This window comes from Artibeus jamaicensis, unplaced genomic scaffold (assembly GCF_021234435.1).
Source record: "Artibeus jamaicensis isolate MK-2021 breed Jamaican fruit bat unplaced genomic scaffold, CSHL_Jam_final scaffold_847, whole genome shotgun sequence".
Lineage (NCBI taxonomy): Eukaryota > Metazoa > Chordata > Mammalia > Chiroptera > Phyllostomidae > Artibeus > Artibeus jamaicensis.
In genome coordinates this window covers 17,312,168-17,382,543 of record NW_026522057.1, presented here as the reverse complement: position 1 = coordinate 17,382,543, position 70,376 = coordinate 17,312,168, and the positions used below count along the sequence as shown (strand labels likewise).

General features: G+C 51.4%; 1 protein-coding gene and 1 long non-coding RNA gene across 4 annotated transcripts; one reads left to right on the top strand and one right to left on the bottom strand.

Moving 5' to 3' along the window:
* Positions 1 to 21,059: 21,059 nt before the first annotated feature.
* On the bottom strand, positions 21,060 to 62,545 carry LOC128626661 (uncharacterized). 3 transcript variants are annotated; one of them, XR_008390681.1, is made up of 5 exons: positions 62,327 to 62,545; positions 54,840 to 55,020; positions 50,349 to 50,450; positions 44,219 to 44,416; positions 21,060 to 22,708 (listed from the first exon to the last, which is right to left on the bottom strand). It is a non-coding gene; the product is annotated as an uncharacterized LOC128626661 (long non-coding RNA). The 3 variants fall into 3 exon arrangements; XR_008390680.1 differs by lacking the exon at positions 21,060 to 22,708 and having other exon boundaries at positions 43,905 to 44,416; XR_008390679.1 differs by lacking the exons at positions 21,060 to 22,708; positions 44,219 to 44,416 and having other exon boundaries at positions 49,750 to 50,450.
* A 70-nt stretch (positions 62,546 to 62,615) lies between these two features.
* RPL11 (ribosomal protein L11) lies at positions 62,616 to 67,463 on the top strand. Its single transcript, XM_053660105.1, has 7 exons — positions 62,616 to 62,621; positions 62,810 to 62,917; positions 63,351 to 63,561; positions 64,371 to 64,477; positions 65,705 to 65,836; positions 66,831 to 66,941; positions 67,385 to 67,463. Exons 1-7 carry the CDS (start codon positions 62,616 to 62,618, stop codon positions 67,412 to 67,414), a joined length of 705 nt encoding a protein of 234 aa, XP_053516080.1. The 3' UTR covers positions 67,415 to 67,463.
* The last annotated feature ends 2,913 nt before the right edge of the window (positions 67,464 to 70,376 follow it).

The window sequence follows — 70,376 nt, the reverse complement described above, 5'->3', positions numbered from 1 at the left end:
GCGCCCCCTCCCCGCCCCCCGCGCAGCCCCTCGCCCAACAAAAGCCCCTTTCTTTCCCCATAACAGATTAAAGACCAGGAGGGGGTGAAAAATAGCTTCTCCAGCCCTGGCGGGGGAGGGGCGCGGGAAAAGCTGGGCTTTGGGGACTCTTTGATGGCGAGTGTGTGGGAAACCCGAAGGAATGTGGCTGCTGGGACCAGCGCGGCGGGGCGAGCCGCCGGGAGGAGGGTCCACCCCGGGGCCCCCGAGTCCCCGGTGGCCCCGGCGCCGCCCGACCGCGCCCCCCGCTCGCCGATCTTCTCAAGCGCTGGCGCTCTCTCCTCTTGGCACCCCTCCTCTCAGTCTTCCCTCAGCCAGTTTTCCGACTTCTAATTTATCTGTCTTCTTCCTAGTTCCTTCTAGTTTTCCTTTTCTCGAGTCCTTTCCTCTTCCACCTCTTTATCCTCTTTTTCTCATTTCTCTTCTCTTTGTCTCTCCCGGAGGCTTCATCTCGATCTGAACACCCATCCTTTATCTTCCCCCTTTGTTTCAGTCACACTCTCTGCCTCTTTGTGTCTTTCTTGATGGCTCCTTATCTGTGCCTTTGGCTACGGGTCTCCTGGGTTGGCTCACAGGGATGCGGCTGCATTTAGCAGTTTCTGTCGCCCTTTTCTCCACTCGGTTTGGAGCGGGCTGGGAAGAGGGAACCTGGACTGTGGGTAGTTTGTTGAAACAGCCCTGGTTCTACACACGTGTGAGTGCAGGTGGGAGCTGGCAGGGGAAGTCTGCAGGAGTCTAGAAAGCCCCAGGGAGACTTGGGGAGGTCTGGCCCCCTGGACCGGGGTTGAGAAGGCATAGGGGATCTTGGAGGCCTTCAAGGGTTCAGAATTATTTTCAGCTCAGTTTAATTCAGTCTCTGAAAGGAATTCCTGGCCCAAGACCGGATGGTGGCCTTGGGACCCTGATGGGAAATGGGTTGGGTCTCCTGGCCCCCTCCTCCCTAGTTCTTGGAACTGGCAGGCTTGGGGGAGGAAGGGGGCTGGTTCAAGACAAAGGGCTTCCAGGTGGCTGGGGGCAGGGGCCATCCACGCAAAGACAGTGAGGTACAGGCCGGGAAGATCAGCCTGGGGTCCTGGAAACCCAACATTTGCCCCTGGCTCTGCCGTTCACTGACAACCCTGGGTACATCCTTTCTCCTCTTTGGGCATCAGTATCTCCACCTGTAAAATGAGGTATTTATTTAGATCAGTGGTCCTCAGCCTTTTCTTCCACCCACAGATCCCAAGATCCGGTTTATTCCAAATGTGTTGCTTATATTAATTAAGCCGCTTTCTCATTTTGTACTTATGAAAGACAAGCATTCAGTCAGAGTTTCCGATTAGCATGATTCATTACCATGCAGGGCTGTTCTAATTCCAGCCAAAGACACCCCAGGGAGACCCCCAAAGCCCTTGGTGCTTTGGTGGTCTGTGCAGCAAAGTCCTGGGGAAGACTTGGGTTTGAATCCTGAGGCTGCTAGTGTCTAGCTGTGTGACCTTGGGGAGGTCACACCCTCCCTCTGTTCCCTCATTTGTAAAAAGGAGATATTCATGATAGCCACCCTCCTGGGTTGTGCTGAGCCTTATATCAGCAGATATAAAAATGTAAGAAATAGGCGCCCAATAAATAGCAACTGTTAGGATGTTGATGGTCTATACCAGCAATTTGCAACTGGTGTGCCACAAGAATTTTTAATTAATTAATTATTTTGAGAGGCGAAAGGGAGCAAGAGAGGAAGAGAAACATCAATGTGTGGTTGCCTCTCACACACCCCCAGCTGGGGACCTGGTCCACAAACCCAGATATGTGGCCTGACTGGGAATCGAACCAGCAACCCGTTGGTTCACATGCCAGCATTCAGTCCACTGAGCCACACCAGCCAGGGCAAGAATTTTTTTTTTTACTTTTAATTAATTTATTTATTTTGATATACAAAAAGCTGTATACATTTAATGTGCCAACTTGATGAACTTGGAGATACATATACACATGTGAAACCATCATCTCAGTTTCTGCCATTAACATAATGCTTCCTCTCACCCTCTTATTTATTATTTTGATCATTTTTTGGTATAAGAACATTTAACATAAGATCTATCCTGTTAGACATTTTTAAGTATCCAATAAAGTCTGGTTAATTAATTATAGGCCCTGTGCTGTATAATAGATCTCTAGGATATTCATTTTGCATAACCGAACTTTTTTACTCCCTTACTAATGCTTCCTTACACTTTCCTCCCCGCAGCCTCTGCCAACCCCCGTCTCACCCTCCATTTCTCTGAGCTGACTGTTTCGTGTTCCTTGTATAAGTGGGATTGTGTAGTACTGTATTTTTTGGAGTATAAGACGTACTCCCCCCCTTTCCCCACCCCCCCAAATTTGGGAGGAATGATGGTCATTAATGCTGCTGTTGAGTTCTGTTCACATTTACATTGGTGAAATATTATGTTATTTATGTTATTAAATATTTTACCACATTTTTTGCTTTAAAAATTTCCCCCCTATTTTCCTCCTTTAAATCCTAGGTGTGTCTTATGGTCTGAACAATATGGTGTTTGTTCTTCTGTGTCTGAGTTGTTTCACTTAGTATAACATCCTCCAGGTTCATCCATGTTATCACAGTGGCAGGATTTACTTATTTTTTTTAAGGCTGAATAATATTCCTTTTTAAGGTACATAAATCCTGTATCTTCTTTTTAAATAATTGTTTATTGTTGTTCAATTACAGTTGTCCCCATCTCCCCCCATTGCTCTCCCCTGCCCTGCCCACTGCCCCTCTCACATTCAATCTCCCCATCCCTTATCCTTGTCCATGGGTCCCTTACACATGTTTCTCGACTTGATCCTTCCCCTTCTGTCCCCAGTTGTCCCCCTCTCCCCGCCCCTCTGGTCACCGTCACTTTGTTCTTTATTTCCATGTCTCTGGTTCTGATTTGCTCACTTGTTTGTTTTGTTGATTAGGTTCCACTTATGGGTGAGATCATAAGGTATTAGTCTTTCTTCACCTGGCTTATTTCACTTAATATAATACTCTCTAGTTCCACCCATGCTGTCACAAAGGGTAGGAGTTCCTTCTTTCTTTCTGCTTCATAGAATCTCATTGTGTAAGTGTACCACCGTTTTTTGATCCACTCGTTTATCGATGGGCATTTAGGTTGTTTCCAGCACTTGACTATTGTTAATTGTGCTGCTATGAGCATTGGGGCCCATAGGTTCTCCTAAATTGGTGTTTCAGGACTCTTAGGGTATAATTCCAGCAGTGGAATCACTGGGTCAAAATGCAATTCCATTTTTAGTTTTCTGAGGAAATTCCATCCTGTTTTCCACAGTGGCTGCACCAGTCTGCATTCCCACCAACAGTGCACTAGGGTTCCCTTTTCTCCACAACCTCTCCAACACTTGTTTGTTGCTTTGTTAATGGTGGCCATTCTGATTGGTGTGAAGTGGTATCTCACTGTGGTTTCAGTTTGCATCTCTCTGATAACTAATGGTGGGGAGCATCCTTTCGCCTGTATCTGGGCCCTCTGTATGTCCTCCATGGAAAAGTGTCTGTTCAGGTCCTTTGCCCATTTTTTAATTGGACTGTTTATCTTCCTGGTGTGGAGTCATGGAAGTTCGTTATATATTTTGGAGATCAAATCCTTGTCTGAGGTATCATTGGCAAATATATTTTCCCATACGGTTGATTCCCTTTTCATTTTGTTGATGTTTTCTTTAACTGTGCGGAAACTTTTTAATTTGAGGTAGTCCCCTTTGTTTATTCTTTCCTTTATGTCCCTTGCTCCAGGGGACGTATTGGTGAAAATATGGTGTGCCACAAGAATTTTAAAACATGCAATACCCGACTGTTTAGTTAGGGGCACTGACTGTTTTTCCCTCCTGTTGTCAAATTAAAAAAATAACAATAGCCAACACAAAAAGAGTTATCCAATGTGAATGAATCAAAATTATATCTATTTTTGTCCGGTCAGCCAAAAATATAATACAGTTTTTGGTGAGCCAAAGAATTTTAGAAATCAGGTTATGTGTGCCATGTGAAGCAGAGGTTGAAAATCTCGGATCTATACCAATGCTGCCTAAGAGAACTTAATGCAGTCATAAATATACAAATTTGCTTTCTTTCTTTTTTACACAATGGGTAAGGGAGGGAGAAAGAGAGGGAGAGAAACAGCAATGTGTGGTTGCCTCTCATGTGTCCCCAACTGGGGACCTGGTCTGCAACCCAGGCATGTGCCCTGACTGGGAATCAAACTGGTGAGCCTTCAATTTGCAGGCCGACACTCACTCCACTGAGCCACACCAGCCAGGGCTGTAATTACAAATGTTCTAGCAGCCACATTTTTAAAAAGCAATTTCCATAATGTATTTTACCTAATCCAACATACCTAAAGTATTATTTGAACATGTAATCAATACAAGAAAATGATTAATTTTACATTATTTTTCATAGTAAGTCATCAAAATCTGGAATGTATCTTCCAACTCAGCACCTCTCATTCTGTTCAGATTAGCCACATTTCAAGTGCTCAACAGCCACCTATGGCTAGTGGCTACCAATTGGACAGTGCTGATTCAGTTAGCTAGAAAGTCAAGATAGACCTTAGGAAAGGACACTGGAGCCGAGTGTTGAAGGCCAAGTGTGATTTTAAGACATGAAAAGAAGACAGGAGGAAGAGCAGGGGGAGGACAGAGAATGATGCGAGCAAAGGCATGATCAGCTGGGCTGGGCAGAAGTGAGCGGGTGGGGCGGATGCTGGCCAAGGCTGGGTGGGCAGCTGGAGGCAGGGTGCGCGGAGAGCCTTGAATGCCAGTCTAAGAGCATAGAGAATGTGGGCAGTAATTCTTCAGAGTGGCTGTCTCTTTGAGATCTACTTTCTTTTCAGGGAAGGAGGCGTCAGTACTGTGGGTACTGGCTACCATTTATTGAAGATTCACTATGAGCACGCACTATGCTAAACCCTTTATGTTAATTATCTCATTTAAATCTCTCAACAAACCTTCATACATTGCTGAAGGGAATGTAAAACTTCAGAAAACAGTTCAACAGTTTCCTAAAAAGTTAAATATAAATCAGTTACATGACTTAGCAATTACCCTCCTAGGTATCTTCCTAAGATAAAGGAAAACATATGTCTACCTAAAGAATGTATAAAGAGCAGACCTGTGAACCAAACAACAATGGTTCGGTTCCCAGTCGGGGCACATGCCTGGGTTGCAGGCCAGTTCCCAACAGGGGGACACATGAGCCGAAACCATACATTGATATTTCTCTCCCTCTCTCCTTCCCTTCCCCTCTAAAGATAAATAAATAAAATCTTTAAAAAGAAGAATGTATAGAAAATTCATAGCAACATCGTTCATTGTAGGTAAAAGGTGGAAACAACCCGAAGGTCCACTAACTAACGCATGGATAAACAAATGTGTATATTGCATATACTTACACATGCAACACATGAATGGACCTTGAAAATTATGCCAAGTGAAAAAAGAAAGAGACAGAGGACCAAATAATATGCATGATTCCATCTGTGTGAAATTGGCAGAAAAGGTAAATCTACAGAGACAGAAAGTACATTAGTGGTTGCCCAAAGCCAGAAAGAAGAAGGAGAGTGACCGCTAATGGGTGCAGGGGCTTTTTCTGGGAGAGAGGGGGTGATAAAAATACTCTCAAATTAACCTGATGGTTTACAACTCTGTAAATATGCCTAAAATCATTGAATTGTATACTTAAAGTGGGTGAATTTTATGGTATGTAAATTATACCTCAGTGAAGCTCTTTAAAAAAGAGAAGAGAATTCTCCTAACAACTTTTGCGATGCACACTATTATTATCCCACTTTACAGCTGCAGAAACCTCAGAAAGGTGAAGTCCAAGGCTGGGAAGTGGAGGAGCCAGGTTTCCAACCTGCAAAGCCGTGCTCCTGGGCCCTGGGCTCTCCTACTGCCTAGAGGTTCCTCGGGTGGTGCCTTCTGTCTTTCTGGAGCACTTAGCTCACAACTGTGATGTCAGACATGCTTTCAAGCTACAACAACTGCTTCTTAGATGACAAGGGCCAGGAGGAGGTGGCAGAGGGCCTGGGACACTGCGAAGTCCTCCTCCGTGAGAAAGCTCAGGCCGCAACCCGGCCAGGGTCACCACAGCAGACCCCACTCGCTGACACCCCCTCCCCGACCCTCGCTCCTTCCCAAGGGACTGTGGAACTTGGCTCCGTAGCTGAGGGTAGAGTACGAGCCAGAGACCTGACCTGACCCCCACCTTGGAATCTACTGGATCTGAGGCCATGATGGGGGAGGGAATGTCCCCAAATCAAACTAGCAAACCAAAAACCAACTGTCCCACTCAACCCTGTTGTTTTATAATCACACCACAGGACAGGCTTGGGTTGAAAGTCATGGGACCCAGACTCTTGGAAAACCTGCCCCAAGCGCCCACTTAGCGCCGTCTTCATTCAGGCCTCGGTTTCTGTATCTGGGAAATGGAGACCACGACACCCTCTCAGAGGGTGGTTTCAGGATTTGGAGGAACCGGAGGTGAAATTCACTTCATTTTAGTTGTCACGGTTTTAATAATTGCCCCATTCAAAAGAAACAAAGTTGAACAAGAATGGTAAAAATAGTTAATAGTAAGAGTCAGCAGTTACGGACACTGATTTTGTGCCTTTTCAAGGGCTTTACATGCATTAACTCATTAATCTTTGCAACAACCCTTGAAGTGGGTATCATAATTACCCTCATTTTACAGATGTGAAAACCGAGGCTCAGAGAGGTTAAGTCAGGTGCTCAAGGTCGCCCAGTGTGGAAGGGGCAGGTAAACTGACTCTAGAACCTTCAGTTTTTACCATTAAAAATGGATTAAGATAGAACTCGAGAAGAGACCCACCCGATTCATTCGAGTCCTGGTGTGTGAGGGAAACGAGAAGCAGCCGTCAGCTGAGATGACAGACCCGTAGTGCTTGGCCAAACTTACTGACATTTCACCATTTCCAAACTATCCCGCAGTGAGGTCCAGAAAGTGCGATTGAGTCGCCATGACAACTGCATTCATGATTTCACCTTGAGTGTGAACTATTTCACTGTATTTCAAGTGTCTTTAAAATGACTGCGAGGGCTTTGGTTTAATGTTTTGGGGAGGAAACATTCTCCTGGTTCAAAATTCAAACAACGTGTAATGGCATCGGGTGAAAGCCTGCTTCCCACCCCCACCTTCCCCTCCCCCGGCCTGCTAGTCTCCTCGCAGCCTGCTAGTTTTTTCAGGGTCAAGGGAAGAACTGATACCTTTTGAAATTAGAAAATGTGTGCTTGATTTGTTCCGAAGCCGCCAGGCATAAAGTCTACCGTACTCTGGTTGATTTCTTCAGGTTGGCCTCTGCCCGGTTTCCTGTGCCCTTTGATGCTTCGCTGCTCCCTGCAGGTGATGCTTGGTCCCTTAGGGAAATGGCTGGTCCCTTCTCCCTCGGAACTTTCCCCCAGGAACCCCCTCAGGTACCCACTGTGCTCCTGACCTCGTGCCCTCACACCCCTTCTTCCTTATCCCCCAGGGCCCGCAGAGCCTGTGCAATGCCAGAGAGCGAGTCATCATCTCGCCGTGGCTGGTGGGGTCGATGTGGATCCAGACGTCACACCTGGGTGGCCTCAGGCCAAATCTAGCTCATGAGAATTTTTCTGTGGTGAGGGTGGGGGCGCTTTTTGCCTGGTGATTTCATAACTGGAAAATGCCACCTGAAAATCCAATTTTCCAGCTTCTTTTGAAATATTGGCAGATGCAGCCAACTGACCCTGCATTCACTCATGCATGATGAAGTCGGCAGGGGCAGAGTGGCAGTTGTCCCCTGTAGAAGGAGTACGTGCTCTCAGGATCATCTCAGTCCCTGCCACACCCTGTCAGACAACGAGGCAGGCACAGCAGCCCCTCCAAAGATGTCTGCGCCCTAACCCCCAGAACCTCTGCATGTTAGGTTATGTGGCAAAGGGGAATCAAGTCTGCTGAAAGGCTGACCCTCAAACAGGGAGATGATCCCAGATTATCTTGTTGTGTCCAATGGAATCACAAGGACCCTTAAAAGAGGAAGCGTCAGAAGAACAGAGTTGGAGAGAGATGTGACTATGGAAACGGGGCCACAGCAGTGCCCTGTGGTTGGCTTTGAAAACGGAGAAAGGGGCCACGAACCAAGGAAGTCGGCAGCCTCCAGAAGGCGGAAAAGACAAGGAAATGGGATCTTTTTCAGAGCCTCCAGAGAGAGACATTGTCCTGTGGACACCTTGATTTTTGCTCAGTGAGCAGTCTGTGACTGGGGGGGTGGGAGCTGCTGTAAGAGTGTCAGGCACTTAGCTTAAACTGCTCCGTGTCTGGCTGCTGTTGCTATAGGGAGAAGGTGTGTAAAGCAGGTCCCAGGCGGAGGGGAGACATGAGTGGCTCCTGCTTTGGCTTTTTCTGTCTCTGCTTTCATAACACCCCTTTCCCCACAGCCTCGTACTCACTCAGAGAGCTGGGCTGAGCAGTTAGCCCTTGGGGGCTGCACATGGTAATCACTCAGAAAGGTGGCAGGTGGCAGGTGGCAGCAGCCAGTAGGAGAATCTGATCACTGACAGAAGACAGGATTAGAGGGTCAAAATGGAAAAGCAGGAACCAGGCCCCAGGCTGGGGAAAGGGCCATGGGAGCTGCGGGTGGGAGATCAGGAGCGGATCCTGAAGTGAGGCCAAGGTGGGCAGGGCACGGGGTTAGCCCGGGCTGTTCTAGGTGGTGCTGGCTGGTGTGGGCGTGGCTGATGGTTTAGGACTGTTGGGGGTGGGGCGGGGGAGTAGGCTGATTTGCTGGGGGGGAGCTGACAAGCTAATTTATCCAGAGACATTACTGATGACTGGCAGTGGTGCACCGTGTCAGACTTGCCAAAGACACCGTGTTTAGCAGTGCATGTCACTTTAACATAAAAAGATGAAGTGGCATTTAAGGTAGCGATGGCTGAGGAGGAAAACCCCACGGCCAAGGTACGTAGGGCGTTTCATGACAGCCACACGCCCTCCCTGCTCTCGAGGCCCCACACCCCAAAAAGGTCTCCCAGCTCCCAGGCCCTGTGGCCTTACGTGTCCTCAGGCTTTCATTACAGTTCTTCCACTCATTTTCTGTGCATTCTGGGCAAATTCTTTTTACTTTGTTTATATTTATTTATATAAAACACTCACATAATACTTAATACGTGCCAAGCACTGTTCTAAGTGCTTTACAAATATTAATTTCTTTAACCATCATAGTAACCGTTGGCAGGGGTATTGTTGTCCCCATTTTTTAGGTGGGGAAACCGAGGCACGGAGTGGGTAAGTAGCTTGCCCAGGACCTCAGGGCCAGGGGGCAGGTATGCTGTCGGAGCCTCCGCTTTCTCAGCTGTTCTGTCGGGATGCAGACAGGTGTGCCCTGGGTCCCCCAGGTCTCTCAGCCCTGACACTGTGACATTTAGGGCTGGACAGTTCTTCCTCATGGGGCTGCCTTGAGCATCATAGGATGTTCCCCGGTGTCCTGGCCTCTACCTATGAGATGACAGTAGCAAGCCTCCCTCCTAAGCTGTGACAAAAGAAAATGTCTCCAGACCTTGCCAGATGCTGCCTGGGGGCCACGCAAACCCTGGTTGAGGACGCTGCTCTCACACGGTTTGTGGGGAGGGTTAAATGAGGTACCTCATGGCATCTGAGAGGTCTCCGTTCATTCTTTTCCCACCCTGGTGTGCCTCTGCTCGGGGAATTCTGACTCCTCAGAGCGCCTTTTCTCTTTCTATTCCTTTGCTGATCTTGAAGGTGGCCCAGCTCCCTGCAGACTGGGTGCTTGAGAGCTTCCTGCGGGGAGTCGGCCCTGCATTGCAGCCCTGTCACTTCCACCGACGCGCCGTGTGGCCTTGGCGGAGCCCCTCTGCCTCCCTGAGCCTCAGTGTCCCCATGTGTACAATGAAGGGGTTGATCTAAGTTTTCCAGAAAGTCTTCTCACTGCAGAAATCAGCGACTGAGTGATTCATACCAAACACAAACAAGCTCCCCTCACAAAGTCCAAATTCTTTCAGAGAGTTAGTCATTCCAGGGTTTGAACTTTCTCGCAAAAGCCATTTGAAAAATGCTTCCAGCTTAAAAAGAAAAGCTATTAAAAGAAAGTAAAAGTCTCAAAACCAAATCCTAAGCAAACACCCCTGCGATCAATGCACACACAGACACACGCAGCACCCAAGGTAACTCCGAGAACAGGATATGAAACCTCGCAGGCCGGTGCTCAGAAATGATTCACAGGCCTTTTGAGATGCTTCTATTTCAAGGCACGATCCACCCACTGGATCTGGTGGCTCCAAAAACAAAATAAACCTTAAAGAAGCTGCCATTTCTTATCTCAACACAGAACTGGCCCGACCGGAGTTAGCCCCACCGGAGTTAGCCCGACCAGCATCACCAGGTCTCGGGGGCTCCAGCCAGAAGACAAAGTCGAGTCCTGTGAATCCCCTTTCTGTTCTATTTCAAGTCTCAAGCTGCTGGCTTGTTTAGAGAAAGTCTTTTGCATCCACTTTTGGTTGGCTGACTCGAGTTTAAAGCAACAGAGCCTAATGGGTTTACAATGCAGCCTGTCAGTTCGTAAGTTCTGTTCAGCAAAGCTCTGTCCTGCTAGATTCCGGCCTGGGCATTAGCTGTCTCCAACCAAACAGTCCTGCCTGACTCGGGTATCGTGCCTGTCAACATTATACTTGCCCCAAGCCAGGAAACGTGAAGTTTAGCACACTGTTCAAAATGTCATGCACACTTACATAAAACAGAAATATAAAAGTGGTGTGGTCATTCAGTGAAATGCATGTTGAGCACTTAACTACACGCGAAGCACTGGGGTAGGCACCAGAGATGTGCTGCTGCGGAGACACAGCCGCGGCCTTCAGGAATAGGAATAGGCATTGAACAGGGAAAGCAGACACGTTAAATATGGTGGAAATGTATGGAACGGTTCCCTGTAGGAAATGTCCTGCATAAAAAGCGATACCAGCCCTGGCCGCTGTGGCTCAGTGGATTCAGTGCCGGCCTGAGAACCAAAGGGTCGCCGGTTCCATTCCCAGTCAGGGCACGTGCCTGGGCTGTGGGCCAGGTCCTCAGTTGGGGTCACGCGAGGGGCAACTGCACACCGATGTTTCTCTCCCTCTCTTTCTGTTTCTCTTCCCCTCGCTCTAAAAATAAATAAATAAAATCTTTAAAAAAACAAAGTGATACCGAAGTTGGGGGAAAAAATGTATAGAAATTGCCCTGGCTGGTGTGGCTCGGTTGGAACATTGTCCAGTGAACAGAGGTCACCGCCTGGGTTGAGGTTCTGACAGGTTTGGTCCCCGGTCGAGTCACATACAAGAGGCAACCAATCAATGTTTCTCCCTCCCTCACCCTCCTGCCCCTCTCTCTAAAATCAATAAGCATGTCCTTGAGTGAGGATCAAAAAGAAAATTTAAAGAAATGCAAACTCTTGCGATATGGTTAAGTATGTTTTCATCTGTGCTTATCCTTGATTTTTTTTTAAGATTTAGAAAACCTCTCACTTTCACTGGTATTCAGTTGCTCCTCAGAATCCTGCAGAAAGGGTCACCACTGGGCCCAATCTAATGCTCACACCACTATTTCTACATGGAATCTTCCCTCTTCTCCTTCTTATCTGTCCTCCAGGGTCAGGTTCAAAGCCCATTTCCCCCAGGAAGCCTTTGCAGACCTATCTGGCCATGTTCTTACTAATTCCTTAACACGAAGAACTCGTGCTCCTTCCTTGGCTTTTTGCCTGTCCGCCTTGTGGCCTTTCTTGTGTTTCTGTTCTGAACTTTTACCTAACTCGTGAACTAGGGAAAAGAGGATCAGAACTGATAGTTATTAAGTGCTTTTTTGATGCCAGGCGTTTTGCTAGCTGCTCACTGTGCATTATGTACCTGGCACACAGAAAATGGTCAATAAATATTTGCTGTCTGAATGCGTGGGTGAGTCGCCCTAAACCTAATGACGACTCTGAGGCAAATGCTACTTAGTATCTCCTTTTCAGAAGTGAGGAAACTGAGGCACAGAGGTTAAAACCTGAATTTGAGGTCTTTTTGCCTCCAGAGCTAAAGTTCAGGCTCATTCACTACTCTGTGTGGCTTCTTTCCAAATAGATATATATACTATATACATTTCCCTGAAGGATCTTGCACATAGTAAATGCTTAATAAATAGCTTTTGATTGGCAGGATATTATCAGTCCTATCCCAGACATTATCAGGTGCTCTCCTTTGTGGGTTCATATTCCTTATTTCTACACTCAATCTGAAACCACTGCACCGTCACCTGTACTGTCTGCCCCTCCCCCTAGAGGTGCGGGTACGGGTAGGGCGTGCGCCTGCCGTGTCCCTGGCTGGCACACTGCTCATGCTCAGTGCGGATTTGCTGAATGGGCTGGGGATGCAGTGGGTTGAATTACGCCCCCTACAAAGAGATGCCCGAGTTCTTATTCTGGTACCGGTGCATGTGACCTTATTTAGAAAGAGTATTTACAGATGTAATTAAGTTAAGGACGTCCAAATGAGGACATGCTGTATTTAAGGGGAGCACTAAATCCAAGAGAAAGGAAAGTGAGGTTTTCTCAAACAGAGCGAAGAAGGCCAAGCGGAGACAGAGGCAGAGGCTGGAGTCCTGAAGCTCCAAGCCAAGAAAGGCCAAGGCCTGCTGGCAGCTGCCACCAGCTGGAAGGGAGACATGGAACGGGTTCCCCCTTCGAGCCCTCACAGGGAACCAGCCCTGCTGAGACCTTGATTTTGGACTGCAGGCCTCCAGATCTGTGACGGAATAAGTGGCTCTACAGGACAGGGGCTAGCAGGAGGGTAACCTGGCTAAGAAATTCGGGGCTCAAAGAGAATCGGCTCTGACTCTGGGGCACCCAGACCTGGCTTTTGCACCTATCTGTTCTTTGGTCTTGATTAATCGACTTTGCTCCTCTGGGCCTCAGTTTCCCTCTTTGTGAAGTGGGGAGAGTCAGTGACAACTCACGCCTACAGACTGCCAGGCACTAAGCACTCTGGCCTGGATAATAGGCCTGGAAGCACCACGAATTTTAAAAAACTGGGTTTGAAATTTGCAATCTCACCTTGCTATGGATGACGAAATCTCCATGTGGCATTGTTTTGCTTTGCATCTGACAATGAGATGATTCATGGAAAGAGCACAGATGGAGTCAGGCAGAACCAGGTTCAAATCCTCGCTGTGATGCTGAGCAGCTGGGTGAACTGGTGAGATCTGTATTGCTCCTTGGAGCCTCAGTTTTCTTGTCTGTAAAATGGGGGTGGTACTGATCCCCACTTCATAACATTGACGTGACGTTTGAATTAAATGATACGAAGGAATGCACACAATTATGAGCTGTTCCGTACAGGACAGTGCCGTCCTGGCACTTAGTAGGTGGTTAATGAAAGGAAGTAGCTGCCGCGGCCAAAGAGGATGATTCAGGAGGGGACAATCCAGAGTAGCGAGCAGATGAGAAGAGGACCGCAACAGCTGGTGGCCGATTTTCCCAGAGAAGGACTGAGGGACAGAGCGCCTCTCAGGCAGCTGCTTCCTGGGGTTGTGATGTCACCGGCGCATCCAGGAGGCCGGGGTACCAGCGCCTGTCACTGCCTCCCAGCTGGCCTGCTCTACTTCCTGTGCCCCGAGCCTGCCCTTGCCTTCTTTCTCATGACCCTTGGGAGACAGCTGGACAGCGGCTCAAGGAACAACTGTCTGCAAGCTGGAGGAGCAGGGGTCCCCTCCACTCCTCAGGGCTTCTGCGCCTTGGGAGGGACCCTAAAGTGTGGCTGTTGTGTGGTGGTTTTCAAACTGGTTCCTCCAGTCCCTGGGATTCTGTGGAAGTGCTTCAGGGACCACTGAGAGTAGGGAGGGGGGAGCGTGGCGGGAGCAAGGAGTACACCAGGCAGGCCAGGTTCTCAGGCCACCCCCTCTATTCCTCCAAACAGCCCCTGTTATCTGGTTTACACATTGGATCTTCATGTAAAACTAATTTTAGGAAAAAAATTCCACCACAAAAGAAAGTTGAAAAACCTCCATCTTTTACGTTATGTGAATTCTATCTCAGTTAAAAACAAAAGAAGCCCTGACTTTTGTGACTCAGTGGATTGAGCGCCAGCCTGTAAATTGAATGGTTGCTGGTTGGATTCCCAGTCAGGGCACAGGCCGGGGTTGCAAGCCGGGCACCCAGTTGGGAGTGTGTGAGAGGCAACCTATCGAAGTATCTCTCACATGTTTCTTCCCCTCTCCTGCTCACTCCCTTCCCCTCTCTCTGAAAGAAAATAAATAAGAATAAAAACAAAACAAAAACAAACCTCCAATCTCTACCATCCCTTTCACTTTCTAGATGGGAGACTGAGGTCAAGTCGGGAGAAGCAGCCCATTCCCAGTTCCCAGTGACCCAGCGAAGGCATCAGTGAGGGAATAGGAACCAGGCTGGCAAGCCAGGTGCTGTTTCTGCACCGTGGGCTCCCCGGGGTGCCGTGGGGGCACACAGCTCCGTCTGCGCATCTGACAGTCAGACCCCGTTGCTCTCTGGGGCACGGCTCAGATGCGAAGTGGAGCCGGCTCGGGGACTGACTAGGCAGAGGTGAGGCTCCCCAGCCCCTCCGTACAAGGAGGTAGAGGCACCTACAGAGGGCTGCCGGGAAGGTCGAACATACTAGGTGTCCTGTGAACAGATTTTTTAAAGTACCTACTATGCGTCCGGTTTGGCACTCGGTTCTGAGAGTTGAGGAGGGACCAGGATGTCAGGCTCCTGCTCTTACAGAAACGTAAATTTTCATGGCAGAGGCCGATGGGGAACAGGCAAGAAAAAGGTCGACAGTACAATGTCAGAGGACGGTAAGTCCTATGACGGAAATAAGAGAGATGGGGAGGGAGAGACAGAGCACGTTTCTGACCAGTTTGGCAGTTGGAGAAGATCCTCCAAAGAGGTGGTATTTGAACTGGGATGATGTCAAAGAGGTGAGTAGCTGGCAAGTCGACGCCAGCGAGGGTGTGAGTGCTGAAGGGCAACCAGCGAGGGCGAAACGGCCCACCGCGAGCGTCTGTCTGTATCACAACTGGATTATCATCATAAACATACAAATGTGAGGTGCAGACGTCACGTGTTTATTTCTCTACTAGCATTTGATAGTGGGAATACTAACGTCTTTGCGATGTGTTGCTTCATTTAATCCTCACAGAAGCCCTATCAACTAGGCATTATTATTTCTACCATTTTGTGAATAAGGAAACTGAGGCTCAGAACAGTGAACTGACCTGCCCGAAGCCACGCCCCCCAGGAGGTGGTAAAGCTGGAATTCGAATCCAGTCGATCCAGGGTCTGTGGGTCAACCATTGCCCAGCGCAGCCTGATCCACTATGTGCCCATAGTAGGTGCTCAACAAAATGGATGTCTGCATGTGTTTGGAAAGAGGGCCCTCTGACCGGCCGTTCAGCCATTCCAGACCCTTGGCACAACTGCCCCTTGAGTAGCACAGGGGGGTCTGCGCTTACCTTTCCCTGCCTTGCCTCTATCCACCTTCCAGAACAAATCCCTGATGTCCCAGTTGGGGGTGGGGGCAGGGATGGCTTTAAAAATATGCTGGCGGGAGACAGTGGTGTCTGCAATCATCTGTGTGGATTGTGAAACCTGGATGAGTTCTAAGACCATGACTCACAAATTTTACGTCAAGAAGGAAATTACAAACAAGTAATAACTAGGAGCATCGTGTCACAGAGCGTCCTTTTCTGGCGGTGTCACCCTGGGCCCCTGACCCTGTATTTTAGTCACCGAAGGCAGCTGGAATACAGATGGGAGCCTGCACCCCGCCCCCAAGCTCAGGGCATCCTCCTCTCCGGCCTTCTCTCTTCGGAGAGTTGCATCAGCCTCTTCCCAAACTACCACCTGACCCTACTGTGGTTTTCTGAGATGACGGTTCCTGCTGGGAATCCCGGGTTTGAATTCTGGCTCAGCCACTTACCAGCTGAGTGCCCTTGGCAAGTTTCTGGACCTTAACCCTAACCCTTATTCAAGGACTACCCAGGGCTTGGCTGCCCATCTCCCAGGGCTCCAAGAGGGCGTCATCCTTGTCGTCTTTACTGCTGTGTCTGCAGGGCTTAGAATGGTACTGGCATATAGTAGACCCTTAGTAAATGTTTGCTGAATGAATGGACAGAAGTCCCAGTACAGTGCCTGAACACATAGTAGGACTGGTCACTGTTGGTATGACTACTGATTCCTGAGCCGCTGACCTCAGGATCCCTGCTGTTCAGCCTCTACCTCTCTCAGGATCAATGACTATGGTGGTCTCAGTTGGTCCTGGATGGCTCACTAGGGTGAGTAATGATCCCAGAGCCTGGACACCTGGCCTGGTGGAAGGGGCTTGGGAGGATGAGACCCTGAGCTCACAAAGTTTGGGAGGAAGGTGGGGACACCACGACTGCTACCTGCGGGGCTCAGCTGGGTAGGCAGCCCTGCAGACACTCCCCTCGCTCCTCTCCTCTCAGCTGGGGTCCCACCCCACACCCCCGGTGGCTTCCCCAAGGCTGCTCTATCCTTCGTGGTATAGGGACCTTCTTTCTGCAGCTGGGGTGAGGGACAGAGCAAACCCCTTGACAAAAACAGGCAAAGCAGCTCCTTGCTTCAGGGAAGGGCCCAGCAGGAACCAGAGGGCTTGTGGAACTGGGAGAGAATGAAACACAGGGCCTTCCTCTCTCGAGGGTTGGCAGGGTAAAAGGATGGAGGGGCACTCGGGGACTAGTGACAGCAGGAGCCCTGGCCACCGTTAGTCTGAAGGGGGGTGGGGGGAGGGTGCTGGGAGCTGTAGCTCTGGGAGGAAGCTATGGCCTAAGGTAGAACTAAACACAGTCAACCCAGCCCAGAGGGTAGCAGGGGGCCAGACAATAAAAACCTGTCCCCTCTCTTCCTCTAGACACCAGTCTTTTGCCAGCGTTTCCATTGAACAAGCCCGAGTGGAAGCCAGAGAGCAGAGGAGCCCAGGTGCTTCCCCGGGTGGAAAAGGGAGCGCCCATCTGCAGGGGCGCATGGAAATGCACAGCAAGCTGTGTTTTTGTTTTGAGCGCCTGCATGCACACAGGGCTTTACATACATTGTTATATGTATCACACATGTTCTGACAGTCGCTCTGGGAGGTGAGGAAACCAAGACTCAGAGAGGTCCAGTCACTTGCCCCACGTCACACAGACCTCCTAATCCCCAAATCCACGCTCTCTCGAGCAGCGTGGCTCCGACGGGCCTCCCGCTGACTTCCCGGCTGTGTGGTACCTTCCAGGGAAGCCTCTCCTGACTGGGTGATGCTAAGACTCAGCGGGGAGGAGGGTCAGGGGACTGGGCGGACCGATGACAGGGAAGAGGTTTACACTGTGGAGCCCCTTTTGCTCACCAGACTGTTCCAAGACCACAACTGAGGATGAGTCCCTTTCCCTCTGGGACTCAGTAGCTGTGAAACCTCCAAGGTCAGGCCAGCAGGGCTGGGCTGGGGAGGGGCATTGCCCAGGGAGACAGATGAGTGATGAGGTCATTAGCACCTGGCACCCCGCCTCCTGGCGGAAGTACACACACCTGTGCAAGGAGGCAACCATAAAGACGGTCAGTGCTGCTTTTTCTGTAACGGGGAAAAACTGAAAACCTCTAAATGCCCATCGTTCAGTGCTTTGATGGCACCTGGGACCAGAGCTGACCAAGTGACAGCACAGTGAGGCCAATGCCGTTGAGGGGAGTTTTGTTACAGTTCCCAAGAGGAGGAAGCACGTCACACTGCACGAGGCCACGTGGGGAAAGCCCTCCAGGGGCCCACCCTCCAGGTGGTCAGGAGGCGGCAGGAACCAGGGACGGAGTTAGGAGGGGGGAAGAGGAGGTGGGGGGCATGACCCACAGCCTCGACCCTGGTTTCCTCAGAAAGAATGGGCAAAGCAGGGTAGACAAGTTTGAACAAGCTCAGAGTTGGATAGTTTGAGTAATGTCAGCAGGCTCTGGCCGGAGGAAGGTCTCAAGCTGTCTGGCGGCTGGCTGGGGTGATTGGGGGCAGGGGAAACACTGACTTGGCCTGTGAGAGTTAGATAAGGGAGGTGGTTGGGGACTGGGCTCTGAATATCAAAGGCATGTCTGCAGGCAAGTTGTACACTATCTCTAGGAATTAGCCCGCCCGGAGGGTCAGACTCTCCAGGGGTAGCAGGGCCCTAGGATGTGAAACCACCAGAAAATACAGAAAATTAAAAACAGGATTAGCACACCGGGGGAGTGGCTAACATATGATGGTACATCCATCCCTCGGAATCCAGTACAGCAGTTCTGACAGAGAGGGCCGCGAAGACGCTGTTAAAAAAGGAAGTTGTGAAATGATAATTACCCATAGGATATGACCTACACGTGGAAAGAAATAAACACAACATGAATCTTAACCTTCTGTACAGCTACATGCGTGTATCATCAGATGCACCAAAAATGCATGAATGCATAGACACACCAAACTGGCATCGATGAAAAGTCTGTTACCGTGTAGTGAAACAGAAAAGAATTGATTAAAAAAACAAGCCAGTGGAACAAGGGAAGCTGGGTAAAGGTGGTGGAAAGGTACAAACTTTCCATTGTAAGGTGAATACATCCTGGGGACGTAACACACAGCGCGGTGACTATGGTTACACTATAAAACCACAGTTATAGTTGTAATACTGTATTGTATGTTTGATAACGGCGAAGAGGGTAGGTCTTTAAAGTTCTCATCACAAGAAAAAATAAATTTGTAACTATGCAAATTGATGGATGTTTATTAAACTTCTCGTAATCACTTCACAATATATACGTGTGTGAAATCATGACGTGTACAACTTAAATACAATGCTATGTGTCAATTACATCTCAGTAAAATGATAAATAAAATATAAGAGCAACTCTTCTTCCCCCACATAATGTCAGACCTATGTGATGAAGACTGACGAGGGAGCTGGCTGGTGAGGAAACAGACCGGAGGTGGTCTTCCCCGTGACGAGGCAATCAGGGAGGGCTTCCCCACGGAGGCGAGTCCTGAGTTACGTTTTGAAGGATGGATGGACATCTAGCCAGGTGAAGAAGCAGAGAAAGAGTATTCTAGACAAGGGGAAGAGTGTGTTGGGAGGAGTGGAAGAGTAGCTGCATTTAGGAACACAAGATTTGAGAGGGAGAAGGGTGGGGAGTGAGGCTGGAGAGATGAGTGGGCGCAGATCTCACAGAGCCTCACAAATCCACTGAGAGGGTTTGACATCACCCAGAGGTGTGGTGAGGTGACGTGGTGACGAGTCCTGGACGGGCTTTCAGCTTTGCCTCCCGTGGGCCAGGGTGGCGAGGCCAGGAGCGGGCAAGGCAGTGAGTGGATGGGCTGGGATGAGGCGGAGGATCCGTGGCCAGCCCCTCCCCCTCCCCACACGCCCCCCATGGGGCTTCCCCCCTGAGCTCTAACTCAGTGACTCAAACTTTAAGGTGCCTCAGAATCACCTGGAGGACTGGTCAAAACCCCCCAGAGTTTGTAACAGGTCTTGGGTGGGCCCTGAGAATACACATGTCTAACTAGTTCCCAAGGGAGGCTGCTGGTTGGGGGACCCCACCTTGAGAAGCCCCGCACTAACAGGCATTCCCATTCTCAAGGCTCTGGCACTTGCTGTTCCTTCTCCTTGGAACACTCTTCCCCAGACCTTCGTCCCCCTTCAGAGAAGCCTTCCTTGGCCTCTCACTCTATAGTAACTGCTCAGTCACTATCCTCTCGCCCAGTTTCGTTTTCTTTAGAGTGCTGGTCGCCATCGGAAATGATCTTGTTACTGGATGTGTTGACTGGTTTGTTCGTGGTCTGTCTGCCTCTACTAAAGTGTAAGCTCCAGGAAGGCAGGGTCTATCCTTGGGGGCCTAGGACAGGGCTCCATGTACAGCAGCTGCTCACGATCGTTCAGTAAGTCGGCAGTGGCTTCAGGACAACCTGGGGGAGTCTGCCAGGGCTGGGGGTCTGATGGGCACTAGAAGAGAAAGCTGCTGGGATATTGAACTGAGCTGTTGACATAGGTTAGAAAAACTCATCCCCTTTGGGGGGAAGGGACAGGGTGGGGTGAGAAAGAGTTTAAAATAGGTGACCTTTTCAAGCAGATGTGGGAGGAAGGAAGGGCCCTGGCATCACAGCTGAGAGGCCCAGAGCTGCTGTGGCCCAGGGCCCAGGGCCCCCAGAGCAGGTCCCCAGCCTGAGTCACTCCCACCTATTCCTCAGGTGACCAGGCCGAGCCTGGGGGTGGGTGTGTGGTCCTGGGAGTGCGGGAGGGCTGGGAGAGGTGGCGGCTGCTGCTTCTCCCCTCAGACCTGCTCCAGCCATACACCGGCCCACTGCGTCACGGTGGCCTGGGCGAGGCACAGGCCCTCGGTTTCCCTGACTGGGAAGTGAGGGGACCGGGCAGAAAGGATCAGGTTCACTGCCTGTCACAGATGACCTCCCCAGCTGTTCACCTCCACTCATTGCACCCACATTCGCCTCAAGTCCTGGCACTAGTCCTGCCTTAGGCCTCCGTTCAAGCTCTTTATCCTCTGAAACCCACCCCTGACAGACACTCTAAGCCGCTGCTCCTCCTCTTCCAGGCTCATGAGTGTCTGCCAGGTGCAGGCAGGGAAAGAGCAGGGGCTGGGGAGGCTCACAGAGCCCGTCCAGGGTCCACTCTCCCCCTCACGCCATCCTGCCCTCCGTTTTCCTTTCCGCAGAGCGGGTCTGCCTACCTTTGGGTTGCGGTGAAGGGAAAAATGACCCTGCCGTGAAAACTGGTTTCCTTTACCATTTTCCCCCCATTTTTTTTTATTGTGGTAAAAATACACACACATAAAATTTGCCATCTTCATCATTTTTAAGTACAGTTCAATGGCATGAAATGTATTCATAATGTGCAGCCATTACGGCCACCCATCCCCAGAACTCCTTTCATCCCATTTCATTCAGTAAAACTGAAACTCTGCACCTATTAGATAATTACTCCCCATTTCCCCTCCCCCAGCCCCCGGCGACCACCGCTCTGCTTCCTGTCTCTACGATTCTGGCTCCTCTGGGCACCTCAGATGGGTGGAACCGAGCAGCATTTGCCTTTTGGTGACTGGGTGCTTTCACTTGGTACACTGCTCTCCAGGTGCATCCATGTTGGACGGAGCGCATTTCAGAACTTCCTTCCTCTTCGGGGCTGACATTCCGTTGCAGGGATGGGCCACATCTTGCTTATCCATTCGTGGGTCAGTGGCCGTTTGGGCCACTCCCGTTTTGATTACAGTGGATAATACTCTGTGAGCATCGGTGTGGCAATCTCTTCAGGGCCCTACCCTCAATTCTTTCGAACACGCACCCGGTGGTGGAACTGCTGGGCCATGGGCAGCTGCACTTGGAATTTCGTGAGGCATCTCCATGCCGTTTTCCTCTGCGGCTGTGCCATTTCCCATTCTCATCGATGCTTCCTTTGCCTTTCCCCCTTCAGTTCCAACTGCTGCTTCCCTGAGGCCTTTCGGCCTTTCTCAGAAAGATGAATTCCAGTGGCGCTGACAGCCTTTGGGCTGGCCCCCCCCCGGAAGTCTTTGACCCCCGCCCAGCTGAAAGCAGAGGCCATTTCGCTCTGGCTCAGAACTGGGGGCAGGGCGGCGGGGCTTACGACACCAGGCATGCACCGCACACCTCCCGGGTACTTCGCACGCACGGCCCTTGGTCCTCCTCACCGCACAGAGGTGGTGTCATCATGCCTGCCCGCGGTGTGAGCCCTGGACACTGTCCTGACTTGCCTAGTACAGATCGCTGGGTTTGGGTGGGGAAATTGAGGTGGGTCCACATTGCCTGGTACAGCGGCTATGTGGTCTTAGGCAAGTTACTGCTTCTCTGAGCCTGAAGTTCCTCATCTGCAGAGTGGGCTTAATCTCATTACAGCCGCCTGGCAAGCTGTGAGAGCTCCGTTCATTGAGATCATTGAGACATGCAAAGCACTTACTCGGGCCAGCGCCTGGCACATAGCAAGAACTCAGTCACCCCCGAGCCTTGTGGGAAGAGAGACGCCATCGTTTTTATTGTGACTGTCACAGCTCCTTGGACAACCTCCCGGGTGGCCCGGGTGGGGCCTTTCACTCCCAGGCGCATCCCCGGCCCGGGCTGTTTCCGGCAGGCTCTGTTGGACGACGTTTCTCCACTTCCTGGCAGGGAGGGTGGGAACGGCAGCCACGCGTGCAGGTGCCACCCCCTGCCCTGCTCGGCTCCTGTTCTCTGCCCCGTGTCTATTTCCAGCAGCCGGGCTGCCTGAGGCCAGCGCCAGGTGTGGGTGGTGAGTCAGAGCCGGGCTGAGCATGGTGGCCCTGAGGGCCTGACTGTCACAAGCTTCCCCTCTCAGTGGTTCCCAGCAGCCCCTCGGTGGAGGGTAGGGGAAGCTAGACCACTGCTGAAGGGTCCCCCACCAGTGTCACCAAAAATACACAGGGACAGAGCCCCCGAATGCCATACATCTACCTCTCTGGTGGCTGGTGGGGGCGGGGGCGGGGGCCATGTCCGGTTCACCTCCTCTCCTGTGATACCCAGACCGGGCTTGGCGCTGCGGGACGCACGGACATGCGTGGTGGGAAGGAGCCGACATCTGTGCAGGCCTTTGGAGAACAGGGTTGGCGGTGTGCAGGGTGCTGGCAAGGACAGAGCCTGGGTTCTGGAGACAGACAGACAGACAGACAGACAGGGAGAGAGTTTGTGTGACGCTGGGAGGGAGAATTTGTCTCTCTGAGCCTTGGTTTGCTCATTGGTGACATGGGGATGACAGTGGACACCCCGTAAAGGACCCTGGGAGGTATAAATGAGGCCACCTCAGGGGCTGTCTGCTGTACCCCAGACTCTCTGTCCGGGACGACGTTGCCAAGACCTTCTGTGGCGAGCACACTACTACCCTGTCCCTCTCTGGAGGGCGACTGACCCCTGGGTCGGGGCGGGGCCTCGCTCATTCCCGCTCCTCCACGCGGGCAATGGGCCCGGCACGGGGTCACAGCTCCCTACACATTGCCGCATCACTGACCGATTCCATCCGAGGCTGGAGCCTGTGAGAGGGAACAGTAGCCACCGTGACACTAGGTGCACACCCTTCCCCCCCAAAGAAGAAGCCAGCTTTTGGCTTCTTAAGCACCTGTATGCAAAGAACGTTGTAGCTTAATTCGTGCAATTCTCACAGATCCACATAAGCCGTTACTGTTATTATCCCCCTTTTACAGATGAGGTAACTGAGGTTTCGAGATCACTGAGGTTAAGTCACTTGCTTACAGTCACATGTTGACCTAGAGGTGGAGCTGAGACCAGACCCGGCCCGACCCGGCCCCGCCCAGCCTCACGATGCCCTTCATGGTCCCTGCTCTCTCTGGTGTGGACACAGAGGGAGTCGGGAAGGCGCGGCCAGCGATTTCCTGGCTGATCTGCGCTGGCTTCAGGTGGCCAGGACCCCAGGCCTGTCTACAAGTCTGTGTGCCCCGCACTCACCCGACCCCCGGCCAGCACCAAGGACTTTTAGGGGTAGGACTCCTTCTCCTTCACCCCACAACCCCAGGGCTCAGCACAGGGCCTGGCACAGAGCAGGAGGTTCCCATGAGTTTCCAGAGGGAATGAATGGCCTCGGGCCTTTTCTGTGGACCGGATCCCATACTGTGGAGAGGACACGAATTATTCCACTTGAAGGCACCGAATTTCTGGGCTTCATTCTAGTCCCCACTGGCAACAGTGGGCACATCAGCAGGGTCACCACCCCAGCTAAGCTGGTTCCTTAGTCACAGTTGGCACTTTGTGCCATTTCAGCCTCAGATCAACTCTCTCTCTCTCTCTCTCTGCTAAAACTGGAGCTCTTTCCTCATCCCACGCACAGTTCTTGCACCTGGCCAAGGTCGCCGAGGCAGCTTCGTGTCAGGTGGGCTGCAACTTTTAGTCCCTGAGTAGTGAGTCACTGCTACAGCCCCAGTTCCCAGCAGCACACCCAGTGGGCATTCCCATCTGCAGACCCCCCGCACCCCATTCACCCCCAGATTCTGGTCCAAGCCCTAAAATGATGTGCAGTGGTCACGATTATTGACTGGAATCTAGGCGCTCAGTGTGGGTTGGGCTTTACAATCCTCGGTGCAAGAGCAAGACCCCCTTTTGTTCTGTCGCGGAAGCAGACTGCAGAGCATCTGGCGTGAATGACATTATTACGGGGACCATTCGTTCATCGCTTTTTCTCTTTAACAACTGTTCAGGGAGCATCTTCTAAGCACTGGCTCTGGGGATATAACAATGAACAAGAAGCCCTTTTGGAGCTTACACACTGGTTGGAGAGACAGGATGTAAAAAAATAAGGACACATATTAAGCAAGAGGACTTCTGATTAAGAATAATGCCCTGAAGGAAATCGGCCGGGTGCTGACTTAGCAAAAAGCAGAAGGAAGAGCATGGGCGGCACAAGGAACAGGATGCGCAAAGGCTCTGAAGGAGGAAAGGGATCATCGTGGAGGTTTCTTTTTCTCAACAAAGAGAATCAATATAAAACTGTAATTTTTTAGTTATTAGTCGTGCCAGATGAATTTCCTCCTTCAGCAAACGAGCCCCTAGTGTGCAGCGGGCCCTGTGCTAGGCCCTGGGGACAAACAGTGATGTAGGAAACCGACATTCCTGTCACACACATCCTGGACCCGGCACCCCACGGCGATGAGCTGGGCTGCCGTTTGTGAGGGGCTCCCAGCTTGGCTCCTTGGGGAATCCAAACAAACCCCGCAGGTTCTGGCATCCCAGGCCTCCCGCCGCCGCTCCTGGCCGTCCTGGGAGGGAGGCTTCTGTTTCCTGCCTCTCCCTCCCCCACCCACCTGGGCACAGAGGGTCTTTCATCCATTGTTACTGCTTCCTGCCCATCCATCTCCAGCTGCTGGTCTGAACCCAGCAGATTTACACTGACAAGCGGATGCTTTAACCGGGACCCTCCAGGGGGGATAAGGAGGGGAGTGGTCTGGGGTGGGGAGCAGAGGGGGGAGGGAGGCCTTCAGCTCTGTGACAAGGAAGAGTTTCCTGCCCTGAAGAGGTGTCAGACCCTAAGGGCTGGGAGGACGGGAAGCAGGCCTCTGTCCCCAGACTCCTCCGAGCTGGGGGAGGGCCAGATGAATGACCCCTGACGTGGCAGGTCCTCTGTGCCCTTTGGATCGGGTTTGGGTTCAGCCAGGAACCACTAGACCTCACGAGTGGGGAATAACCCTGTACATTAAAAGAGAAAATTTTGTATGAAAAAAAGTTGTGATTATTATAGGTACTGATGTGGTCAGCATGGAGTGAAGAGGGGGTGGCCTGAGGGGCTCCCAGCTGAGGAAGACACTGTGGGAAGAGCTGCTTGGAGCATGCTGGGTCACTTCTCCAACCCAGCATCCAAACAGAACCCCCGCACCTGTCCGCCTTGCCCTGCAGGTTTTCCCACCTCTGGGAACAGCACTGCCACCCACCAGGTGCTCAGGCCAGAAACCTGGGTGTCCCCTGCAGAGCCCTCCTCTCTACCCTCACCCCCCCACCTACCCAATTCAGTCCATCTGCAACTCCTGGGAAGGTGATTTCCAAAACAGATCTGGAGTCCATCATGTTCTCTCCTTTCCCCTTTCCCCTCAGTCCAGGGTGCCATCACTCCCACCTGGATACTACATTCTTGCCTAACTGGCTTTCTGGCAGCTCGACCTGACCCCCGCCCCATCAGTATCCCCCACCACGGGCAAGAGGAAGCTTTCTAAAAGGCTCACAAACCACACCCCATGATTCCACTCCTCCAAACCGTGCTTCTGTGGCTCCCCATAGACCTGGAGTCAAATCCCAAAGTCCACAGGCCTTCAATGCCCTGCCCCTTCTAGCATTCTCCTTCAAGTCTACGCCTCTTCCCACTTCCCCCTGCACTGGCCTTTCTTGAACCACCAAGCTCCTTCCTTCCCACCTTCTATCCATCGACTTGCTTGCCTCTCTCCTGGCGATGCCCTGCCCTCCATTCTTTGCTGGGCTGGCTTCTATTCACTCTCCAGGTCTCAGTTTAAACACCCCCCTTCCAGGGGCCTCCCTGCCCAGCCTGGTCTGAATCTTAGCACTGCTAGTCTCCCTTGTACCCCCCGTCCCACTTTGCAATTATTTTGTTGACTTGGTGTCCAGCTCCCCTTCTGTAGACTACGATCTTTTGATGGCAGGTGTGTCTTTGCCCCTCTGTTGCCATTGGCCGAATGCTGAGTTCCTAGGTCCAGTCAGCGCATCGCTTCCCGGAGGCATCTCCCAGCTCCCTCTCGGCTCAGGCAGAATCGCGCCGGCTCCCCAGCCTCAGTGGAATAACTTGCGGGTTACCTTGTCATCTATCAATTTCTAATAAGCTGGGTTATTTTTAGAACAGGTGAAAGCAACGCTCTAACATCGCTAAGAGGATTTTCCACTCCCATCTGCCTTTCTACCACACTTTGGTTTCCTGTAGTGGTTGCGGAGGCTGCCAAGCCAGCCGGCTTTGTTATTCTAGGGTGCAGAGAAGGGCCTCAGAAGAAAACTAGGGCCCTCTCCTCGTACCCTGCATAGCGAGAGAAGTGAGGTGCCTTGTGCAATCCTCTGGCAGACAGTGGGGAGCCTGGAGGAAGCCTGCTGCTCCTCTTGGGGGTACCCCCGGTGAACTTGGCCTTGTCACTTTCCCTCTCTGAGCCTGGGTTACTCATTTCTCAAAGGAGGGGGTTGGAGGGTTAATTACTAAAGGCCTCTGACTGCTAAGATTTAAGAGGAACCATGAGCCACTGGGTCTTTTCCATCCCTGGACATCAATTAGATGACAGTCTTAATTCTTTCTATGAATGAAATGCAGTCGGTGCCTCTTATAGCACATATGCAAACATGTGCAAATTAATACAAAATAAAGGACCCCAGAAGTTCTTGTTCACAGGACCAAGGTCTGGCCAGATGTGGGGTGGAGGGAGAAACTTGGCTCAAGCTTTCATCCTGGTTTGATGTCCTTCCTCGTATCTCACTCTACAGAGAGGAAACTGAGGCCCTTGGAGGAAAAGTGACTTGCCCAAGGTCACCCAGCAAGACACTGGCAAATTGTATAGCCAGCCAGGTCTCCACAGTCTGGTACTTTGCCTGCCTGCTTTTCCTGCCATTCACTTGCTGGCCTGGGGCTAGATCCTTGCTCTGAGGGAAGGGTAGTGGGTCCCCTGGTCACAGGAACTGGAATCAGTTTTGTGAGGGAGTTTATTTGGAAGGGGGAGCCAACCCTTTGGTCATGTGATCAGGATGAAGGTGTCCTTTGGGTCAGGTGTTGAGAAACGGAGGTGTGGGGACAGCATTCCACACGCAGGGAACAGCCTGTGCCAAGGAGCAGATCAGAGAACAGGAAAACACAGCCAGCCGTGCTCAGCTGTTCCTGCTTATAGAGGCAGCTTCGGGACGAGCCCCTACTGTGTTCCCTTCCAACTGGAATGTACCACCCCAGCCTTGTTTAAATGGAAATTCTGGAAACTGTAGGATAGAGCACGTGTGGAAATAGTGAAAAACGAGTCTGGATAGTGACCTGGAGACCAACTTGTACGAGACCCGAAATGGTAGGCTAAGGAGCCTGGACTTTATTCTGAGAGCAAAAGGGAGCCATTGAAGGTTTTATGGCAGGAAGAGAGATCATCAGATTTATGTTTATGATGATCCGATTGGCTGCTGGGGGCAGGGAAATCAGTTGGGAGACGAGGGCAATAGTCCCAGTGGTAAAGATAAAAGGCTAGAACCAGGCCGAGGGGGCAGGGGCAGAGAGCACGGCCGTTTTTCTGCATGGAGCAGGCAGTCTGGGGCTATTTGGATGGAGAAGCAAGAGTGAGCACTGAGAACAGTGGGTTCTGCTGAACCCAGGGAGCGGGGGAGCTGCGGCCTCGCCTCTCTGTCCCTCTCATGACCGGCTGCGCCCCAAGCTGGTGCCCAGGCAGGAGGGAAAGGAGGTGCCCAGGTCAGAGGAGCAGCTGCGGGCCAGGGATCTGGGACAGAGGGCAGCTTGACCTTGTTCCCCGGGGACTTTTATTCTATTTCTCTGACTTGTTAAGGAAGACCTGAGGGCCTTAGGGGACCACAAGTCAAGCATTTCTCAAACATTTATTTTGTACTCACTAGGGCAAAGTATTAGTGTGGGTGACAGACAAGTCGGGGCTATATTCTCCGAGGCTCAAACCAGGACATGCAATCTGTATAGGAGCTTTTTCCAGGTTCCAGATTTATCTATAGGACAAGCACTTTAATGGCGTGTTATGGGTTGAATTGTCTCTCCACAAAAGATATGTTGAAGTCCTAACCCCCAGGACTCAGACTGTGCCCTTATTTGGGAATAAGACTGTTGCAGATATAATTAGTTAAAATGAGGTCATACTGGAGTAGCACGGGCCCTTTACTCCCATACGACCGGTGCCCTTATATGAAGAGGGGAGAGACCCACGGGCAGAATACCACAAGGCCAGCGAGACGCAGCCGAAAACCAAGGAATGCCGAGGACAGACAGAAGCGAGGAGGAGGAGAGAAAGGCTTTTCCCCAGACTCTCGGAGAACATGGCCCTAAGACACCTTGATTTCGATCAAGAACAGTGACAGAATACATTTCTGTTATCTTCAGCCACCTGGTTTGTGGGGCTTTGTTATGGTAGCCTCAGGAAATGAAAACATTGAAATAAATCACGTTTAATTTCTGTCCACGTAGGCCCCCACTGATCACCACTTTGAAGCAGGGTACCTTTCTAGGGACGAGTCTGTCCACGTTACTCCCTGTTCCAAAATCTGTCTGTAGCTCCCCAGTGCCCAGGGCTCCGGCTGCTCCCCAGCTTCGCCCCAGCACCTGCCCCGCCCCTCTCAGCACCAACACACCATCCCCTGCCTGGGCCTTTCCTCCGGCTGCTCGCTCCACATCCTGCCCCCGACACCTGTTCCCTCTTCCCTTTCCTCAGTGGAGCGGTTAAGAGCAGGTCGCCTGGTTTCTAGTCTGGGCTGTGCCATTTCTGAGCATCTAGCAGTGAGACCTCGGGCAAGTTCTCACCACAGTGTCTCCGTTTCCTCACAGGTAGGATGGGAATACTAGCAGTTCCTATCTCACAGGGTCGTTTGAGGACGAAACCCTTTAAAGGGCTTTGCTCTTTGATCTGGTTTGTGGTAAGCACACAGCGGAGTGGTTACTATTATCTCCCTTATGCTTGGCTTGCTGCCCCGCAGAAAGCCTCTGGGACCACCACCCTGGCCCCCTGCTGGCTGTGCCAACCAGGTCTTGTAGCTCCCTCACCTCGTTTCTGTCTCCGCCGGATTGCACACCCCTCCGGTAGGGAAGAGGCTGTCCGGCTTCCCTGCATCTGGGTGCACAACAGGCGCTCCAGAAAGGCTTGTGGCATGAACCATCAAGCAGAGAACTGGCTGTGGCCGAGGAGACCTGGGAGGCAGAGCTTGGGGACATCTCTTGTAGGATGGTCTGGCCATCCTTCTGGAAGTGAAAGTCTAGCCACTGTGACTTCCGAGAGCATGAGAAAGAAAGTGAGAACCAGAGAGAAAAAGGCAGAACGTGAACCCGCTCCAGCACCCCTGTCTTTGCCCCCAACCCCAGCACATCCTGCCCGCTGTGGCGCCCCTCGACATGCTGTCACCCACGCACACCTAGCCTGTCCCCAGCCAGCAGCTTCCTCTGACACACATTTTCCATTGCTGGGTGGGGCAGAGCAGGTTACAGGTGAAAACAATCTCCCGGGTTTCCTTTCCAGGGTCTTTCCCCCATCTCCCAGCTCCCTGACTGGGTTTGGCTCCCGTTCCTGCCGAACCTGTCTGTCCATGGCCCCTGACTTCAATGGCGCAGGGCCGGTCAGGGGCCAGAATATTCCAGGCCCCATGAAGTGTCGCCTGGTGTCTGGGATCAGGTACAGGGCGGGAAGTCAGGATGCTGGTCAGGGCGGGAAGTCGAGCTGTGTGCCTCTGGGCAAGTCTCTTCCCCTCTCTGAGCCATCTTTCCCCCATCTGCAAACAGAAGCAGTAAGGGATTGTTGTGGGAATGACAAGGGACAACAGAGAGAGCACGGAGGAGTCCGGCCAACCTGATTATCTGCGGGGACAGGGCAGAAGCCCCAGGCCCAGCACCACGCCGGGCTTGGAGGGCTTGCCGGTGTTTAGGCTCCAGCATCGCTGAGTGTGTGGTGCATGTGTGGAGGGAGGGGTGGGGACCCGGACTCTCGTGGAAAGAACACTAGAATCCTTTGGAATTAGAGGCCTGGGCTTGGGGACCCCTTACACCTCCATGTGAACTTGGCATGTCCTTTCCCCTCTCTAGGCTTGTTTCCGCAACTTACAATAAGGGAACTAATCAGGTGCTCTCTAGGTCTGCAAGGTCAGACATCCCAGGCCCTGCGCTGTGCTAAGAGAAGGCAAACCCAGCAAGCCGGGTGCAGACTGCTGAGTGGTCCCGTATTCAAGCGGCTCCTGAGAACCTGGGGTGAGACCTGGGCTTGAGGCCAGTCCTTCATTTCCTCCCACCGGCTCTGCTGCCAGCCCCTCGGTGTCACTGGCCAGCCCGCATCACTGCCCATGTCATCAGCCAGGCTTCCTCCTTCTGGCTTCACCAGCCCCTGTTCCTCTTTCAAAACCAGCTCAGGTGTCCCTTCCTCCAGCAGCCTTCCCTGCCTCTCTAGGGCACAGCTGAGCATCTCCTCCTTGGACCTCCCACGACACCTCCTGCGCCCCTCCGTGACCTCACTGACTTCACTCGCCTCCCTTGTGTAGATTCAGTATCCTTCGGCCTCACCAGGTTTGGAGGGAGAGCTGAGTGTTACTCACCATTGCCCATAGAGCCTGCAGCCCAGCACTAGTGCAGAGACGACAGTAACTGATGAGTAGATGACAAGGTGGGGAGCAAATGAGCCGATGTCTGGGCGAAGGAAAGGAGGATTTGAGAGATGGATGCATACACGGGCATCGGGGTGGTTGGATGGACGGTTTTATGAGTGGATGGATAACTGATGAAGAGTAAACAGGTCGGCAATACTCAGCTACCGATCACTATTTTTAGCATCACACAAACATCTCTGGAGTTACAACACATACCCCGGGCATGACAGGGGACTCCCCACTATTCTGTGGCTCTGGTTTCTCCTCCAAAACATGGATGTGGGTCTGAGAATTCTCCCCCAACTCTCTCCACACGACAGACATCCGGGGGTAAGCTGCCATTGGAATGTCTTACCTTTATCACCTCATTTTAATTTCTCAAGCATCAGTGTGAAATGAAGGTGACTAGTTCCCTGTGACCCCTACAAGCTCCGCTGGGCTCAGGGAGTGGGCGTTTGTGGATAAGCCTGTGTCTGGGCTAGGAAGGAATTGCCAACTGTGGCCTTGGCGGAGCGGCCACGCTGACCTCTCAGTGCCTGGGCTAGTGGCCACCTTCGCCCTCCGCCTCTAGCCAGTGCCTTTTGCTCACAAACAAGCCCCTCCCCCAACGAGGAGTTAACACCTTACCACCTGGCCTCAGCTCTCTCTACCACCACACCCCACGCTATGGTGATGGCGGGCAGAACCCATTTGGAGGGTGGGTACCCTGCCCCAATCTGTCCCACAGAAGCAGCTGAGGAAGAAACATGCAGGAGATGGGGGTCAGGGCTGCTCCACTGAAGCTTTGACTTTTCAGCCCTGTTTAGCTGCTTCTCTCCGGGAAGCAGGGTTTGGCCATAAGACAGAGCAAGGCAGCAGGAAGAGATAGGCTTTGGAGCTGCACAGGGGCAGGTTCAAATCCTGCCCCACAGGGAGTAACTGTGACCTCAGGCGAGTGACTTAACTCCTCTGAGTCTCTGCTTCCTCTTCTGTGAAATGAGAGAAATAGCACCACTCACCTCCCAGAGCCGTTGCAGGGGTCAAGCAAGACGCTTGCTCCTCCCCTAACCAGAGGGGGCTCCTGAGCCCCAAAATGCAGCCTGGTGATCCGACATGGGCCATAAGTGCAAAATACACCCCAGAGTTTGAAGACTCAGAAAAATATATAACAAATCTTAAGAACGTTTATATCAATTTTTAATTGATAATATTATATGTTGATGATATTTTCGGATATTGGTTAAATAAAAATGTATTTCAAAATGTTTTAAAGATGCTGCTCCCAAGTCCTTCTCCCGTGCAGCCTTCCCAGCCTCTCCCGGAGTCTGATGCCTCTCTCAGGCCTTGTCATGGGTTTGCACACGCCTCTGCTCTGGCTCTGAGCCAGCTGAGTCGTCTGCTTAGGTGTCCGTCCCTCCAACTAGCCCATGAGCTCTTCGAGGTCAGGGACCCTCTCCTGGCCGTCTCTGCTCCCAGATCCCTGGCACAGAGCAGGTACTCAGCAAAAGATCACCGAGTGGGTAAACCCACGAATGTGGAAGCAGTGTGAACGTCTCTTACTCTGCCATACCTGAAGGCCTAGATGAGCACAGCACAGCACAGTGCGATCGGGGCTCTGGCAGGAAACAGATGGTGCACTTGAACTGAGTGATTTGAAGAGAGTTTCGTCAAGGGACTGCGAACAAAGCCACGGGCAGGATTCAGAGAAACTGGGAGGGATGGTGCAGTGTCCTGGAGCTGGCAACAATGGGGCGCTCTTACCAGCCAAGGCCTGAGGGATGGGGAGGCAGAACTCACTCAGACCCAGGGCCAGAGACATGTATGCACAGGCTGCCTACGGGAGCTGTAGCCTTTGGGTGAGGGACATGGCCGGCCCATGGCAACCCTGCAGGAAGGGGCTTGGGAAATAGTACTTGGGCCCCATTCTCCACCTGCCCTCTGCCCTCCTCCCCTCCTTCCCCACCCAGCCCAGAGCCAGAGGGCAAAGGAGACCATTGATTCTACTCACAGAGGTCACTTACCAGGGCACAGAGCAGGATGCAGGAGGGCAGAGGGGAGCTCGGGAGGGGCCAACAGAGAAATAAATCATCACCAGAGAGAACATTATACCCGTAGGATGTTTGAGGGCCTCTGGACATCCACATAAAGTGCAAGCAGTGGTCACGGCCAACTACAATCATTAATTAGGCAACTACTGTGTGTTGGGTGCCATGCTAATCTGTTTTCCAGGCTCACAGAGTGTGAGTAACTAGCCCAAGGTCACACAACAGGAAACGGCAGAGCCAGGACTGGAACATGGGTGGGCCCCCAAACGCAGGTTCTGGTTGCCCTTTGGGGCTGCATGGCAGGTACTACGCTAGGCACTTCACCTCCATTATCTCTAATTGAACAAAGCTCTGCAAGGTTGTATCCCTTTCCTATCTCCAAGAGGCCGAGTCATTTCTCCAGGACCGCACAGCTCATGGGAGGTGGGGATGAGGCAGGAAGCAGAGTTGGAGAGTTTGCCATTAAAGGGGGCAGGTAACCGGCAGATTGCATGGCGGCAGCCTCCGGGATTTTTTTTTAGCCCCGATGGGTGGAGTCAGCCCGCACCAGGTGCCTCCTGGAGCCAGCACCCAGCTGCAGCCCCGAGTTACATTTTCATAGCTGTGCAGGGCCCTCAGCATCCTCCAGGCCGGCGCTCGCCTGTGACTCTCAAATGAATAGTAATCATGACAGTGACAGCTGTGGCTTCCTGAGCTCCGGTCACCTTCTTTCTCTACGTGGTCACCGAATCTGACCACGACTCTCCCTTAGGGTTGTATAATATTCACAGGCAGGTGTCATGGGCCACCCACTCTGCGGATGGAGAACTGAGGCTGAGAAGGCAGGTGACTTGTCCTTGGTCACACAGCAAATCAGGCCCCTTGTGGCCAGGCCTGCCCCCGGGGCGGTTCCACAGCTGAGAGCACAGGTTCTAGAACCGGGCAGGCTGCGTCCACCCCGGCTCCGCACCAGCCAGACATGTGGACCTGGGGCGAGTCGCTTTCCTGTGTCTTAGTTTCCCCCTTTGTGAAACAGGGATGCCAGTAGTCTCTGCTTCATTTGGTTGTGGTGAGGATAAAATGAGTTATTGTACCCAAGGTTCTTAAAACAGCAGCTAGAACCCACTATGGGTCATCCCACCCCCGAGCCCTCCGCGCTTCCCAGCCGCAGCCGTGAAGGCCCCAGCTCCGCTCCTGCACGCCCCAGCTTTCACAGCCGCGACCAAGTGAGGGCTGCCACCCCACACACGCTTCACCTGCACGGTCGTACTTCACCCAGCCTCACCCTCTTAGACAAGGAGACCGCGGTCCAGAGAGGAGTAACGGCCTGGCCAGGCCTTCACACCTCATAAATCGCAGAAGGAGGGTGGCCACTCCCAAGTCGAAGCTGGTAATTCCCTCTCTCCCAACGGCCGGAAACCCGGATTGTTATGATTATTGGTATTGTTGTCCAAAACAATACTTGAGACAATGACAGTAAAACCACCACGGAGGGTGCTTATTTCCATCGGTTCCACAATCATCTCACTGCCCGTGGAGGGGGGCTGGGGCTTTCAGAAGAGGCTCCTCGAGGCAGCAGGATGAACAAACAAGCAGTGAAAACCTCGCAGCTGGGCCCCAGGTGCTGGGAGAGAGTGTGGGGCAGGAAGCGGGCAGGCCATTTCTTTCTTTCCTCTTCTTTCTTATTTGTTTGAGAAGCAACTTTACTTTCTAAATCGGTCATTGTCACCCGTTGGCCCCTGCCCCACCTGGGCCAGGGCCTCTGGTGACAGGGGCTCAAGAGGAAGCTCTAGGGGGCAGGAGGGACCGGGTACTAGGTGTGGCAGGGCCCCAGGCTCAGCTGGATTTGGGAGGGCTTCCTCCCTAGCAGGGGCCTCATGGGCGAACTTCAGGGGAACAGGGCCCGGCCGACACAGTCCTCTAGGTTCAGCTGTTGCAGGGTGGGGCGTGGGGCAGGGGCAGTGGGGAGCCAGTCGGGGGCGGAGTTTGGGAGCATGGTCCTGGAGTCAGACCTATTGGCCTTCCAAGCTCCGTGACCTCGCCTCTCTAAGCCTCTGCTTTCTTACCTGTAAAATGGGAGGGGTGGTTGTGAAGATTAAACATAACTGAATAAAATGACAAATGTAAGGAATGTAGCACATTTAAAACACTTAACATACATACTAGCTGGAGATTTACTTAAGAGGCCAACGTTCATTGGGCATTGCCTCTACGCCAGGCACTTTTAAAGCATTCTATACGAATTAGTTTATTTAATCAGACAATACCACTCTCCGCACCTCCACAGACGAGAGAGCGGAGGCCAGTGCGCCACTCACACGGGAGTGGGTGCAGGTTTTGGAGAGTTTACATAATGTCGGGACACCCCTTTAAGAAAAATAATATAAAATTATGAGTACAAAATGTGTTTCAAAGTCATGCAATGAAGTCACCCAAGGCTTAACCTTCACTCTCTCAACCTCAAGATCACCTTCCTAGCAAGTGGCAGAGCGCAGGTGGCCAACTACGGAACCCACAGTGCCAGAAAAGCAGAACTGACGGGCAGCGAGGCAGTCACTGCAAACGCTGCGAGGTGCCGGCGACCACGGGGCCCACTCCCACCGTGCTCCCCCTGCACCGCACCCTCCAACGTTCCCTCCGCTCCCACAACCCCCGGGAACACTGTGTTACCACCCGCATGTCACAGGCCAGGACTGAGGCTCTGCAGGGCCAGTGATGTGCCCGAGGACACAGAGCTAAGGAGGGGCAGAGCAGGACTCAAACCCGGCAGCCAGGCTTCGAGGGCTTCATGTCTAACCACTGCGCTGACTGCTGCCTCCCTCGGCTCCAGGGCTGGTCCTCTCAGCTCCTGCCCGACAGCAGCTTGGGGTGGGGATAGGACAGCCCGGCTTTGGAGTCGGAGATACCTGGGTGCCAATCCTCACCCTTTGGTGTCCTCGCTGTGAGTCCCTGCGGCTGACTTTTCACATCTCTGAACCTCAGTTTTATGATCTGTGAAATAGGATGGTATAATTTACAGGATGTCCCTAAAGTCTGAATGCATTTGTTATTATTTTAGATGCTTTGTATCAATAAACCTTTTATTATGTCTGTACACATGCCTCTGCTAACACACCTACGGCTGCCCTGGATAAGACTCCACGGTGGTCTGGAGGACGAAGAAAGGTGAAGGGCCTGGTCCATAGTGACTGTTCTGGACCGGTAAGGTCAGTCATGAGAGGTCATTTGTGAGGAGTGGTTTTTGGAATGGAGAAAGAGCAGAGAACCAGGAGACCTACATTCCAGATGGAGGTCTACCACCAGCTTGCTCTGTGTCACCCTGAACAAGTCACCTCACCTCTTCTGTGCTCAGTTTCTCTGTTTGCAAGTTGCAGGCACCATCTCCACCATGCATAAGTGTAATTGCCTCTAAGGTCCTTAAGACATCGAAGTTTTGTGTAGGAGCACAGGAGACCCTCTTCCGGGACCCTCTGAGGGCGGCTCCCGTTGAGCCTCCCCCTTCTCTTCAGGTGCACCTTGTGGCTGCCGCCCCTGAGACGGAGCGGGCTTGCAGTGGACTCTCACGTCTCCTCTGCTCCAGCAGAGCCGGCCTTGATCTCATCTCTGCTTCCTCCCGTGTACAGTGGGGATGGAGATAATAGACTTCCTTACCCCCACGAAGCAGCTAAGGAGGTGGAGGTTCCAAGAGGCACAGCGCTTGCTGGAGGCCCTGGCTCCCATCTCGGCCTTGCCCTGCTGTCCCTGTCTCACCCCCGCAACGGGCGTGGGTTTTCTCTGTGTCGGAATCCTGGCTCCTTCTCCCCATCCCAGGGGTTGGGTCACATTATCCTTCTGCCTGGCATCCTGTCTCTCCTCTCTTCTCCACCTGATAAACTCATCCAGTGGGGTCAATCCCTGGGCCAGCCCCGGTGCCCCCACTTACAAGTGTGGTGACTCTGAGCAAGCCACCTACCCTCTCCGGACCCCTATTCCTTCATCCATGGAATGAGGACAACAGGCCCTCCCTTAAATGTGGAAATGCTCCGTCCACCAGCACCTGCGCCACGGTCAGCACACATTAAATCGCCCGTATTGTAACTCTCTGCCATTGTGTCTGTGTCCTACATTACTGAAAACTCTTGTACTCTAGTCTTCCGGACATCCGTTGTGTCTGGGATGGGGACTGGCGTACAGCAGGCGCTCAGAGATTACTGGATGAATGAATGAAGCCTCAGGAGTGCTGAATTTATTAGCCGCACCTTCTGCCCTTTCAGGCAGCCAGAGGCTATTACAACTACTACTGCTACTATTTCTTCCACCAGCGCTATAGGCAGTTGCCATTTATTGAGCATTTACTACATGCCAGGCATTGGGGTAAGCATTTCTCAGTTACATCTTACACTTCTCTGTCATCACATGGGGTGGGTGTTCTGTGAATATCCTCATTTCTTAGAGAGGGAGACAGGCTCTTGTTACAACGATCAGGTTGGGCCTGGGCATATGATGAAGGCCGGGTCATTCAGGGCCCTCCCGGGGACTGTGATGGAGCCAGTGGCGACCCTTGGCTTTCTTCTCCTGAAGCGTCAGCTGATAGAATGTAAATATGTGAGTATCTTTCCCGGCACTGGAGGGGGCCTGTGTGCCATAGCAGAGAAGGAGGCCCATGTTTTTTAAAGAAAAGCAGAAGCAAACAATACTGACTGATGGGGCTGCAGGGGAGATAATTCAAGGATATTATTGGGAACCCTGGATCCAGCAATGCCTGAAGTTGACCCATCTTTGAAACTCCAAGATAAAGGAGCCCCTCAATTCTTAGTTTGTCTTTTTCCTTTTTAGTTTTTGTCCTTAACCTAGTTTGAGTTGATTTTCTGGCACAAACCAGGGTTCCCGACGAATACGATATTCTCTTCTCTCTCTAGCTTCTCCTGGTGGTGCTGGGTCCCACCTGCTCACTCCCCTGGTGCCTAGTACAGATTGCTCTCAAGGAAACGAACTCCTGACAGGTACCCCAAGGTGACCTCACCCTGCTCCCTTCCTGGGTTCCCCACTCCAGACAATGCTCCGGAGACAGAAAAATCCATCGCCTTCACTGTGTCTCCTCTCATTGTCCTACTGTAAGTCTTGCTGTTCTGTTTCAGGAAGCTTTGTCCCGTCCGTCCCTTCTCCTGCCCCCCTGCCATTGCCTCGTTCAGGCCACTTCTGCTCCCGGCCGCAGCTGCTGTCTGTGCTGCCTTTCCTCCCGTTCCCCACAGCGACCTTTCTAGAGGCCGCCACTGACCGTGTTGCTCCCCTGCTTTGAACATTTGAACATCCATACAACGCCCCCTCAGCCTTGGGCTGAAGTCCGGACGCCCTAGCGTGGCACGGGGCAGCCCTGCCCAATGAGCCTCCATCCTGCACCCCACTCTCTTCTCACCCTGAGGTTCAGCCACATCGCACCCTTTCCCTGAGCACATGGCACAGGTTCTTGTCCCCCGGTCTCCCTGCCAGTTTGTGTCTGTCCCAATATGCCTCCCCTTCTCCTGTGAACTACAACCATCCCTCAAAAAGTCCTCCCCAGGCTGACTCCTGCGGGAAGTCCTCCGCCCTGGAACCCCTGCCCTGTCCCCGGGAGTCCACTTCCTGCGTCCCCTGTGCTGCCAGGACACCTTTGCCTCTTGGGGTCCTTGGACCACGAACCCCTGAAGGTAGGGTCTCTCACCCCACCCTCGTGCCAGCAAGGCATGCAGTGACGGGCAGACGTGGCAGACCCCACCTGAGGTCCTTTCCACAGGGGTCCTCCGACACCCAGCGGCTAACTCCAGGCCAGCTCCTGACTAGTCCTTGACCTGGGCAAGGAGGCACCTGGAAGAAAGTGTAATTACAGTTCTTCGCATGTGGCCGGCACTTTAAGTTTGCAAAATGTTTCCGGGTTTATTTTCTCACGTGGTCTTTGCAATCTCGGTGGAGAACGGGTTACCCGCCCCAATTTACAGATGGAAAAACGTGGTCGGAGAGCTTTCCACCTCTCGGAACAAGTCTCCACTCTCAGGCAGACCCCTGGCTCTGTCGGGCCGCTCTGATCGGCGTCTTCCCGGCCGCCTCTTCCCCAGCAGGAGCGGGGGACCCAGGGAAACCAGAGGACCTGAGCGAGAAGACAGAAGGCGGGCTTCCGCGTGGCCTAGCAGTATCGGTGGTGGTAACCACAGCGACAGCCACTGCCCTTACTGAGTACAGTGTTCTAGGCACCTCATGAGCATTATTTGCGTATGAGAAACAGTTCATCATTCCCGCTTTACAAACGAGGAGACACACGGCAGTTAAGAGACTGGCCTCAGTACGGGTACAGTGCTTTAGAGTCGACAGCATTCACACCGCTTCCCTCCCTCTCCCATTTTAGTGAGGCGGCAACCGAGGCTTGGAAGTCAGTGGCGGAGCGGGAAGATGGCACCAGGTCATCTGATCTGGGGGAATGAGCAAGGAGCCAGGGGTGGGGGGACGCAGCTTGAGCGGGGGTGGGGGGGGGTGGCTTGGCAGGGCCGCGGATGCGCATCTGTCTTGCCTCTCCCCTCACCACCCCCTATCGCAGGTGGGCGGAGCCCAGCTTCCCGGCAGCGAGTGCACCAGGTGTGCAGGGCCACCGGTGGCCCTAGCGCAGCAAGCGTGCCCGCGGGGCGTGGGCGAGGGACCCAGACGGGCGGAGCCCCACGCCCATCCTCCCTCCCACCCGCCCTTTCTCCCGTGGCTGGTGGCAGGTGAGTGGGTGTCGAGGAACCGCCGTGCAGCGGAGAAAACAGGACGCCGCAGAAATCAGATTACTCACCTGCAGCTGCGAGTACCCAGGGCTAATAAAAGCTGAGTTTCCTGTTGTTTCTTTATTACCACCCCTGCCTCCCCCAGCCCCAGGCGCTCCCAGCTGCAGCCAGAGCCCTAACTGATTGCCAGAAACCAGTAGCTTGGGGGTCCAGGACCACTTCCCACCCTGAAATTCCAAGGGTGCAGCACAGGATTGGGTTAATGCTGCCTCGGGGTGGAACTCCTGCAGGGGAATCACCTAGGGTGACAGTTGCCAAAACAGGTCCCCAGGCACTGCTTTGCACCTGCTGAATCCGAATCTGCAGTTGGGGCCTAAGAGCTGCCAGTTCATACCAATCTCTGGCGTTTTGTATGCAGGCTAAAGTGGAGACTTCATCAAGTTCAGGTACTGGAGGTTCAGATGATGCGAATTTGTTTTTCCTGACTGCCACCCCCAGTTAGAGATGAAACCTATCCCTCAAAATGGCCAAGTAAATCTCTGGCCTCAGGGCCTCAGTTCACTCACTTGTTTATTGGGGATGAACATGGTATTTCTTGGGACTGAAAGGAGGCTCAACTGAATTCCTGTATTTTGCACAATTCCTGCTGGTTGCTCATGGAGTTTGTGGACCAACCAGGAGCAGACATTGAACAAACGGGAGAAGGGAGACCCGAGAGGTGGGCGGGAGGGACGGGGGCTGTGGGAGGCGGTGGAGAGGCCACGGACTGCTCTGGGAACGCTGAGAGCCCCTCACCACGCAGCAGCCCCCACCGCGCCGGGAAACATTCCTGCCCAGAGCACTGGCAGCCCCCGAACCAGGCCTGGTGGCTTCTTCTCAGCCCCTCTGTGACATCTGACTCTGAGCGGGCCACACCCTCTGGCTCCACGCTCTGCCCCCTCAGCGTCAGGGAGACCTGGCTTCTCTATTTCCACCACCTCCCTCCACAGCAGCTCCTTTGGGATCACCCCGGCTCCTCCTCCGCCTGCCCGTGGGGTCAGAGGCATCGCCGGCTGCACCCCTCCACACCCGTCCTGGACAACCTCACCACTCCCAGTCGCCTTCTCTGAGCTAAGCTTCGCCCTGAGCTCCCAGTACGTAAACGCGGGGCCCCTTAGGTGCCTCACTTTGCACTTACTAACTCCCAAGTGCCCCACCTCAGCTTGACCAACGCTGAACCCATCATCTCCATCTCCCCTCCAACCTCTCTCTCCTTCTGGGTTCCCCACCTCAGGGCATCACATCTGGGGCCTGTCCCAAGTGACTTCAGCCCCTCTGCTCCCACATACAGTGTCCCCTGCAATCAATTTTCTCTCTCTGAATGCTCTAGAATCCGTCCCCTTCCTTCCAGTCCTCCAGTCCCTGTGGACTCTAAACCCCTAGTTCAGGACTCCACAATCTCTCCCCTAGATTATTTTAACAGCCTCTTAAACAGCCTTCCTGGTTCTGGTCCTTTTTTTAAATTGGTTTTTACAGAGAGAGGGAGGGAGAGAAGAGGGAGCAAGAAATACTGATGTGAGAGAGAAGCATCGATTGGCTGCCTCCTGTCTGCACCCGGACTGGGGATTGTATGTGCCCAGGCCAGGGACCGAACCCGCAACCTAGGTGTGTGCCCTCACTGGGAATGGAACCCACAATCTTCCTGCCATAGGATGACGCTCCAACCAACTGAGCCACGCTGGCCAGGCCCTGGGTCCCGCCTTCTCCCTCAGTTTAGCCAGAGGGATCTTTCTGAGGCACAAATGCTGTCCCTGTCAAACCTTTAGACCTTCACTGACCCCTCAGAGCCTTCAGGACACAGCCCTTCTTCTCCTATTTGGTGCTCACCCGGCAGGGTGGCCCCTCCTCTCCACCCCCGGCGTCAGCGCTTTGCACAAACAGGCACATTCATCGAGCTCGTACTAAGGGCTCAGTATCAGGCAGGCCAGTTAGCTTTACTGCTTTACCTCAGCCTCTTAGCTTTCCTGTTCCCGACTCACCAATCTGAGGAAGTGGGAGGTTGGGACACTTGCCCAAGGTCACACAGCTAGTAAGCAGCAGAGTGGGATTCGTACCCAGGTCTCTCTGGCTGCAAAGCTGGTGCTCTTCGCTGCTCGGATCTGAAGCCACTTCCTCCCGGCCGCATCCTATTCTCATTTGTTGTAGCTTCCCTGGTGCCTAAGAGGGGGCCTCGCATATGGTGGACGCTTGTGGAATGAACAGTCAACTCTGTCCACACTCGCATTTGACTCTTACAACAACCCTGGAGCTACAGAAGAGTGAATTTTATATTACGCAATATTTGATGAACACAAAAAATGTGATGAATGTCTGGTTTATGGAAACAAACATCTGTGAAACCACCACCTTGGCTCAGGAACTTGAACTTCACCAGCATTGTTGAAGCCACCTGTGTTCCTCTCTAATTCTGTTCCTTGCCTCACTCCAAAGGTCAACACAATACAACCCTGAATTTTGTGGTCCCCATTCATTGCTTTGGAATAAAAAGACAGTGTCTCCATATGGAGATGGATCCTATACAACATATTGTTTTGTTTGCTTTTTGGCCTTTATATCAATAGTATAATGTATACACATTTCTCCTTGGCTTAATTTTTTTCATGCATTGCTATGTTTCTACACCACATACACGATTTTGCATTATTTACCCAGCATTCATTTTTTTCAACTGCATAATGCTCCGTTGTATAAATAAGCCTCAGTTACCTTCACCATTCTCCAGTCAATGGGTCTGTAGGTTGTTTTGCCATGATCGTTTTTAAAAAGTGTTTTACTTATTTATTTTTAGAGAGAAGGGAAGAGAGGAAGAGAGAGAAGGAGAGAAAGAGCCATGTGAGAGAGAAACATCAATCAGTTGCCTCTTGCACACACCACAACCGGGGACCAAACCTGCAACCCCAGCTGCAACCCAGGCTTGTGCCCTGATGAGGAACGAACCAGCGACCTTTTGCTTTGTGGTATGACGTCCACCCAACTGAGCCACACAGGACAGGGCAGGTCTATGATCATTCTTACAGCGTGTCTCCTGGTGCACACGTGTCGGAGTTTCTCTAAGCTACACACCCAAGGTGGAAGTTGGGCGTCATCAGGAGTGCACACGTGCAGCCGTGCGAGTGCTGCCAGGCGGATTTCCAGAGCGCTAGTGCCGAAGAACACTCGCCCCCTCCTCTGCCGCGGTGGACGGGAGTTCCAGTTGCCCCACAGCCTCGCCGGCACTTAGTGTGATCATCGTCCCTGACAGTCAGTTCCCATCTGCATTTCCTTAATGAGATGAAGCATCTTTTCATTTGTTTATTTTGCACGCTGGTTTTTTTTCAGTGGATGTCCTGTTCAGGCCTTTTGCCCACTTTTTAAAAAGCAGTTTTTAGTTATCTCCTATTGCTCTGAAGCACTCTCAGGGGAGTTTTCTGTTTCCTAACAGAGTGGGAATCTGAGACCCAGGTCCGCAGGAGACACAGCTGGGTCCCAAACCCACCTCTCTCTGATCCAGGGCCCTTTGTCCCAAGCTCTCGCCTCTCACCCATTCATTCACTCCTCGCATGTCTACCGACAGCCTCAGTAAGCACTGGAGAGGGAGCGGAGAGTCGTGGGTGAGAGTGTGGACAATGGAGCCCCTCTGCCTGGACTCTGGCCTCTGCTCTGCTACTCACTGGCCGTGACCGAGGGGGAGGGGTTTCTAACAAACCGTTCCTTAGCTTCCTTACCTATAAAACAAAGAGGTAACAGTACCTCTCCTACAGGGTTAATGTGCAGGGACTGAATGAGTTAATTCATACAAAAGCAGTTAGGACTATTCCCAGCACGGTCAGTGCTGAATGAACAGTACATGACAGGCACCATGCCAGCAGGGTACTTGTTCTGGGGACAGGGGGGTGACAAGACAGACAAGGACACTGCCCTCATGGAGCTCACTGTCCAGTGGAAGGAGGTGGAGACCAAAAAAACCTAATTAATTAGTTAATTAATTAATTAATGTGGTTTGTGATAAGGGCAAGGGAGAAAACCAAAAAGGGACAAGAGAGACTCACCGGGCACTGACTCAGCTGTGTGGTCACACAGGGAAAGCCCTAGGAAGCAGGTGACCTTTAGGCTGAGGTCTGGAGGATGAGTAAGAGCTGCCCGGGCGAAAAGCAGCCCGCCAGAGCACAGGGTAGACACTCGGAGGCAGGAGGAGCGCCGAGTCTCCAGCAGGAGGGGGGAGAGCAGCGCAGCCGGGCGGGGGGGGGGGGTCAGGGTGGGGAGTCTGAGCTTTGCTCTGAGGGCAGCGAGGGGTTGTGGACCACGGATGGCTGTGACCTTGTTTACGTTTTTAGAAGGTCACTTCAACAGCCATGTAACGATCGACTATCTATGAATTCATCTAAATACTTCTCTAAATGCTAGTAAAAATACTAGTATTTTTAGTCAGTGCCCTTTCCGTGCAAAGCAAAACTTCCCTTTATTGATCTTAAATGCACTGTTTCGGGGTTTCAAGGGGAGCCCCCTTCTGCCCTGTATGTGAAGGTTATCAGCCCCACGTGAGCTCTCTGGTCAGTGTCTTTACAGAGGTGGGAAGATCCCTCAGGTGGCACTTACCTGCCCAGTGATGGCTGCCCACCTGTAAACAAAAGTAACAGGGCAGCTCCCTCAGAGCAGCTGCGAGGACGCGGTGGGGGCGGGCTGACAGCTGGGAGCAACCCAAACAGGCCAGTTCCCAGGAAGATGATGAAGGCAGGAAGAAGATGCTGCCAGACGAGGAGGGTGGGCGGGTGTCGCTGGACCTCCCAGCCTGACCTGAGAAGTGAAACAGAGGCGGGGAAACACGCCGGTGAGTAAGGCGGCTGGGCCAGGTGATCTGCGGGGGCCTGCCCAGCTCCGATGCGGGGGGCTTCTCTCAGCTGGACCCTTGTTCACTTTTCAGCCTGTCCAGACTACTCACCCGCTCTCCTGAAGTCCGGTGGTCCCCTAGGGACACATGGAGAGAGATGGAGTAGCACTGTGGAGCGGAAACTGGCCCGGAGGCCTGAGGTTCTAGGGGTGCCACCTACAGTGAGGTCCTCATCACAGTGCATCGAACTAACACACAGCTTAGAACCCACGTAGAAGGAGAGAAAGGAGAGCAACACGCACAAGTCACTGCTGCGGAGTTACACTCCCACCCCACCCCGTGAGCTCCCACACCTTGATGGGGACGTGACACACTGCTGACATACCGGGGACTTGCCACAGTCCCCCAGTTGGGCCCAGTTTCCCAACGCCCAGCAGAGTGTGGGCTCTTTCCATGCCATGTGTGAGCCAGGCGTTCAAAGGCTTTTAATACTCTGTGGCCCTAAGCACAAGCCCACCGTTTCATCTGGCGGCCCACGAAAGCCATGGCTCTCTGTAACGACACCAGAGAAAGAACCCGCCGTTTCCACTGGGGAAAGAGAAGCAAGGGGAGGAACCCTCCCCAGACGCCCAGCTCGCCCTGCGCTCACTCGCCAGCAGCCTCCGCATCAGTTTCTCTGCCACGCCCACCACCGGTTACACGGGGCTCACTTCTAAGGCGGCTCCCGCCACTGGCACTGCCCTAGGTCCCTCTGGCTTCCTCCAGGTCCTCACCCAGCAATTCCTCCGGCCTCTCCTGCAGCTGGTTCATTCCCTTCAGCACCCAGTCGGGTGCCGGTTCGTTCTACCTTAAACATGCGTGAGCACACACGCAGCCAAGGACGCTTTTCTTTGCTTCCCTTCACAGGAAACTTTCCCCCAGAGCTTTCCGGATCCACAGTTTTCATCGCCTTTTCCCATTCCCCCTTCAACTCCCTCTAGTTGGGCTTTCACCTTCATCACCCCATTGAAACGTCTCCCGCCGGGGTCATCCATGACCTCGCTGACCAGTGTAACGGTCACTCCCAGCTCTCCACACCAGCAGCTGACTGGGCGGCTGAGCCCTGCTCCAGGTACACATCTGTCCTGTGTCTTTCTGGGCCCCACTCTCTCCGCTCCCCTCCCACCTCACAGGGCCCCCGTTCAGTCCCCTCTCCCTCATCTGCCTGAGGTCCCCGTGCTAGCGTCCCTGTGAGTTGGCCCCAGGGCCCCTCCATTTCCCTAGCCTACTTCCCCACTAGCCCCCATCCCACCCAAGGCTTTACAGACACCCTGTGTGCTGATGAGTCTACTTTTGCTTCCCTCACTCGCCTCCAGAACCATACATCTCCACTCAGATAGCCAACAAGAAACTCAAACTTAATAGGGTCGCAACTCAACTCTGAATATTTACCTTCAAACCTGACCCCCCCTTGGCTTTCCCATCTCAGCAAAGGGCAGCTCTGTTCTTTCTGTTGCTCAGGGCACAGCTCGGGTCGCCCTTGGCTCCGCTCTCTTACCCCCACATCTGACACTCCGAAGTCGTCCAGAATCTGACCCTCAGCACCTCTGTGGCTGTTACCTGTGTCGGAGGGACCCCTCCTTTTCTGGCAGGGATTTTGTGTAGCAGCCTCCCAACGAAGCACCCTGCTCCTGCTCCCCCCCCCCCATGCTCTAGCCTCCATGTCATAGTCAGCAACACCTTTTACACTTGATCTTAGCCAAAGGGCTGAGAAGCGATCAGCAACGCTCTTTAATAACATGAGTCAAATGACTTTATTTTTCTTTTCAAACCCTACAGTGGCTCCCTTCTCCTTCAAAGAAAATCTTAACACCTTCCCATTCCCAGAAGGTCTGACATCGGCAGCGCACACCCGTCCGCACTTCATTGCTTCCTGCTTGCCCTCCCCTCCCCTCGGCTACATTGGCATCCCAAGTGTCCTCTGAGCAGTCAAGCACAGTTGCACCTCAGGGCCTTTGCACTTGCTGTGACGGCTACTCCGTCCCATTCATCCACCCACAGGGCTCACTTCCGCTCATCAGTAGAGAGGCTTTCCCTGGCCACCCCATGTAAAACAGCAGCCCACCCTCCCCCTCCTCTCTGCCACTTTCTAGCCCCTTCCTGCTCTACTCTTCCTCACAGCACTCTTCACCATCCAGGGGACACAGGAGACGTGTCTTTGTCAATTTGCCTGTCACGTGTCTGTCTCGCTCTTAGAATGTCAGCTCCAGAAGGCAGAACATTTGCTACATCCTCTGCTGTATTATCCAGAACAGTGCCTGGCTCATGGTGGATGCTAAGTAAATATATGTTAAGTGAATAAAAATGTTTGAATAACGGGGAAACTATTTGTTAGTATCCGCAAGGGTATGTTCTTCAGGGTTTTCAAACCGTTGCTCGTTCAGCAAACATTGTAGGGGGAACTTCATTTCTGAGCCAACTTTAAAGCCTGCCCCCCGGTGAGATGGGTTTCTACTGTGTTCTCGGTGTCCTGCCCCTCTCTGGGCTCAGTCCGTGCGGTGGGGCATCCATGCATTCAACGTATGTTTACAGAGCGTCTCTCATGTGCCAACTATTTTGCTAGGGTCTGAAATTCCAAAAGGAGCAATCGAAATGAGATCACCTCTGGAGAGGAAGACAGAGATGAGACTGTTTGCCATAAGTACACAATTGCCCTCGTGTGTGAAAGCACTGGTGAGGGTGCGGGTAACTAGAGAGTCTCGTGCATTTTCAGTGGATGTGGAAATTGGCGTGTCCTTCTGCTCCTGAGTCACCCTCCAGTCTAGGACTCACCCTCAGGTCCTCACCCAAAGGCAAAAAGACAGAGATGTTCACGGAACTTTTGTGTTTTCGTCACAGTGAAGAGTTGGAAACAGCGATGTCCAGCCGCAGGGGGCTGGTTATGAGAATGGTCACAGCTTCATTCAGAGGTTACTAAGGGGCCGCTGGCCAAGAACATTGACTATGACACTGTGAAAACTACTCAGTAAGACTTGAGGATATTTGTAATACACGGTTAAAAGTGAAAATTTAAACAAGTGCCAAACAACAACACGTAAACCGTGATGTCATTCTTATTTTTGTACACGTGTATGAGTTCAGACCCAGGAAGATGCCCAGGAGGGCGCCACGGTGTTTAAAATGTGGTGGCTTCAGCTGCTAGCGCGAGGGGGTGGGGGTACCGGTGTCTACTGTCACCCTTTTAACCTCTCTCTGTGTTTGGAAAAAATCTTATGATTAAAAAGTTGAAAGAAAATGTGGTTGTTTTGGAGTAGAGTGATTTGGGGACTTTTTTCTTTTTACTTTATATATTTTATTTAATTTTCTCTAATGAGTATCTACTGCTTTTGTATGATAACGAAGTGATTGTGAAATACATTGCAGCTCTTGTCACACAAAACGTTTACATAAAATTTTAGCAACTGTTTAAAAAAAAGGTGTTACAGAAAAGATATGTATAGAACTTTGATAAGTGAAAAAACAGGCCATTAAACAGTATGTACAGTAGTAAGCCATTTTTGAAAAAATGAAAACAATCTATAATGCCCGCCCACAGAAAAAACTGGAAATATCCACGCCAAAATTTGAGCAGCAGTTTTCTTTGGGAAATGGGATCGCAGGTGTTCTTCCCTCCCTTTTGCCTATTTGTGTTCTGTGGATCAGTCGGCCCCACAGGACATGGGAATGTCCCAGAGCCACGCTGTCCAGTAAGTGGCCACCAGGCATGTGTGGCTACTGAGCCCGTCACATGTGGCTAGGGAGACTGAGGAATTAACTTTTTCTATTTCGTTTACTTTTAATTAATTTAAATTAAAATAGCCGTGTGCAGGGAGCGGCTACAGCATCAGGCAGCACAGTTACTGTAGGATACACACTGGCTTTTCTTTCTTGTTCTCTTGTTCCTTCGTTTTCCTGCCCTGCTACTTGCAGAGCTCCTCTGGGATCCCAGGAAGAGGCAGAGTGTGCAGGCTTCGCAACTGTGAAGATGCTGGAGAGCATCTGATGCTGGAGGTGCACAGATGCTGGAGAGCATCTGAGACCTCACTCCTCCGTATACGCCATCAGTCGGGCTTGAATAAATTCTTACAACAACATCCATGAAGTGCCCTGTCCTCAGGAGGTGCTGTTGCGTGTGACTCTTCTCCCTCTCGCCCCAGCCCCTTTTCTCCTCCCACCCTGGCTCTGAGATAGAGGCCCGACTAGAAAAAGCATCTCTGGGCAGCATCTCCGGGAAGGAGCGGGCGGCCTCGGGTCTGGCCCCCGCAGCTCAGGAGGCATTCACTTGCTGGTGTGTTCATCCCACAGCCATTGGAAGCCCTTCCCTCCTGACTGGGCACTGCGCCAGCCCCTCAGTACAGTGGGGCGAGAACACGCGATGTCTGCCCTCACGGAGCTTGGCGTCCAGGCTTGGGCGGGGGTTGGAGTGTCAGAGGGCAGGGACACCGAACGCTTGGGTTGGAGCCCCGCTCAACCCCTGTGGGAATGCCACTCAATCTTCATAAAGCTCTGTTTCTCTTCTATACACGTGAGAAAATAGTAACACTGCCCTTCTGATCCCACAGGGTTGGTCAGGGCTGGAAAGTGAGCTGCCAGGATGGTCAGGGTCAAAGAACACACTCCCATGCCCACCGCCAATATTATTATTAATGCTTTATCACAATATATCAGTTTCTGTAAGCATAGTTAAAACATCAACCTCAGAAGGACCAGAAAAAGATGTTATCTTTCATCCATGTGACATTTGTGGATCCCCTAGTGTGGTCCAGGTCAAGGTGGGGTGGGGTCTGTCTGGGAATACAGACATGGGTTATGGCCCTTCCCTTGGGGACCTGACCCAGGAGGAGGAGGGACACATGAGGAAATAGCCCAACTCCAGTCAGCCATCCTACTGGCACATGGCAAGCCACTGGGGACTCAATGGAACAAGACAGCCTCACCCCTCAGGAAGCTTTCAGAGTCAGTGGGTGAAGCAGAGAGTCATCAAACAGCCACTCAAATATGTAATTACGAACTGTAAGGGCTAAGAGGAGGAAGCACAGAGTGCTATGAAAATACATCATGAGGGATCTTGATTTAGTGGTGATGGGAGGGTCAGAGATATCTCTGAAGAGATCAGAGTCTGAAGGAGTTTAATAGGTGGCGAAAGGGTGGGGGAAGAGGTTCCAGGTGGGATAAACAGTATGTGCCAAGGCCCTGAGGTGGGAGGGGAAAGGGTGCTCCTGGGCCAGTGTGGCTGGGACCCAGTGGGTGCAAGGGAAGGGTACTCGGTGTGGCTGGGGGGGGGGGGGGGGAGTCATAGCCTCAGCTCATGGTGGGCCATGCTTCGGAGCCAGTGAAGGGTTGCAGGGGAGGGGCAGAGAGAGCCATTGTTCATTCTGGGAAGAACGCTGAAGGGGCAGAACGGAAGCAGGGAGGACACTGTAGTGGCTGGTACAAGGGAGGTGGCAGTGGGGATGCAGAGAGGGGGAGAGATTTGGGAGATACACAACTCAGGGTTGGATTTTCCCTGGGGGAACTGGCAAGAGGGGCACTTGTGCGATCAGCTCTGTGAATGCGGATGGTCTGATTAAAGCTGACTTCAGGGGGCCTGGGGAGGGCCTCCCAGATGGAGCTGATGTGCCCTGGGCAGTCAGAGGAGTTGCAGCACCCCTGGTGGACAGAAAGGGGAAAAACAGCTTCCATAGTCAAACGCGGAGGAACCAGACTTGAGTGGGTTTGGGGAGCCTGCAGTGATTTGAAACTAACGCTGGTTGAGTACTGGCCATGTGCCAGTCCCATTCCAAGTGCTGTACTTCATCATCTCATGTGATCCCTACCCCTGCCCAGCCGGGTCGGTGCTCTTATCATTCCCATATGACAAATGAGAAAACTGAAGCTCACAGGGATGCAGCTGCGGAAGATGTGAACGACAGCCAGGTTGACTCCAGACCTGCTTTTTAGTCGCAGCGTCATACTGCTCTTGCAGTTTGGGGTGACCAGGGCCTGGAAAAGTTGGAGAGGGGAGAAGGATGAGGCTGAGGCTGAACAGAGGGGCTGGGATCAAAGCCTGCAGGGCTGCTATGTCTGGACGGGGGAGCTGGGCTTCATGGTAGCAGTGGGCAGCACACTCTTAGGGTGAGGAGGATGAGGTCAGATGTGCTTTTCTGATGAGTCACTCTGGGGCCAGGTAGGGGGACAAAAACCAGAGGGAGGGGGAGACTGAGGCAGGGCATGGGGGAGGGCAAGAGGCCACCGCCATCGCAGAGGGGCAGGCATGTGAGGCTGGAGCTGCAGGGCTCCAGGCAGGGTCAGACTCCAGACACAGCTGACAGAGTCAACAGGGTGGTTGGCAGGTGGGGTGAGGGGTGAGCAAGCACACTTATGTAGCAGGATGCTGCTGCTTATTTCATTCATGCATAGAGCAAATTTTTATTGAGCATCTACTAAGTGCCAGGCCCTCGGCAAAGTGCCGAGAACCCAGGGATGAAAGGTGAAATTGCTAGCCGAAGAAGCCCAGAAGGGAGGTGGCAAATGCTGGAAGACAAGAAAGGAGGGGGAGGCAAGATGATACATTTGGCTGAGGATGTACTGCGTTAGAGGGGCCAGGGGACAGCCAAGTGACAATGTCATGGGGCACTGGATAAAGGGTCTGGACTCTGGAGAGATATCAGATTTAAAAAAATAAAGTCTTGAGCACAACTTGGTAGGCATACTGAAAATCATTGAATAATACACTCAAAACGAGTACATTTGTATGATATATAAATTTTACCTCAATAAGGCTTAAAATGCAATTAGGAGAAAACCCAACAGGTCCCAAACTTTCTAGGAAGTCATGAAACAGGGAGGGGAGTAATGTTCCAGACAGAGGGCAGAGGGCAGGACTGAAAGCCTGGTGATGGGGTGGACGTGCGTAGCTCGTGGCTTGATTCGGGGCAGTTTGGAAGGGATGGGAAGGAGACGTCGTCTCCCCCCTCAGGCCCGCTGTACTGTAAGTCACGTTACTGAGCATGAAGCCCCTTCGGGTGGCATCCCAGATCAAAGCAATCCTTCCTAACTCCAGGAGGGGAGGTGCCATCCTCATTTTACAGATGGGGAAGTGGAAGTTCAGAAAAGTTAAGCAAGTCACCCAAAGTCACACTGCCTGTTTAAAGGGGTAGACTCAGTCTGTTGGGTCAGCTGGCTACCAAGTTTGGGCTCTCAATTAACACTCTAGACCGAGTTTTGCCACAAACAACAAATGTCTCCATCCAAGCACAGCCAGGCAGTGATGGGTTGGGGCCTGGGAGCCAACTGTAGGGAGACTTGGGGTTGAGATACTGGCGCTACAATAGCGCCATCTGCTGGCCATGACGTGGAGCTCAGCGGGTGGTGGAAAGGTGCGCCTTCCTGTGCCTAGCACACAGTTCTTTCTCTGCCCCCTTCCTCTGCGTTGTTTGAGAGGCCAGCAGGCAGGGATTATTGACTGGTGTCAACTTGCCAAGGAGGAAATCAAGGCTCAGAGGAGGACCCAGGATTCCAATCCATGTTCGTGAAATATTTGCCACATCCCGCCTGCCCCAGTGTGGGCTCAGCCCCCAGTGTCCCCTAAGGGAATCTTAGGGGCATCTAGGTCAAAGCCCTCCCTTTCTGACTCACAGATGAGGAAACAGCTTCCGGGAGGGGCTTAGCCTACCCAGGAGAGACTGTGCTGGGGTTCCTACAGGCAGCCTTTACTTTGGGATCTGCCCCGGGTTATGCTGGGTTCTCAGGCTGGGCACAAGCCCCTCCCCAGTTGGGAATCTGGGCCAGGCAGCATTTTGGTTTGGTGAATGGCTGTCCTTTCTCCTTCTCCAACCCCTCAGGTGTTCTAGGTCTCAGGTTAGGGAAGAAGGGAGGGTTTGAGAAAAAGAAAGGAGGCCCAGGTCTAAGGGGGGGACAGGTGGGAGCAGGAGAGGGAGGGCCAGAGCGAGGCCAAGGTAAATGTGAGTGATAATGACAGCTGAGCTCCCACTCTTGAGATGTAGGTGCTTTGCAGAGGTACCGCCTTTAACCCTCTTGGTGACCCCAGAGGCAGGAAAGATGATTACCCCCAGTTACAGTTGAGGAGAGTAGAGTTTGAGAAGTACGCCCAAGGTCAAGGGACTATGAAGTTGGAATGTGACCCAGGAAGTGTGACTCCCAGGAGGAAGGGATTCATGAAAAGTATAAAGGGGCCACAGGATGCTGGAGCAGGCATCGGCTGGGAGAGGCAGCAAAGGGTCCCAGTGCCCGGGGCCGTGTGTCTGTCCTTGTGTGTATGTACTGTGTGTGTGAGGCAGGGTGGCTGAGTCTCAGGAACTATGGCAACAGCAGCTGCCCCAAGCCCCGTGAGTGCCCCCAGCACCCTGGCAACCTCAGCCCACTGCGCAGACCCTCCCTCTGTTGCAAATAATTCTAGAAAGGATACCCCTGCAATTACATTTCCTTTGGATAAACAGAATGAAGTTACTGAGTCAAAAGGATGCACATTTTAAGGCTTTAGATTCTAAAATGCCCTGCAAAGAAAGTTTATGTTTGTTGAAACTCCCATCAATAAAAAATATGAGAGTGCTCATTTTCCCACATCTTCCCCAACAATGTGTTTTGTAGTTTTCTAATGTTTGAAAACCTGGAAGATAAATAATTGTATGTTGTTTTAATCTAATGTCTTTGATTTTGAGAAATGTTGACTATTCTTTTTTGGTTTATTGGCCTGCTTATGGATTAGCAGGACTTCTTACTGATTTGAAAGAAATCTTTGTATGTGAAGATGAGGCAGCTGCAAAGTGAACTCTTGATTCCAGACCTGACTTTGGTACTGCCTCCGCCTCTTCCTGCCCCTTCCAACGTCCACGGGGCTCAGAGAGGAACGATTTTCACTCAGCCCAGGAAGGCTTTTTATGGGAGAAATCTTCAGAAGATGGGAAACAAGAGATAGTGAGAGATTCCGGGTTTGGGTTGTTTTTTTTTTTAGGATTTTCCTTCCCAATCCACCCTTCCTTGCTGCAACTGTGGAAAAGTTGCAGTGTTCTCCTGCAGCCAGAATAACCTCAGGACAGGGCGTGATCTTTCTGGCTCGCTGGGTCCCCACCCAGGAACCTCCTCTCTTGAGCGGTGCTGACACAGGTAAGACCCAGCTCCCGTCACCTCACAGGCCCTGAGTCACTGTCTCTGCTGCTCACCAGCTGTGCCCGAGCACGAGTCCCTCAGCTTCTCTGTGCCTCCGCTCCCTCATCGTTAGGCCCCACAAAGGGCTGTTGTGCAGACTAGATGAGGTAATGTGCATGATGCCCAGACACAGTGCCCGGCGCCAGGTAGGTGCTCAAGAAACAACCTGCCAACTTAGTAACTGACGACTACTTTTCTTTCCAGTTGTTCTTGTTTTGTTGTGTGTGTGTGTCCTTGTTAGTTTTCTGGGGGGGTTTGTTTGTTTGTTTTGTTCTTTAGGGAAAGAGAGTGAGAGAAACATTGATTTCACCTGTTCATGCACTCACTGGTGGCTTCTGTTGTGTGCCCGGACTGAGGATTAAACCTGCAACCTTGGTGTACAGGAACAACATCTCTAACCAACTGAGCCACCTGGCCAGGGCCTGGGTTTGGTTTTGTTTGCTTTTTAGAAGATTTTACTGTATTTATTTTTAGAGAGAAGGGAGGGAAGGGAGAAAAAGAGGAACAGAAACATCAATGCGTGGTTGCCTCTCGTGTGCCCCCTACTGGGGACCTGGCCTACAACACAGGCATGTGCTCTGACTGGGAATGGAACCGGCGACCCTTTGGTTCACAGGCCGGCACTCTATCCACTGAGCCACACCAGCTGGGGTGTTTTTGTTTTTTAACTGAAAACTTATTTGACTTTCAGGAAAATAATAAACCAAACCTCTGCACTTCAACCTATGTGGGTTAGGAACTCCTGGTGACAGGAACACAAATTAACAGGAGCTTAACAGAAAAGAAGGAGGCGGGGAGAACTCATTACAGAGACTCAGGGGTGTTGTACAGGTTCCGAGAGCCTGAGACTGGATTCTTCTCCCTGCTTCTCCCTGTGGGTCTGCTGTGCTCCTGTCCGTCTTCCTCCACCAGAGCGGCCACCAACTCCTCCTGCTCCCGGTCACAGTATCGCCGCGCCCAGAGACTCACTAGCATGAACCCCACATCCCCCAACCAAGTTCCTGCTGAAGAGGTTGTGACTGGCCCAGACTCAGCCAGGTCCAATCGGATGTCCCCTAGATATATAATAAGCCGCTGCCGGAGGACAGATGAGCTGATCGAGGCTCCTCTTGTAGGCAGGGGAAGACTGCAGCTTGAGTTCTCTGAGAAACTGGGGAGGAAGCGACTAGAAATGGAACCCAGAGCTCACAGAATTGACCCTGGAAGGTCAGAGCATGATCTTACCTTATCTAATCTCTGCTCACATTTTATAAAGAAATAAAGTCAGAGGTACATGGTTTGTCCAGGGCTTCCCAGCCAATCAGTGTCAAAGCTGGATCCAGGTCTGCAGGCACCGTGCTCAGCCTCAAGGCTTCGGAAGGCTACACTTGACTTCCCCAAGAGCCGTGCTGCTGGGTGGAGCTCTCTGTTGATTGAAAGTAGGTTTTAAAAATAGCCAATTCATTAAAAAATAATTTAAAAACTCCTTACCTATAACATACGTATCACATTTTTGGTGTTTGAAAAATATTTTTCAAAACAAACAAAAAAAAATCTTAGAAGGATGACATCATTTTACATTTTGCAGACATCTTTAATTCCTGGCGTGATAGACGGCTGGGTTCTCACGTCTGATTCTGTGTTCAGTCTGTTGCGGCTTCACAACATGTAGCCGCTAGGAAACAGCATTGTACTACCGAAGAAACGGTAAGAGGGGAAAAGGCAAATGTCTCGGCACTGTTAGGACCTTGCCAAGTCTGAAGGGTCTCAGGGACCAGCAGGGGTCCCCAGAACATTATTTAACAACTGCTTGTCTAAACGAGGATGGACTTCATAAAAGTTTCTATAGAAGCAAAAGTCAGAACACTTGGGTTCTAGTCCCACCTGTTAATGACCTGACTAGTTTTCTTGAGGAAAGCTGCCTGGCCTCTGGTCCATCCTGTTCTCCCCTCCACCTCAGGGCCTAACACAGTGCTCTACCTGGAGCTGAAACGAACACCTGCCCTGGATCGGAAAGGAGTTCAACTCACCCAGGGCCGCAGGGGTAGATATCAGTCATATCTACTGTTGAACAGGGGTTAGTGGCTAAGAGCTTGAATTTTGGACTCCCATGCCTTAGGTTCAAATCCTGACTCTGCTGCCTATTAGCTGTGTCATCTCAAGCTAGTCAGTTAATTTCTCTGTTCCTTTATCTGTGAAATGGAGATAATAAAACTTCACTGAGTTGTTAATGAGATTGAATGAGAAAATCATGCAATGTGCTTACGACAGCACCAGGTATGCAGTCAGCATTACTTACGTGTTTGCTGCTATTACTCTTGAAGGCTTGCTGACCCTGTGCCCGATTAGCACTTTATCATATGGCCCAAGTCACTGACTCTAAAACTTGCAATAATATATTCCATTATTTTAAAAACTCAAAGATGCCCTGGCCGGCGTGGCTCAGTGGTTGAGCACCGGCCTGCGCATCGAAGGGTCGCTGGTAGATTCCCAGTCAGGGCACATGCCCGGTTCACGGGCCAGGTCCCCAGTCACGGGTGTGCGAGAAGCAATCACGCATTGATGTTTCAGCCCATCTCTTTCTCCCTCCCTTCCCTTCTCTAAAAAATAATATAAATAAGATCTTTTTTTTAAAAAACCTCAAAGCCATCTCCACACATTGCCCTGTTACCACCCCCCTTACTCTCAACTTATTGGGAGCCTTCTTCCTGGGTGAAGGAGCTTTGGAAGCAGGGGTGGCCCCGGGCTTTTCCCTTCTACTCCCGGCCCAGGTGGGCAAAGGCTCCTTCGGGTACATCTGGGTGCTGGACCGGCTGAAGGCAGAGCAGGAGCGTGGCATCACCATCGACGTCTCCCCGTGGAAATTCCAGACCAAGAAACACGACTTCACCACCTTCAAGGCCCCGATGACTTCCTCGAGAACCTGATCAGAAGAATCTCGCAGGTCCTGCACCGTCAGGGTGGCCTCGGCCCTGCTATGAGGATGGGCAGCGGGTGTCCCAGTCTGGGTCTGAGCTGGGCCTTCTTTTCTTTGTCCCTCGGGCCAGATGGACTGTGCTGTACCGACTGTGGCAAGCAGTGTAGACGAACTTGAGTCTGGCACCTCCATGAACGGGCGGACCCGTGAGCATGTACTGCAGGCCCACTCCCTGGGCGAGAAGCAGCTCGTCATGGCGGTCAACAGGATGGACATCAGAGCCGCCCCGCAGGCGCGTGTGCTTTGAGGACATAAGCAAGGAGGAGAAGACCCGCACTCAGAAGATCGGTTACAATGCTGAGGCTGTCACCTTTGTGCCCATCTTGGGGTGGCATGGGGACAATGCGCTAGAACCCAGCACCAAGGTGAGGGCGAACAGGCCCAGGCCTGGTGACATGGGACTTACCCACTCAAGTCTTTGAGCTTCTCTTAGTGCTTAGTCCCAGGATGCACAGTGTGCTTATGGGCCAGTCGCTGAATGACCCCCTCCCGCGGGAAACCTGATTTGATCCCCATTTCACAGATGAACAAACAGAGGTAACTGAAAGCTACACAACTAGTAAGCAGAGAGGTGCACTGTCCAACGTGACAGCCAGTATGTGGCTATCTAAATTACTAAAATTAACTCAAATAATTTTAATTCCTTACTTGTATTAGGTACATTTCAAATGCACAGCCACCATATGTGGCTTCCATACTGGACAGTGTGATTATAGAATATTTCCATCACTGCAGAAAGTTCTATCGGGCGGTGCTGGCACAGTGTAGAATTCTAGCCAACGCTCAAAGCGTCTCAGCTGACCTACCTCTTAAGACAGGGTAGGCAGCCTGGGGGCACAACAAACACGCCTAAGACACACCCACTGTGCTCACAGACCCCACGCCCCAGGAAGGCTTAATGCTTCTACACGACCGTCTCCCTACCAGCGAAGTGTAGCTCTGGCCTCAGACCCGTCTTCAAGGCCCGGTTCCATCACTTGCTCACAGTAGAGGGGTAGCTGAGGTATTAGCACCCCAGACCTCAGGGTTCACTTCATGGGGTTGAGAATAACACGAGAGACTCCATCCACATGGGCATCTGTTCATCCGCTAGTCAGTGCTCAAATGCCAACTGCTTTCACCTATTACCTTTGCCTAAAGCCTACTTTTTCTTTATTTTTAAAAAATGTTTAAAGTTTATTTAAACATTTTTTAAATTTTTATTTATTTTTAGAGGGGGGGAAGGGAAGGAGAAAGGGAGAGAAACACTGACTGGTTTTGTTGCCTCTCGCATGCCCCCCCAACCCAGGACCTGGCCAGCAACCTAGGCACATGCCTTGACCAGGAACTGAACCAGTGACTGTTCAGTTTGCAGAACGATGCCCAAGCCACTGAGCCACAGCAGTCAGGGCAAATCTGTGTTTTCTATAACTGACTTGAGGATTTTTAGCCTTTCCCCCATCAGGTACTTAGCTATCTTTTTTCTTTCTTTTTTTAAAATATATTTTATTGATTATGTTATTACAGTTGTCCCATTCCCCCCCTTCATTCCTCTCCACCCTGCACACCCCTCCCCCCAACATTCTCCCACTTTAGTTCATGTCCATGTGTCTTAAGTTCTTTAGCTTCTACATTTCCCACACTACTCTTGCCCTCCCCCCTGTCTATTTTCTACTTACCGTCTATGCTACTTATTCTCTGTACCTTCTCCCCCCCTCTCTCCACCTCCCACTCCCCTGTTGCTAACCCTCCATGTGATCTCCATCTCTGTGGTTCTGTTCCTGTTCTAGTTGTTTGCTTTTGTTTTAGGTGTGGTTGTTAATAACTGTGAGTTTGCTGTCCTTTCACTGTTAATATTTTTTATCTTCTTTTTCTTAGATAAGTCCCTTTAACATTTCATGTAATAAGGGCTTGGTGATGATGAACTCCTTGAACTTGACCTTATCTGAGAAGCACTTTGTCTGCCCTTCCATTCTAAATGAAAGCTTTGCTGGATAGAGCAATCTTGGGTGTAGGTGTTCGGATTTCATGACTTGGAATACTTCTTTCCAGCCCCTTCTTGCCTGTAAGGTCTCTTTTGAGAAATCCACTGACAGTCTGATGGGAACTTCTGATGCTGATTCCTGGATGGGTGGATTTGTGTACATTCTAGGACCCTGTGGGTCTCTCTAACAAACTCTTCTGTGAGGCTGGGAGTCTCTTTCGGCACCTCAACCCCCACAAGTGTTTTCAATTGGTGTTTTTAGGCTTTATTTCCCTGGCACTGGGTCCCTGGGTTGCGCGGTCTGTCTCGCTGTCCGTTTTGATCTGGTTTATCTGTGCCGAATGTGTCACTGTGGTCAGCCAGCCGCCTTACATGCCTCACTGGGTCTGCTTGTTGCCACCCCGTGCCTGGGGTCTGCCAGCCACCATCTGAGCACCTGGTCTGCTAGCCACCACTTTTTCCTGCCTCAACCCCTCCCCACAGGGCACCGACTCCACCCCTCTTTCTGGTCTGGATGAATGGTTTTTGAACTTGTGTACAGTTCAATTTTCTGTCAGTTCTGGTTGTTTTTTTGTTTCTAAATTTGTGTTGTCCTTAATTTTGGTTGTGCGAGGAGGCACAGTGTGTCTACCTATGCCTCCATCTTGGCTGGAAGTCTCCAGCTATCTTCTTCTGATCACAAAAGTAATCAACATTTTCAAATAAGCAATTCATGTAGCTACCAAGAATAAACTGCAACCTATGGCTTACAGATAACCTGCTTTTCATGCAGCTCTTTCTAGGTCATCACCTTAGAACTCACAGCTATGCATAACTTTTTAGTTTTAAAATCTTCCTTGCCATTGAAGCATGTTGAAACATAGTTACTGGGTGTTTTTTATTGCATCTCTCAGAGGTACAGTAGTTTGTTTAGCCATATTTGTTATTAAATAAAAGCAATAATTAACAATTTGCTGAATTATTTGCCAGACCCCAGACTAAGCACTTTACATATACATGACCCCATGAAGAAGGCCTTTTATTGCATGCAAAATAAGAAAACTGGCCCTGGCTGGTGTAGCTCAGTGGATTGAGCACGGGCCTGTGAAGCAAAGGGTCCCTGGTTCGATTCCCAGTCAGGGCACATGCCTGGGTTGCAGGCCAGGTCCCCAGTAGGGACGCATGAGAGGCAAACACACATTGATGTTTCTCTCCCACTCTTTCTCCTTCCTGTCCCCTCTTTCTAAAAATGAATAAATAAAATAAAATAAAATAAAATAAAATAATTAGAAAACTGGGCCATGGTATATAGATAAGTAATAGCTCAAGGTCACCTACTTCTAAGAATGCTGTCTCTAATTTTATTAAGAACTGCCATAAGCCTCTTGGTGAATATATCTTTGCATGCGTCCCCAATTTAATTAAAATAAGTCCCTAACAAAACAAAGGGTAGGAATTATTTTGGCCTGTTCTGACACATACTGCCCAACTGTCCTCAAGAAAGATTAGAACTGCCATGGGCAGTGTTCATCGGGATGGACTTTGCGCGGTTGGACACTGGGCACTGTCCTTGGTGCTGAGGGTGCTGGCAGTGACTGAGACGCAGTTCTGTCTGGGGACGGGGATAAGACATAATATAACGGAAAATGACAGGTGCTAAGAAAAGCTACGGGAAGGTGAAGGGGCATGATATGAGTGAGTTATTTTATGTCAGGTGGTCACGGGGGACTCCTCTTGATGTTAGATGTAATGATGTTAGATGTAATGATGTAATGATGTTAGAGTGGAAACCTGAAGCTTTGCTGCCCATTTCCCCACACGCTAAGTATTGTCACATATTTCAGCTAATGAGATAAAGGGACTTTATTTTTACGTCTTTCTGAAAATTCATTAAGCAGCTACTATGTTCTAGATGCTAAAAAGAAAACAAAGCATCAGTCAGTGGACTAGACAGATTTAGGGTTTAGACTCAGCTCTTAAGGAATACCTGTGACACTGGAGACCTCAGTTTCCCTCTCTTTAAGATGGAGATGATGCTGACCTCATAGGCTTACGCAGGCCTCTGATTTAGCCAGTGAGTTGCCAAGTTCATCAAACTAACAGAAGAACTCATCCTCGATGATGAGGCTGGTTTCGAGTGAGGAATTTCCCTCATTATCAACTTCTGGCCTGAGCAACCTAATTCTTTTTAAAAAAAGATTTTATTTATTTATTTATTTTTAGAGAGAGGGGAAGGGAGGAAGAAAGAGAGGGAGAGAAATATGATGTGTGAGAGAAACATCAACCAGTGGCCCCTCACTCCTAACTGGGGACCTGGCCCACCACCCAGGCATGTGCCCTGACTGGGATTCAAACTCATGACCTTTCTGTTTGCAGGACAAAGCCCAACCCACTGAGCCACACCAGTTAGGGCTGGGCAACCCACTTCCAACCCTCAGTTATCTCCTCTGTAAAAAGAGGATATATTATTTTTTCTTACAAGTTTGAATTATTTATATAAAAATGCTTATTAATTTTTTCCCAAAGCCTCCTGTCATTCTCCCAGACTGCACTTTGGAGGATGAGCTGTTTCATCTTGCTATGGGACATGTTTCCCTCAAATTGTTTCGTTAACTTCAGTCTGACAATTTCAGAGTGACAGAGAAGTTGCACAAAGCCCCATGTATACTTCACTTAGACTCCCTAAATCTTAAATTGACCACACTTGCTTCGTCCTTAACCCTCTAACTAAAATATTTTTTCTGAACCGTTTGAGAGTAAGCTCATGATGCCCCTTTACCCCAAAACTGAATGTGTATCTCTTAAACCCAAGGACACTCTCTTAAGAGTCAAGGTTAAGTAATCAGGATGAGAGCATTAAATTAGCATGGATACATTTCTGAAGTCTATAGACATTAGTCAGATTTTGTCAATTATCCCACCAACATGCTTTACAGCAAAAGGAAATCCAGGATCCTGTGTTGCATTCGGTCGTCTCTTACTGCCAGTTTTGCAGCAGCCCCTCCCTTGGCTCTGCTCCCTCCTAGAGACCAGGCAGAGGGCCCAGCTCCGGGTGAGCCAGCGGATGCTTGAAGGAGAGGCCTTTCCCCTTTGCCCTCCTCCATCAGACCAGCTTCCCAGAGTGCCCTTTTGTTGGAAGGATGAAACACAGCCTAGGAGCCTCCACCTCCCCTCTAGCAATGGGAGAAGGGGATTGTGGCAGAAGAAAGCAGCTTGGCTCCCTTCCCACCAAAGTCCTGTATGTTCTTTCCCACTGGTTCCCGAAAGGAACTGGACGGCTCAAGGTCAGCGTGGGCCTGGAATGTGGATCCTGGCGACTCCTTAGGTCCTGCCGCTACGGCGTTAGTTTAAATCAGGGAGCCCTCTCACTGTCTGGATGGGAGTCCTCGTCTGTCAGAGACGAATCGGCAAGTGGTCTCAGTGCCTGCAGGATGGCCCTGTCTTAATTATATACCATGTCTAACACTTTTGGGGGGTTGAGTGGATACGGTGGGTCTATATTAACAAGAGTAACTACTTATTGTGGACTTACTATGTACTCTACCTACACAATTACCTCATTTAATTTTCACAATCTCACGCACCCATTTTAAAGATAAGGAAAACTGAGGTCGAAAGGTGTAATTAGTACCCTTCCCCAGGTTATATAGCTATTAGCTAAACCAGACAGGACCGCATCTGTCTTCACAACTCAAGCCACTCTGTTCTAATTGGATAAATGCCATTTGTTCACACTTAGGGAGTAAATTATTTGTTTATAATTTATATAATTGATTTAATGTAGTTCTGGCAGTGTCATCACGCAAGACTTACCAGTAGGTCCGGAGACTGGGAGCGAGAGGGGTAGGGTTCGGAAGCTCAAGTAAAGCCCAGTCTGGGGGCTTTCAAACCCCTACTTTTGGGAAACCCAAGTGCGGTCCATCGGCCAGCGTCGCCTGCAGTTGCTAGCAGTGTCCACGACGGAGAAGCCGACGCTGCGCCGCGCCAGTCCCACCTCTCCTCCTCTTCCCCGTCTCTCTCTGGCCCGTTTGGGGGAAGAGCCCGCCTCCTGTCCCATAAGGCCCTGCTCCGGAAATTTCCCTGCCTCTTCCTGTTTCTAATCATGGCGGTGAGTGTCTGAGGCCCTGGCTAGCGCCTCTTCATCCGCCTCCATCCACGGCCGGCCGGGCGCCCGAGGGGTCCCTCGTCCGCGGCCCGGAGAGCATGGATCCCTCGGGACTGGCAGTGCTACAGCTTTGGAGCCGTGCGGGCCGAGAGCGCCGAACCGGCCTTTTCGTCCCTCGCCTATCCTCCTAGGAGCGGGCCGGGTCGGCCTCCCGGGAGGTGCCTGAGCACGAGTCTGTAGGCTGCCGCGAGAGTGAGCGGCTCGAAAGAATGGGTCCGCGCCACGGGGTCCGGACCTGGGTCCGGTCCTGGGGGTGTGAGACCTGGCTGGTGCTAGGGAACCTCAGCCGGGACCTCCGCTAAGGGAGGGGGTCGGCCTTTTGCTGCAGCCTGGGAGCTGCTTCGGAATGGGCCGGGGATCTGGTGCCACAACCGCGTGTTTCCTCCTTCCTCATCATTTCTATTTTTTCTCCCATCGGCCTTACCATGGGGCCCTCCCCGTCACCCTCCACGTTGAGCCCCGTGGGGCTCAGCCTCGGTGTTTGTTGTATGTAACCTTGACACTCGGTACCTGCTGTGAGTTCCTGTTCACCCATTCCGTGCGTGGAGGAAGAAACTAGATTCCGAGCTGTCTTCTTCCTCCATGCCTCCCCAGCAAACACAGTGACACTAAATTTCTAGGGCTTTCGGTACGATTTGGGATGAGCAGAAGTAAATATGCACAGCATAAAAGCACCGGGCTCGCAGCTGTGGCGGGTTAAGTGTGCTTGACCACGGCACTTCCCCCTTACAGCAGGATCAAGGCGAGAAGGAGAACCCCATGCGCGAACTGCGCATCCGCAAGCTCTGTCTCAACATCTGCGTGGGGGAGAGTGGAGACAGACTGACCCGGGCAGCCAAGGTCCTGGAGCAGCTCACGGGCCAGACCCCTGTGTTCTCCAAAGGTAAGTGGCAGGCAGGAAGGGGGCTGGAGGCGTGGCATGCCTGGGTGTGTCTCCCGAGCCCTTTAAAGTGCCCGTTTTGACGCTGACAGTTGACATCCCTTAAAAGCATTATCTTCCTGAGCTGCCCAAGAAGTACCTTCTTTTTAGGATTGCTTGTGGCATTGGAGTACAGGTTTTATGTGAGCAGAGACAAGGACTGGCTCAAGCAAAGATTTCCCAAGTTAGGGATGACACAGAGTGGAAATGTTGGGGTAGCAGAGTGCTAGTGGGTCTGATTAGCAGGTAGCACTATCTAGGCTACGAGAGAGAACAGGGTGAAGTTGTGTTGCTTTAGGGTAGTGGGGCATGGCAAGTCCTTGGGGCCAAATCCTGCCTCGCATTACCAACTGTGATCTTAACGCAGGTGAGCGTCTCAAAACCTCGTCCCTTAAATCCGGATGGCAGAACAGTAAGGTGTTAGTGAACATCAGCTATTGTTATCCTAAGGTTTTGTTTTCTGTGGACACAATGATCATCTTCCTTTTTAGGGGCCTATTCTGGTTGTGAACGTGCCCTTAGACTTTGACATTATGACTGAGCTCTTAATTCCTTAAATATGGCTGAATGACTTGGAAGTTGGGTGGGGGTGGGGATGTGTTTTCTGTTAAAGGTGAAACCAATTCAGAGATGTAGGTGACACTGGTTAGAATGCCCCCACTTAGAGTGTGGCTAGGTTCTTACTACCTCTTTGGAGTTGTGGAGATGGTGTTCTGGGGAGTAGGCGGTGGGAGTATGGCAACACCTGACTCCTTGTCACCCTCTGCCCGCAGCCAGGTACACCGTCAGATCCTTCGGCATCAGGAGAAATGAAAAGATCGCCGTGCACTGCACCGTCCGAGGGGCCAAGGCAGAAGAGATCCTGGAGAAGGGTCTGAAGGTGAGGCTGCTCCCATCAAGGGCTGATGCTCAGGAGCACGAGCTTAACACATGCGATACTTGTAGTGGCTTCAGTTAAGCGAGTACTGTGTATAATTCTGAGGTATAATTGACATGTAATGTTAAATAGCTTCACGCGTACAGTGTGATGACATTTGCAGACACTGAAATGATCACGACAAACCTAACTAGTTACTGTCTGTCACTGTATAAAGTTAAAAAGTATTTTTTGTGATGAGAAAACTTTAAAGATTTTTCTGTTAGCAACTTTGAAATGTGCAACACGATATCATTAACTGTAGTCACCGTGTGTGTTACATCCCTATGACTGACTTACTCTACCACTGGAAGTTTGTATCTTTTAGACCCCCCTCATTTTGCCCCCTTCACTGACAACCACAGATCTGTTTTTTGTTATCTAGGAGTTTTGTTTTTTTTTTTAGATTCCATGTATAAGTGAAATCATGGTGTTTCTCTGACTTCACTGAGCATAACATCCTCAAGGTCCATGGCATTATTGCAGATGGCAAGATTTCATTCTTTTTTAATGGCTGAGTAGTATTCCACTGTGTGTACCCGAGAGTATATGCCACATAATTATCCATTCACCCATCATTGCACACTTAGGTTGTTTCCATATCTTGGCAGTTGTAAATGATGCTACAGTGAACATGGGGTGTGTGTGCCTTTTCCTTTTGGGGGGGAACCTCCATGGTGTTTTTTCACGGTGGCTGCACCTGTGTACATTCCCACCAACAGTGCACAAGGGTTTCCTTTCCTCCGCATCCTGACAACACCTGCTGTCTTTTTGTTTTTGATAGTAGCCATTCTGGCTGGTGCAAGGTGCTGCCCCGTTGTGGTCTTGATTTACTTTTCCCCGATGGTTAGTGATGTTGAGCATCTTTTCACATTCCTGTTGGCCCTCTGTGTGTGTGTGTCCGAACCGCTAAGGGCTCTCTTCCTTAGAGAAGTTTAACCCTGCATCTGGCAGGGTGCAGCTATGCTCTTCAATGCTTTCTCTGGGTTTTGCCCTGCACTTTGAAAGTTGGGAAAGCTCTGTGAAATCCACAGTTGGGATGTGATTTGGTGTAGTGGGGAAATCTGGTTTTGTTTCTGGCCAAATTGCATTGAATTGTATTTCTGGGGTGCTAAGTGCTGTAAGCTAAGCTAGTTCTTTCGGGGGGATTTGCATTGACAAGGAGTGTGATTGCTGCCTTTATCTCCTCAGGTGCGGGAATATGAGTTACGAAAAAATAACTTCTCGGATACTGGAAACTTTGGTTTCGGGATCCAGGAACACATCGATCTGGGGATCAAATATGACCCAAGCATCGGTATCTACGGCCTGGACTTCTATGTGGTATGAATACTTACTGTTTTCCACTCTGTGTGTGCGAGGGGTGTGGAATGGTGCTCCTGTATTTTACATGCGGTGTTTTGATGTCAGATGTTGGATTGAAGCTCTGAGTGCTGTCTGCCTTCGTCCTTCCCTTTGGAAGATGTGCCTTGTTTGTGACGTGTGTAGGGATGCAGCACAGAGCTAGATAGACAAGATCACTGCTGTCATGAAGCTCAGAGACTAGGACCTAGCAAGCACCGGTATGGGATTAAGGGTGGATGAAGAAACTGTTTGGTCCAGCCAGGGAACTGAAAGTTTGAACAATAGTGTTGGGACCTCATCTGGCTGCACTGGGGCTCTCTCGGGCTCCTCCCGGCTCCCTGGACCCTTGGCAGGGCTTCCATCCTGAGGGCGGGCTTGGCGATGTGGCTGGTTTGTATCCGGTGGGGATTTCAGTGTAGGGACGACCATGTGTGTTACTGCAGTGCTTGGGTCCAACCATCAAACTAAATAGCAAAAACCAGGAGACCTGAATGACGGCAGCACCCTGGTTAGATTTGAATATCCGAACAGTGATGAGTTGGGTGCTCACTGGGAGTCTGGGAACAGCAAACCTAATTCAAGGACTTTAAAGCTGAAGCAGAAGGAGTGTTTGTGCTTCTCAGAGTTTTAAGTTTTCTACAATGCTCATGTAGTGAGATTGTTCTTAATACTACTTTTAAGAATAAAAATGCTTTGGAGATTGGGAAGCAGGAGTGGCGAGTCCTTAGCTGCCACTGGAAGTTAGGTAGGGAAGCGGGGAGGTGCGGCAAGTTCCGGCCTGCACAGCAGCCTACATGATAGTGGTGTGTCGTGCAGGATGCTGGTAACAGTTCCGTCAGACCCTGGGGTCGAGGGTCCAGAATTCACTGGGCCACCAATGACTCTTGAAGATTGGCCTCTCCCATGTGTGAGTCTTGTCTGTCTGCTCTTGACTCTGAGCTGGCTAGGTGACTGTTGGTTATTCCTGGGACAGGTGCTGGGTAGGCCAGGTTTCAGCATCGCAGACAAGAAACGCAGGACAGGCTGCATTGGGGCCAAACACAGGATCAGCAAAGAGGAGGCCATGCGCTGGTTCCAACAGAAGGTAACGCTGGTTTATCTCAGGCGAAACGGTGGAATGTGGGGAGTGGAGCTGGGGTCTGGGGGTACAGAATCTATGGCCATTTGGTGGGTAGCTTCTTTGAAGATAGACTATTTGGGCAGCTTGGCAAGTGGGGCCTTCCAGGGTTAATGGTTTAAAAGAACACCCAGAATCATCAGCCTTTTCCCACCCCAGTTAATGCTGAGTAGCTCAAAGGGGGAAATATAGCTTTAACAAGAGCCCCCCCTTTTCTTAGTTTATTGTGCAGTTGAGCACAGTATAGCAGTTGTTAAAATTGGCAGGCTTCCTGTTTAGTCCAGGGTGGGTATGGGATTCAGAGTCAAGTTCATGTATCAGATTAGAAATCTCAAACAAAGCATTAGCCATTGCTTCGATCTTTGCTGTTGCTTCCTGTCCTGAAAAAAATAAAATCTCTTCTCTTTCAGTATGATGGCATCATCCTTCCTGGCAAATAAATTACTGTTTCTATCCAAAAGATCAATAAAACGTCTTCAGTAAAATGTACATTACTGTGTGTGTTCTGTGAAAGGGGCCTGGCCATATTCGAGCCCTTGGACTTGAAACGACTTAAAGCTTCAATGGGAATAGCTGGTAACAGCCCATCTTCCTCTGAGTGGATGCCACGTTTCCTGGCAGGTGTGAGCCTGAGCCCCGCAGCATTGCCCGTGCCCACCACACCCTTGTTGGTAGGTGCTGCAGGCATCAGGAGTGGATTTTAGCGGGGAAGGTACGACAGGGGGTGGGGTTAGAGCCTTAACTAAAGGGGGGTGCAGTGCTCCCACATTCCCGGGGGTTCCCCTTTACTCCGATTCTGTTCTTCACTGGAGATTTTACTAACATGGATGTCGGGTGAAGGGATCACAGGCTTTGGTGTGATGCTTGGGGTTAACTTTTGGTTTAAATGCTCATTCAGTTTTCCTTTAAAACGAGTCTAATGCTGTTGAGAGGCCGTGTAAGTGCAGGAGAGAGTGGTCTTCCAGGCAGATTCCCTGGGTTCGATTGCCCGCCCTGTTACACGTGTTGGCCTAAAGCAAGTTAATCTGTTGGCCTCGGTTTTCTTACCTGTGTCAGGGAGGCAGTAGTAACAGCAGTGTCCCTCAGGGGCCTAGACTTGCACCAGGCACATAGTGTTCAGAAAGGGTAAACGTTGTGTTTTGGTGCGTGAGGAATGCTTCTCTTAACCAGCGGGCCGCTGCTCCCCCAGCCCCACTGTGACTCGGAGGTGGCACTTTCTTGCCTGCACATTTCCAGGTCACTGAAGCAGTGACGTTCAGAAGCTACTGCTTCTCTGACCATAAACACAGTACTTGGCCAGAGGTTCACAGTGTCACTCTTGGATTTACATTTCGAGCACGTGTGAGTCCTGTTTAATAACCTGCTCCACTGTGACTAATGAGTTCGGTTGTCCTTGGGCCACCTTTCCATTGCCGTTCATTGTGTTGTCATCTGTTGGCTGCCTTTGTGGGTATTTTTAAAACTCGGATTACTGGTGTGCCTAATTTTTTATGGAAACGTGATTTATTTTGTCTTCCTGGTAATAAAGTCTTTATCCATCAAGACCAGATTCAGTAGGTTAGAGGTGAGAATCACGAAATCGTTGCCGTGTACTTTGTATTACTCAGAATGTGGGTGTGCACTCACTTTTCCATCTTCCGGTGGGGCCAGGGTATCACCTCATAAGGGGAGTGAAAACTTCCCAAGTTTTGATTCCTGTGATTCAACTTCATTTTTAGAGGGGGAACCTAACTCATTTTAACTTCTGTAATTACACTAACAACTACAGCTGGAATAAATATTTTTGAGAACAAACTTCAAATTTTTTTTTTCATTGATTTTAGAGGGAGGGAGAGAAGCATTGGCTTGTTCCACTTTATGCGTTCACTGGTTGCCTCTTGTACGCACCCCGACTCAGAGATGGGCGAACCAGGGTGACCAACTGAGCTCCCCGGCCAGGGCGAGAACAAACTAGCTCCTGGTGAGCGTCTGGCTAACATGCGGGGCGATAGGTGCTGTGGAGGGGGGGTGTCAGCATATTCTACAGGGGGGATGGAGAGCACTTGCTAGTTTTACCTAAAGCATTTCAGAAATGTGGCAGGTGGAAGTCCCTCTAATGTTAACTCCGGTCTTTGTGCACTTGACTGTTTGCCAATTGCTGTGTGTAGCATGTTTTTACGTTTGTATTACTATTTAATTTTAACGGCATAAACCTGCCTCCCCCTCCCTCCATGCACTTGACCCGGGCTTAAACCCACCACCTTTGTACAGGACGACATTCCAACCAACTATTCCACTAGGTCAGGGTGGCTTCCCCATTTTAAAATTAAACGGCCTGGGCTCCTGGCCCAGTCAAAAAGGACTCGGGATTTCAGGCATCTGACTGGATTTTAGTCCTAGCTCTAGCAACATTTGAGGTGAGTCATGAAACCTCCTGGGGACCGGAGCAGGTAGGCATTTGTCCCCAGCCAGTTTGGAGCAGTCATTACCAGGAAAGCCCCTCTGCTCTGGCCCGGAGCTTCAGGTCCCTTAGGCCTGAAGCGTTGACATTTTGGGTTGAGTGTGCTAGTGGGTTGATGGGATCACCCAGGGAACTTCTGCTTGAGGGACTTCACTGAGATCTGCGGGTGACTTGTATGCCCACACTGAAGTCTAGAAGCACTGCCCACAGCTAATGCCAGAACGAAGTGGGGAGGATATAATATCCCAGGAGAGTTCTTAAATAAATTTAGTTTTGTGAAATTCTTGCTGTGTGGTTATTTTTCTCATTTCTTCAGCAGCTACCTGTGAAGACTTTGGTCAATGTTAAGTGACCCCGTGCCCCCATGTCCCGCTGGAGTTGTCTTCAGAGTAAGCGTCCCTGGCGGGCATCTCTCCGTGTCCTGTGCTAGGCCCAGAAATACTGGGTGCTACTCTGCCGATAGAACGTTCCAGTCCTATGGGAACCCTCTAGGGCAATAATACCTGCCCTCATCCTGGGGTATTTGAAAATTTGTGGCTGTGGCCTTCTGATGATCACTATTACTAGGGCCGCTATTTGTATTATTACCCAGAGGTCAAATAAACATTCTGTCTCGATAATACAACTAATGTGAAGTGCCATGGGGACAGGTACAGGGTGGTCGCCGGTACTTCAGCAGCAGACACGTGGGGTCAGCCAGCCATGCAAACACTAGGCGGTCCCGGTCAGTTGGCCGAGAGACTGCAGGAAGACCGAACGCTAGAACGAGCAAGGGTGGACAGGAGAGGAACCCACCGGGGGAGGCTCTGGCAGGGGCAGCGGAACGTGAGAAGGGGGGAAATGGGGCACAGCTGGGGAAGCCACTGTAGCTCATTGTACTTGGCGTTTTTATATCCATAGGTGGCTATAAGGGAGATGTCAGCCCAGGTGAGAGTCAGAGCTTTCTGACTCTACACCTTTAA

Coding starts and splice junctions, on each gene's coding strand:
- RPL11 (XM_053660105.1), top strand. Junction 64,478..65,704: donor TCCTGGAGAAGGGTCTGAAG/GTGAGGCTGCTC, acceptor TTATCTCCTCAG/GTGCGGGAATATGAGTTACG. Junction 65,837..66,830: donor ACGGCCTGGACTTCTATGTG/GTATGAATACTT, acceptor TTCCTGGGACAG/GTGCTGGGTAGGCCAGGTTT.